We start from the raw sequence: 72,089 nt of genomic DNA, 5'->3' as shown, positions 1-72,089 counted from the left end.
ATGCTTAAAGAAGTTATTTTTCCAAGGTTTGGAGTCCCTAGATATTTAATGACTGATGGTGGTTCACATTTTATTCATGGTGCTTTTCGAAAAATGCTTGCTAAGTATGATGTTAATCATAGAATTGTATCTCCTTATCAGCCATAGTCTAGTGGTCAAGTAGAATTGAGCAACAGAGAGCTCAAATTAATTTTGCAAAAGACTGTTAATAGATCTAGAAAGAATTGGTCCAAGAAACTTGATGATGCATTATGGGCCTATAGAACTGCATATAAAAATCCTATGGGTATGTCTCCATATAAAATGGTTTATGGAAAAGCATGTCACTTACCTCTCGAACTAGAACATAAGGCTTACTGGGCTATTAAAGAACTCAATTATGATTTCAAACTTGCCGGTGAGAAGAGGTTATTTGATATTAGCTCACTTGATGAATGGAGAACCCAAGCCTATGAGAATGCCAAATTGTTTAAAGAAAAAGTTAAAAGATGGCATGACAAAAGAATACAAAAGCGTGAGTTTAATGTAGGTGATTATGTATTGCTATACAACTCTCGTTAAGATTTTTTGCAGGAAAACTTCTCTCTAAATGGGAAGGCCCTTACGTTATCGAGGAGGTCTATCGTTCCGGCGCCATAAAAATCAACAACTTCGAAGGCACAAATCCGAGGGTGGTGAACGGCCAAAGAATTAAACATTATATCTCAGGTAATCCTATAAATGTTGAAACCAATGTTATTGAAACCGTAACCCCGGAGGAATACATAAGGGACACTTTCCGGAACGTTTCAGACTCCGAAAAGGAATAGGTATGTGGTACGGTAAGTAAACCGACTCCAAAACAGTTTTTATTGCAATATTTCTCCATTTTGGAATATTTAGAAAAATAGAAAAATAAGAAGCAGTCCGGGAAGGACACGAGGCCTCCACGAGGGTGGAGGGCGCGCCCCCTACCTCGTGGGCACCTCGTGTGCTCTCCGGACTCTGTTTTCTTGCACATTACGTATTTTGGTCGGTAAAAATTCATTATATAATCTCCCGAAGGTTTTGACTCTTGTATCATGCAATTGTCCTCTGTTCTTGTTTCGAGCTATTTTCTGTCAGGGTTGTCAAGGCCAGGCATCATGTCGTCCCCCTCCTCCAACAATGGTGACAACGATGCTTGGCTAATGAAGATAGAGCTGAAGAGGGAAGAACCCGTGGAGATCAACAAGGATGAAGGGATCAAGAAGGCCACGGAGGACCAAGTTCCGGCTGCAGGAGACACCCTTCAACTTGATCACAATCTTCTTACCCCAACTAAGATCGAAGCTTTCAAGATGATTGAGTTAGCTCGTATACAAAACAAGTATCTCACCCGCGAAAATATTTTGTTGAAGGAGCATATCGTCGCACTCAAGGGCATTATCCGCAAGTTGGAGGATCTCTTACGCTCGATGTGCGATTACCCATCATCAACAACTCCACCTCCTTCACCAGCAAAGGAGATATAATCACATGGGTATGGGCACTCCCCTTGGCAACTGCCAAGCTTGGGGGAGGTACCCCGGTATCGTATCACAACCACATCTCCTATCTTTACCGTTTTTCTTAGTTCGATCCTATTTAGTAGTATCTTGATCTAGTAGAATAAAGTTTTGGTATGATCTAGTTTTGAGTTTTGATTTATGATCCCTCTATGTAATCGAGTCCGTGAGCTATATAATAAAGATTAGTGTTGAGTCAAGGGCTTGATTATTTTGCCATGATCTTGAGTGAATAATAGAAAAGAGAAAAGAACAAAAAGAAACAAAGAGATCATATTGATCTTATGGAGAGTAATGACTTCACATAGAAAGAGTATGATGATTAAAAATTGTTGAGAGTTGACAAACATAGCTTTGATCATCGTTGCAATTAATAGGAAGTAATAAGGAAAGAGAAGTTTCACATATAAATATACTATCTTGGACATCTTTTATGATTGGGAGCACTCATTAAAATATGACATGCTAAAGAGTTGATGTTGGACAAGGAAGACAACGTAATGAGTTATGTTTTCTTATATCTGAGATAAAGTATATTGTCACGGATCGTCCAACATGTTGAGCTTGCCTTTCCCCCTCATGCTAGCCAAATTATTTGCACCAAGTAGAGATACTACTTGTGCTTCCAAAAACCCTTAAACCAGTTTTGCCATGAGAGTCCACCATACCTACCTATGGATTGGGTAAGATCCTTCAAATAAGTTGTCATCGGTGCAAGCAATAAAAATTGCTCTCTAAAAATGTATGATTGATTGGTGTGGAGGAAATAAGCTTTATACGATCTTGTGATGTGGAAGAAATAAAAGCGACGGACTGCATAATAAAGGTTCATATCACAAGTGGCAATATAAAGTGACGTTCTTTCGCATTAAGATTTTGTGCATCCAACCCTGAAAGCGCATGGCAACCTCTGCTTCCCTCTGCGAAGGGCCTATCTGTTACTATTATCCTCTACCTTATGCAAGAGTCATGGTGATCTTCACCTTTCCTTTTTACATTTTATCCTTTGGCAAGCACAGGGTGTTGGAAAGATCCTGATAGATATATCTAATTGGATGTAAGTTAGCATGTGCTATTATTGTTGACATTACCCTTGAGGTAAAAGGTTGGGAGGCGAAACCATAAGCCCCTATCTTTCTCTGTGTCCGATTAAAACTCCGTAACCACAAGTATTGCGTGAGTGTTAGCAATTATGAAAGACTAAATGATAGTTGAGTATGTGGACTTGCTAGATAGCTCTGACATAGACTCTTTCTGATGTTATGATAAATTGCGATTGCTTCAATGACTGAGATTATAGTTTGTTGGTTCTCAATAAAGTTTCTGATTCATACTTTGCATTGTGAATAGATTATTACTCGAGCTTAAGAAATCATATGACAATATCCATATATGTTGCTGTTATAAGAATAATCATGATGCCCTCATGTCCGTATTTTATTTTATCGACACCTCTGCCTCTAAACATGTGGACATATTTATCGTTATCGGCTTTCGCTTGAGGACAAGCAAGGTCTAAGCTTGGGGGAGTTGATACGTCCATTTTGCATCATGCTTTTATATCGATATTGATTGCATTATGGGCTGTTATTACACATTATGTCACAATACTTATGCCTATTCTGTCTTATTTTACAAGGTTTACATAAGGAGGGAGAATGCCGACAGCTGGAATTCTGGGCTGGAAAAGGAGCAAATATTAGAGACCTATTCTCCACAACTCCAAAAGTCCTGAAACTCCACGAAAGTTATTTTTGGAAATAATAAAAAATACTGAGCGAAAGAAATACACCAGGGGGGCCTCCACCTGGCCACGAGGGTGGGGGGCGCGCCCTACCCCCCTGGGCGCGCCCCCTGCCTCGTGGGCCCCCTGTTGGCTCTCCGATGCCCATCTTCTGGTATATGAAGTCTTTCATCCGAAGAAAAATCATAAGCAAGCTTTCGGGATGAGACTCTGCCGCCACGAGGCGGAACCTTGGCTGAACCAATCTAGGGCTCCGGCAGAGCTGTTCTGCCGGGGACACTTCCCTCCGGGAAGGGGAAATCATCGCCATCATCATCACCAATGCTCCTCTCATCAGGAGAGGGCAATCTCCATCAACATCTTCACCATCACCATCTCCTCTCAAACCCTAGTTCATCTCTTGTATCCAATTCTTGTCTCCAAGTCCGGGATTGGTACCTGTAGGTTGCTAGTAGTGTTGATTATTCCTTGTAGTTGATGCTAGTTGGTTTATTTGGTGGAAGATCATATGTTCAGATCCATTATGCATATTAATACCCCTCTGATTATGAACATGAATATGCTTTGTGAGTAGTTACGTTTGTTCCTGAGGACATGGGAGAAGTCTTGCTATTAGTAGTCATGTGAATTTGGTATTCGTTCGATATTTTGATGAGATGTACGTTGTCTATCCTCTAGTGGTGTTATGTGAACGTCGACTACATAACACTTCACCATTATTTGGGCCTAGAGGAAGGCATTGGGGAGTAATAAGTAGATGATGGGTTGCTAGAGTGACAGAAGCTTAAACCCTAGTTTATGCGTTGCTTCGTAAGGGGCTGATTTGGATTCATATGTTTCATGCTATGGTTAGGTTTACCTTAATACTTTTGTTGTAGTTGCGGATGCTTGCAATAGAGGTTAATCATAAGTGGGATGCTTGTCCAAGTAAGGGCAGCACCCAAGCACCGGTCCACCCACATATCAAATTATCAAAGTACCGAACGCGAATCATATGAACGTGATGAAAACTAGCTTGACGATAATTCCCATGTGTCCTCGGGAGCGCTTTTCTCCATATAAGAGTTTGTCCAGGCTTGTCCTTTGCTACAAAAAGGATTGGGCCACCTTGCTGCACTTTATTTACTTTTGTTACTTGTTGCTCATTACCAATTATCTTATCACAAAACTATCAGTTACCTATAATTTCAGTGCTTGCAGAGAATACCTTGCTGAAAACTGCTTATCATTTCCTTCTGCTCCTCATTGGGTTCGACACTCTTACTTATCGAAAGGACTACGATAGATCCCCTATACTTGTGGGTCATCATCGTCCCCCGATCAGGTGGATCGGGCCGAGGACCCCCATGGTGGTTCACTCATGGGCCACTTCGGGCAGCCCATGCCGCATATAAGGAGGTTTCCACAAGACTTGGCGCAGAAGCCGAGGACTCTCCTAAAACCCTAGGCCTCTGGTGTGTTATATAAACCGAGGCCAGGCTAGTCAATAGACAATCTCATATTCATTACTACAATCTCGTGGTAGATACATGTACCCTGTACTACACCCATATGAATACAATCAAAAGCAGCATGTAGGGTATTATCTCTTCGAGAGAGCCCAAAGCTGGGTAAAATCCCGTGTCCATGTTACCATCGCTTCAAGACGCCTAGCTTAGGACCCCTACTACGAGATACGCCGGATATTGAACCGACAAGGCTGCTGTCGGAGTAAATGGCCACGGGTAGCCTAACCTACTCCCCCTGGCTCTTTGAAAAATTATCGGGCCATTCAAGCCTTCACGCATACAAAGCATATGGCCGCCTTCCCCCGGCCGGCTATCCCCAGGGCCGACTTCCAGAAGCCGGCCATGAAGAAAGCCGACTCCCAGAAGTCGGCCATGAAGAAAGCCGACTCCCAGAAGCCGGCCATGAAGAAAGCCGGTTCCCAGAAGCCGGCCAAGACTGCACCCACTAAAGACTGTACCCACATAACGGCGATAGGATGGGGCGTGGCCGCAGTACAGCCCACTGCCCCTGAATCCCGGAACAAGCATGGCTACAGGGCGTCGTACGGGCCAGCCATCCCCCGTCCGGTGTGGCACTGTAGCCGTGTTGACCTCGATGTCACCCACGATAGGCGCCGGTACGGCCCGTAGGCGGCGGGCCCCTTTTGCCAGAGAGACATCCGAAGGCGGCCTGGCCTCCTCTAGTTGGCCAGGGGTGTGGCCAGCTCCTAACAGCCGGCTACCTCCCTTCCTCGAAACATGTGCCTCATTAAGGAGACAAGACGAGGTAAGGCTACAGTGAGAGCCCGCAAGGCGGCGGCACTGTAGCCACGCTTACCTCAACAAAGCTCTCGTCATCAGAGGCGAGGCAACAGTAACCAGCCGCCGACAAAGCCCCCAAGCGGTGGGGCCGGCCTGTCGGCCAAGAGGCCGACAGCCGGCGGGACCCACCAGTCGGCGGGCCCCAATGACCGGCGGAGAAGCCGGCGTGCATAGACGCTGACGGCTGGGACCCGCGCCCAGCCGGATTACCATTGTACCCCTGGGGGGTAGGCCTATATAAACTCCCCGGGACACCCACGCAAAGGGTGGATCTAAGAGAATTCCACACACCACCTAGAGAGAAAAGGAGAGCTAGGCTCGCCCTTCCTCTTCCTCTATCCAAACAGCTCAAGGAGCGTTTGTAGCAACTTGTATTGATCTAGTGATCATGCGGAGACCCCGCAGAGCAGGACTAGGGGTGTTATCTCCACGGAGAGCCCCGAACCTGGGTAAGATCCGCCGGCGTGCATGTCTTCACCTCATCCCGTTTCCAGGCACCGGCGATGTTTTACTGGCTCCCACAATGATAAGCCACCCGTTGGCATATGTCGCACCTACCACCCGACATTTGGCGCCCATCGTGGGGCCAGGTGCACCGTCGTCCGGAGACCTGTTCTGGATGGGAACCCTTTTTCTCCCCCGCGAGCTCAGCCAGCCTGCTACGCCCGACGGCGCTTGCCCCGATGCGCTGCAAGGCATCGATGACGCCTGTCGGCAAGCTGCCTCGCCGATCTTCTTGGCGAGACTCGGATCTCCGACGAGCCCGCGTCCGACGCGGGCACGGACTACCCCGAGAGCCGCCTCGTCAGCCTCCTCGACCAGCTTCACGTCTCCAGTGAGCTTGCTGTAGACTTGGAGTCGGTCGGCTCCACCGACCCGATGCTTGTCGACTCCGAGACGGCATCGTTCGACGCCTACCCCTCCGACGTGGTAGTCTTCGACGACCCTCTCCCTCGAGCTGACAGCGGCAGCAGCGCTGTCACTGAGGTGCTGGTCGTCAGCCATGTCGCCGACTCGGGCGAGAGCGCCCACGACGCCCTACAGGCGGCGATGCATGACTTGTCCGTCCCCATCCCGGCCGATGCCGATGCCGAGACCCTGGAGGCACGTCGTCTCGCCCTCATCGTGGAGGGCCAGAAGATAGCCTCCATGAGACGCCTCACTGAGGCCCACCAGCGCGAAGTCGACCGCGCCGCTTTTGGTACGCCGCCTCACGGCGGGCCGAGCCGAGTCGGCCTCGTCAAGAAGCGCGGCGCGACCATCGCCAGCATGCTGGGGGCGGACCGCCCCGTTTACGCCACACCGCTCGAAAATCTGCGAGCTGCTCAGGCGGCAGCAGAAGAGCTGAATGGGCTGGGGGCTGATGAGCTCCCCTACATGAAAAGGCGCATCCAGCAGCTGATCGATGCGGCCGCAGAACAGCATGAAGCCGACGCCCGCGCTGAGAGTCCTCCCCCGCGCCGAGAGCATGCCGCGACATCCCGGTCGCCGACTGCGAGCGGCGCCCGCGCAAGGAAGGACAAGGAGCCGGCTGCTAGCCGCAGCCGGACTCGAATCACGATCGAGCGCGACGCGGAAGGCCGCCCTCGAGCGTTGGAGCGCCAGGGCAATCCGCCTCCTCCCCCGCCTCGTGGAGAGAGATGTCCCACCCCGCCGCCTGTCACGCATCCAACTCTCGGTGGCCGTCTGGGCCACCGCGATGGAGTCGGCGAGAACGACGCCCGCCACCGGATCGACCGCCTAGCTTGATCCCTGGCGCTAGAAGAAGAAGACGATGTCTGCCCGCCTTGCTTTGGCCCCCGCATCCGCGATGAGCCCTTCCCCAAAGGGTTCTCGCTCCCCAGAGACACGCCCAAGTACAACGGCTCTGTGAAGCCGGAAGATTGGCTCATCGACTACTCTACCGCTGTCCGCATAGCGAACGGCAATAGGCACGTAGCTGTGAAGTACGTCCCTCTCATGCTGCAAGGCACGACGTGCACCTGGCTCAACAGCCTCAAGCCCTTCAGCGTCAACAGCTGGCTGGACTTCACGGAAGTCTTCGTCCGCAACTTCACCAGCACGTACAAGCGGCCTCCCAAGCCCCACCAGCTCTGCTTATGCGTCCAAGGGCCCAGCGAATCGACCTGCGACTACCTCACGCAGTGGGCCGAGCTCTGCAACTCCTGCGAGGGGGTGCACGAGGTGCAGGCCATCGAATACTTCACCGCCGGGTGCCGAGAGGGCACCCTCCTCAAGCACCGACTCCTCTGCGATGAGCCGGCTACCCTTGATGAGCTGCTGGTCATTGCAGACAAGTACGCCACAGCCGACTCCTCGATGAAGACCGAGCTCCGAGTGGACGCCTCTGGGAAGGTGCTCGCTCTGGCTCCTAAGACGCCGGCTGGCGACTCCAATCGGCGCCCCTACCAGAACGACCACAAGCGCAAGGCCCCTATGCCGCCTTCCACCAGTCGGCAGGTGGCCACAGTCGAAGACGAGCAGCCCGAAGAGCGGCCCGCTCCCAAGAAGAAGGGCGGCAGGCCGGCTTGGCAGCCGGGCTTCTCCTACGAGCAGACTCTCGATGCCCCCTGTAAGTTCCACAGCGGCGCGAAGCCATCCAACCACACGACCCGAAAGTGCCACTGGCTCACCCGGATCTCCAAGGGCGAGGGGCTGGTGCCGCCTCCGCCTCCTGGCCCGCCGCCTCCAGCCCCCCAGCAGCTGGCTGCTCGACCAGCAGTCGGAGCCATTCAAGATGAGTTCCCTGATGAGCACGCCGCCTACGTCGTCTTCACGAGCCAGGTTGAAGACAAGCGCAGCCGGCGCCGACAGCACCAAGAGGTCAACGTAGTCGCCTCCAGCAGCCCCGAGTTCATGCATTGGTCCGAAAGGCCTATCAATTGGAGCCGGGCCGATCACCCAGAGTTGATGCCGTCCCCTGGCTCCTACGCATTGGTGTTGGATGTCACCCTCACAGCAGAGAGGCGGGCTGCCCGATTCTCCCGCGTTCTGATTGATGGCGGAAGCAGTATGAACATACTGTACCGCGACACCATGGAGAAGTTGAACCTCAAGGCGAAACAGCTCATGCCAAGCCGGACCGTTTTCCATGGCATCGTACCCGACCATCCCGGCTAGCCGGAGCCCGTGTATGAGCGCCTCAGACTTGGTGGTCCAACAGTCATCTGGCGACTGGGACGCCAAGGATGCAAACATGGCGAGCTATCGATTCCTCGTCCAGCAGATCAGTGGGTACTTCGAAGGGTGCGAGTTCCTTCACGTGCCACGGGCCAACAACGACCAAGAAGATGCCCTGGCATGGATCGGCTCCACCCGACAGGCTATACCAACCGGTGTCTCTCTCCAGTGCCTCCTCAAACGATCTATCAAGCCGTCTCCAGAATCGGACTCTATCTTCATACCACCCGCCCCCGATGCAGTCGGATCCGATTGGAGGAACCCAGCAGGCGGCTCGGGGACTTTGACAAGTGGCCCGGGGACTGCCGTAGTCGCACCCGGCTCGGGGACTTCAGAACCCGGCCCGGAGACTGCAGCAGTCGGCCCGGGGATTGCAGCGACACAAGAAGCGGTGGCCGACTCCAACCCTCCACCACCCAACCCACCCACCCGAGTCACAGTGGCCGTACTAACAGTAGAAGAAGTCACAGCTCCATCATGGGCCCAGCCCATCCTCAACTTCCTAGTCAACAGAGAGCTACCGACTGATGAGATCTCGGCAAGACTAGTGCAACGCCGAGCTGGAGCATATGCAATAATAAACAGAGAACTTGTCAAGCGCAGCGTCACTGGGGTCTTCCAGCGCTGCGTCGAGCCAGAAAGGGGTGTAGCAATCCTCAAGGATATCCACCAAGACGAATGCGGCCACCACGTAGCCTCAAGATCACTTGTGGCCAAAGCCTTCCGCCACGGTTTCTTCTGGCCGACTGCTTTGGAAGATGCCAAAGAGATAGTCAAATGCTGCAAAGGATGCCAAGTCTTCAGTTCCAAACAACACCTGCTGGCTTCCGCACTCAAGACCATCCCCCTCACCTGGCCCTTTGCCGTCTGGGGGCTGGACATGGTGGGCCCATTCAAGACAGCCCGCGGCGGCTTGACACATCTACTTGTCGCCGTGGACAAATTTACCAAGTGGATTGAAGCGAAGCCGATCAAGAAGCTAAACGGGCCGACTACCGTGACATTTATTGCCGACATCACTACTCGGTATGGCGTGCCGCACAACATCATCACCGACAATGGCACAAACTTTGCCAAAGGAGCACTGGCACGTTTCTGCGCAACACAAGGCATCCGACTGGACTTAGCGTCCGTTGCCCACCCACAGTCAAACGGCCAGGTCGAGCGAGCAAACGACCTCATCCTCTCCGGCATCAAGCCCCGCCTGGTCGTAACACTGGAGCGCTCGGCCGACTGCTGGCTCGACGAGCTGCCGGCTGTCCTCTGGAGTCTGCGTACTACCCCAAACAAGTCAACCAGCTTCACTCCGTTCTTCCTTGTGTATGGTGCCGAGGCTATCATCCCAACTGACATCGAGTTCGACTCACCTCGGGTCACCATGTACACGGAGGCGGAGGCGAAGGAAGCACGAGAAGACGGCGTCGACCTGCTGGAAGAAGGCCGGCTGTTAGCACTCAGCCGGTCAGCCATCTACCAGCAGGGTTTGCGCCGTTACCACAACCGAAAGGTCAGGCAAAGATCCTTCCAAGAGGGCGACCTTGTGCTCCGGCTGATCCAGCGAACAGCCGGCCAGCACAAGCTCTTGGCCCCTTGGGAAGGTCCTTTCGTCGTCAGGAAAGCACTAGGCAACGACTCCTACTACCTGATCGACGCACAGAAGCCAAGAGCACGCAAGAGGGATGATTCCAGCAAGGAGTCGGAACGACCATGGAACGCAAACCTCCTGAGAAGATTTTACAGTTGAAAGCAGTATGTATCATGCTACCGTTTTTATATTAAATATGAGACAAACGGGCCCCCGAGGCACACTCGGGAACTGCCCTCCTTTATCTATGAATGATGAGTGTCATACTCATGAAGGTATTATTACATTTGATTTTTTGTCTGGCACTGGGTTCGACTAGTCGGCCCGGGGACTGGCCGCCTTAAGTTATATTAAAAGTTCTACCTGAAGTCAGACAAGTAGTGTGCCGGCACCCGAGCCCTCTCTTGTCGAAAGTCGCAGCTCGAAGAACCGACTGTCCGACTGGCAAGAGCCAAAGGCAGAAAGGATGCCCACACGAAAAACGGCTAAGGACCAACGAACTTATATAACGCAAAGACGGCCTCCAACCACGCCTACCTGCTGTCAAAACAGCCGGTTGGCCGGCCTCCCAATCACTTCGCTATAATCCAACAAAGCTAGAGTACTTGCCCTCCCAAGCACCTCCCCAGCCACAGATTGCAGAGCAGCTGTCCGGCTGGGAAGGCGGCAACCAAGGGAGGGCGGCAAAGGAAACAGCCGAAGGATGAAAAGCAAAGAACAAGGGAAAGCCAAACGCATGCATAATTATATTTACACATAAGGCCCCCAACAGGCCGGCAGTCAATATAGTTCGAATACACCCCCAGTGGGTGGAATTGTGCAAACTTGACAAAATACTGTTCCAAGAATGGTGAAACAGGAAAGTAGAGGCAGCAGACTAGACTAAGGGCGCAGCAGGGGAGCCGGGCTGGTCGGTGGAGACGGCGCCGCCGGCTGGAGGAGTGGCCGGCTGGCGGGTCTCGGCTTGATCATCGCCGGCTGCAGGCGGTGCACCCGCGCGTGCCTTGTTGCTGGAGGCACGGTCAAGCTGAGGCTGACCGGCCGCTCCACCATCTGGCGCGGCGTCTTCACCCTCCTCCTCCTCCTCCTCCTCCTCGCCCTCGTCGCTGGAGTCGATCTCCTTCGCCGAGTCCTCGCCGTCTGCCAGGTTCAGCCCGAACCACTCCTCCGGCTGGGTAACGCCGTTGTCGTCCACCTCAGGAGCGAAGGCGCTGGTGTCGGTGTAGTCGGCAATCGCCGAAGCCCGCTGGATGATAGCCGGCCGCGCCGGCTCCAGCTCCGTGTCGGCCTCCTGCCGCCAGGTGGCCAGCTGGTCCAGACTCAGCTCGGGATACCAGGCCTTGGCGAACTCCAGCGCCCGCCTGGCGCCGGACCGAGCCGCAGAAGCCTTCCAGGCCTCGAAGCGGCCGACCGCCACCTCCAACCAGTCGGCAGTCCGACTGGGGGTGCGGGGAATTACCTCACCAGGCCAGAGAGCGGCCAACACCTGCGCCCCAACACGCTGAAGCCGGTGGAGCATGCGATGAGCCGGCTGGAGGCGGTCCTGAATCGCCAAGAGCTGCTCCTCCAGCGACCGGTGAGCGTTCGGCGCGATCTTGGCGCCAGCCTGCCTTCGTGCCTCGCGGTGGGCCTCGACGACCTGGTTGGCGGCGGTAGAGTAGCCAGGGAAGTACTCTGCGCAAGAAAGAAAGAGAAAGAAGAGAAAAACACCAAGTCAGAAAATGAGCCAAACGGCAAGCGGCAAGCAAGGATGAAGAAGAAGGCGGCCTACCGTCAACGAAGTCTTCGATCTGGCCATAGCCGTTGATCAGCGTGTGCTTCACTTCGGCCCAGCTGGCCGCCTCTGTCTCATACTCGGCTTGGAGGGCGTCCTCGCTGTCCTGCACCGCCTTCAGGGCCGCCTTGTGGCTCTTCTTCTGGTCGGCCAACCTCTTGGCCAGGCGGTCACGCTCCTGTGCCAAGGCATCAAACTCGGCCTCCTTAACACGGAGGGCGGCCTGAGCCCCGCCCAGCTGCTCCCTCAGACTGGCGTTGGCCGCTACAGGGATGGCAGAAAAGAAAGAAGCAATAAGGAAGAAGTCGTCAAGGAAGATCCGACCCGACTGCTCAGCAGTCGGCCCGAATCTCGGGGACTACACCCAGTGGGTGCGCTGACGCGCCCCCATGTAAGATAAAAGACGAAGCACTTACCCTGGCTCTCAGATAGGTCAGCATTCTTCTGGGTCAGCTCCCGAGCCTGGGAGTTGAAGGCAGCCGCGCGGAGGTTGTGGTAGTCCTGCAAAGTCAGGCAGAGGAGCGAATGAGAACAAGATAGCAAAACAAAGCCCGCTAAGAAGTTCCAAGCCGACTGCTCAGCAGCCGACTCGGAACTCGGGGACTACACCCAGTGGGTGCGCTGACGCGCCCCCACGGAAGAAACCAAGATCGAAAGAGCAAAAATAGGAAGACTAACCCGAATGGCCGCTCGCGTTGCAGGGAACTCGTCATTGTATTTCCTCAGCGCCGCAGCCTGGGACTGAAGCCGGTTCCGGACGTCCTGCGCTGCCACGTTCGCCACAGCCATCCCTCCACCCGGCGTCCACCCCGAGCTGGCGCTGGCCGCCTCCACGTCCTGGGCCGATGAACTGGGGCCCGCGGATTTCTGCGGGTCCGATGCGGCCTTCCCCGTGCGCTGGCGCGATGGCGACCGGACCACCAGGTCCGTCCTCGCGGCCGGCTCGCCCCCAGCCGATTGCACAGGCGGCACGTTAGGCCGGCCGCCTTGAGCCGCCCCAGTCGGCAGGGCTGGTGCCACCTCCCTCTCCGGGACGACGACGTCGTCTTCCCTCTCCAATCCCGGCTGGTCGCGGCCGGCTTCCTCCGGCGGGGTCTCCGGGACCTCGGGCGCCGCGACACGTAGAGGGCTGACGAGCAAGGCCCCTCCGTTGTTGCCACAGCCGCAGCCTTCGCTTGGGCCTTGGCCGCTGCGTCGGCGCGCGCCTTCGCCGCCTCCTCCTCCTGTGCCGCCTTGGCGGCAGCCGCCCTCAACTCCTCCGCCTCCCGCTCCTCCCGCGCCTCCCGCGCGTTTCGCTCCGTCGCCTCCTGAAGCTTGGCGCGGGGGTCCATGCAGCGGGTGCTCCCGGATCCTCCCGGCGATCCAACAACAGAGGCGGCAGCAACCCGCTCGAGCGAAAGCGGAGCCCTGATTTTTTAGAAAGGACAAGGATTCAGAAATCACCAAGAAAAGAAGAAAGAATATACAAAGGAATATACACTTACGCTGACACCGTTTGCGGCTGCTTCACCACCTTGCGGAAGCGGACCACCTTCGCGGGCACCTCATCCCGCTTGGTCGCCGCCGCCCCGCCCTTGGGCTTCTTCGGCCGACTGCTGAACAAGCCCGACGCGGCCCGGCGCTTTTGCCCGCCGCCCCGGGCAGGGCGGAGGAACCCGCGCCGTGGCCGGGCGCCGGCTGGCGGCATGGGACGATTTCCGCCTCGTCGTCATCCGGCCAGTCGTCGAAGCTGGCTACGAGCCCGGAGCCGCCTGCCTCGCCGCCGACTTCGCCACCATCCGCCTCGGTGTTTTCATCCATGGCGGCCGCCCCCAAGTCGTGGTCTTCCAGGTCATGCTCCGCCCGGTCGGGGAGGAATCGGCGCCCCGTCTCCGACCTGGTTGCCGGTGAAGGAGAGGGCTCTGTTAAGGCGTGCCGACTGGTCAGAGTCGGCGAAGAGGAACTCGGCGACAAAACTAAGAGAAGAAAGGGAAAAAGAGAACATACCATGGGCGGCGGATGTGCACGGGAATATGGCTCCTTGCCAAACCGCCGCTCCGCGGAGAGCTTGTAGTTCGCAAGATTATTCACCATATGGGCCACCTCTTCATGCGGCATGTCCTTGGTGCACATTCGACTCGGATCGAGTTGGCCGCTCATCTCACAGATCAGGTGAGGGCGGCTCTGAAGCGGAAGCACCCGGCGCGCGACGAAGGCGGCCAGCAAGTCGGATCCAACCAGGCCCTCTGACTGGATCATCACCCACAGTCGGGCGACGACCGCGGCTCCAGCCTGCGACAGCGTCACGGCCCGATAGGACCACTGGGGCTGCCTCCCAGCCGGCGGGCCGGCTACGTAAGCCGGCAAGTTGACGTAGTCGCCTTGTGGGGCGACGTTCTTCACGTAGAAATATGACTTCTGCTAGAGATTCACCGACTGGATTAACGTGATGACAGGGAAGGGGTTGTCGGCCGCCGGCCTCCGCATCACGATGAAGGCGCCGCTCTAGGCCGGCACGCCCTGCATGCGGGTGCCCAGCTTCAATTGGAAGAACTCCCCCCAGAGCTCGAGGGTGGGGAGAACGCCAAGAAAGCCTTCGCACAAGGTGACGAAGGCGGACAACGGCACCACCGTGTTCGGAGTGAGGTGGTGCGGCTGGAGTTGATAGAATTCGAGGAAGGAGCGGAAGAAAGCGCTCGCCGGCAAGCCGATGCCGTGCAGGAAGTGCGAGCGGAAGACTACCCGCTCGCCTTCCTCCGGCGCCGGCGTGATCTCCTTCGCACGTGCGAGACGGACCCGCACCTGGTCCGCGCCGGGCAACCGCCGCGTCTTGCGGAGGAACTCGATGTGGTCCATATGGACGTTGGAGCCGTCCCAGTCCCCGCCGTACTGCATGGTGGCGAGAAGCTAACAAGGAAGGGTGCGGCGGCTGAGAAAGCACGGCCCTGCGGCGGCAAAGCTGCAGGGTGGAGTGAAGATTGATGGGACGGCGCGGCGGCGAGGCGCTGCTGCGAGAGAAAGCAGAAGGAAGAAGATGGCGAAGAGGAGAGGAGCGTGTGAGCGTCTGCCGCTTCCCCTCCTCCCCCTACTTATGGCCTCGTGCGGCGAAGCCGAGGAGGCGAGGCGTGAGGAGGAACGTGGGATTAACTGCGCCCACTCCCCCACGCCCCGCGATTACTGCGCCCTAACAGCATGCGGAAACTGCCGCCGGAAGACGTGCGGACAGCTTTGGGCCACAAAGAATCCGCACCTGGGCCTAGGCGTTGGAGTGGTGGGCCCTCGGCCTGCGGCGACGTCTTGTTGCGCGCATGGGTTAGCAGGCTCTTTTCAGCCAAGGGACGCCATGTGGTTCGCAGGCGGCGAGTGACCGGCCCGTGGCCCGGTGCACGCGCCAACAGACTCCCGCCTTCCGACTTTAAATTTTTTGCCAAGACGGCGTGCCCAACCGAAACCGGCTCCCAGCTGATGGCTCGTCAAGATAAGAAGCTGACCGAGCTTCTCGATCTCCTCTCAGCCTCGAAGCCCAACCAACTTCGGGGACTACTGTCGGAGTAAATGGCCACGGGTAGCCTAACCTACTCCCCCTGGCTCTTTGAAAAATTATCGGGCCATTCAAGCCTTCACGCATACAAAGCATATGGCCGCCTTCCCCCGGCCAGCTATCCCAGGGCCGACTTCCAGAAGCCGGCCATGAAGAAAGCCGACTCCCAGAAGCCGGCCATGAAGAAAGCCGACTCCCAGAAGCCGGCCATGAAGAAATCCGGTTCCCAGAAGCCGGCCAAGACTGCACCCACTAAAGACTGTACCCACATAACGGCGATAGGATGGGGCGTGGCCGCAGTACAGCCCACTGCCCCTGAATCCCGGAACAGGCATGGCTACAGGGCGCCGTATGGGCCAGCCATCCCTCGCCGGCGTGGCACTATAGCCGTGTTGACCTCGATGTCACCCACGACAGGCGCCAGTACGGCCCGTAGGCGGCGGGCCCCTTTTGCCAGAGAGACATCTGAAGGCGGCCTGGCCTCCTCTAGTCGGCCAGGGGTGTGGCCGGCTCCTAACAGCCGGCTACCTCCCTCCCTCGAAACATGTGCCTCATTAAGGAGACAAGACGAGGTAAGGCTACAATGAGAGCCCGCAAGGCGGCGACACTGTAGCCACGCTTACCTCAGCAAAGCTCTCATCATCAGAGGCGAGGCAACAGTAACCAGCCGCTGACAAAGCCCCCAAGCGGTGGGGCCGGCCTGTCGGCCAAGAGGCCGGCAGCCGACGGGACCCACCAGTCAGCGGGCCACACCACCTAGAGAGAAAAGGAGAGCTAGGCTCGCCCTTCCTCTACCTCTATCCAAACAGCTCAAGGAGCGCTTGTAGCAACTTGTATTGATCTAGTGATCATGCGGAGACCCCGCAGAGCAGGACTAGGGGTGTTATCTCCACGGAGAGCCCCAAACCTGGGTAAGATCCGCCGGCGTGCATGTCTTCACCTCATCCCGTTTCCAGGCACCGGCGATGTTTTACTGGCTCCCACGATGATAAGCCACCCGTTGGCATATGTCGCACCTACCACCCGACAGCTGCTCCCGAGGAGGTCTTATGTCGTCCGCCTCGCGAGGCTTGGCCCCTCGCGAGGGTCTCGAGCGTTGGTTGGTGAAGATGGGCCATACGGGCTCGCTTGCAGAGCCATGCCGTGGGCCGTAGGCAGGCAAGTCTGGGGACCCCCGTTCCCAGGACGTCGACAGTAGCCCCCAGGCCCAAGGCGCGCTCAGACTTGGCTTCGAGGTGAAGCCAAAGGGCAAGTGTGGAGCGCCGCAGGCCCCAACAGCCTGCGGCCCTGGTCGACGCATGGCGACTGATTGGACGTGGACGTCTCCGCTTCCCCACGCGCTTCGGCAACTGCCCGATTTGATGACTCCCTGCTGCATGCAAAAAGTGTTATCATTACCTGCGCTCGTGGGGGTCGATGGTTGGCCTCCCTTGGGCTATAAATGAGGAGGGAGGCGAAGCCCCCGTCGCCCATCTCCTCCTGCTCTGCTCGCTTCTTCTGCCTTGCTCCATTGCCAGCAGCGACACCAATGGCGCCTATTCGGAGGTTTTCGACCGCAGAGAAAGGAAAAATCCCCGCGACGAGACCGGGCCGCTTGCATCAAAGAAAAGGCCGGTCCACCGCCGCGAGATAGTCGTGAGGCAGGAGGTGACGAGGCCTTGGTACGAGCGACCCCCTCCCGGGTACCCGCTGCCTTTGTACGCCCAAGCTGTGGGCTCCGGAGGAAGAGGCAGCGAGCGGCACCGCCCATGCCGCGGCTGCGGTCGCCGCGCCGCGGTGATGCACGCTGTCACCCTAGGAGTCCATGCCGCGGACTCCTCGCATGAGCTCATGCTGTGGGCGGCGATGCCCCCGCGCACTTGGATCCGCTTCCCCCAGTTCACCTCCGCCGAGATGCCACCGAGGGGCCCTCTGGAGCTGTGGCTGTAGCACACCGACCGCGACACCCCGGCGACCGGAGCGGAGGTTGAAGCCATCTCCCCGGGCAAGATCTTCTTGACCCAAGGATGGGGTGAGGTCGGCCGGGTTTGTCGTGCAGAAGGCGCCCTTGCGATCCACTTCGAGTACGACAGCGCCTCCACCATGTTCTTCAAGGTCTTTAACGCGGAAGGCCGCCGCTTGGAGTGCTGCCCGGGACAAGGCCGTCAGGACCGCCCCGCCAGCGGTTCCTCTAGCAGCAGCAGCGACGCTTGGGAATCCAGCGACTCTCCCGAGCTCTACGAGACTCCGGAGATGAGCGACGACAGCTACGTGCCCCCGAGCTTTCGCCGCGCCCGGAGCAAGGCTGCAGCGTCCGGCCGCCGCCGTCGCTGATCTGGATGGGGTTGGCGCCGGCCTCCCATGGCCCACTGTCGATGATGGCGTCGGCCGCGTTGGCGTGTGTAGGTAGGGCTCTTTGAATTTCCTTTCTTTTTTTCTCTGCGAGGAATCGAGAAGAGCCCCGCGGGGTGTGTAAAGGGCCTGCAATGTCTTTTGTTGATATTATCCTTATTATGAAATTGCGTGGGTGCACGTCCTGTTTCGGCTCAGTCTCCCCGTTCTATCCTCGCGACGGCTTGGTGCTCTACTCTGACAGGTCCCGGTCCCCAGGCAGGCTGCAGTCGTCGCTGGTATGCCAGGTCGCGATGCCGTGGTCAAGGCTAGGTGGTGAGCGGCCCGAGGTCCAGTAAGAGCTCCTGAGACGCGATGCTCAGGAGGTCCCCTTTAGCGCACAAGCATCCATCGAGAGGTAAGAAATGGAGGCGACGTTGCCGCAACGGGGCTGCGGCGAGCGAGGATCTCGTGTCGTAGCGATTGGTGGATTCTGAGCGCGAACTTATCTTGGTAGTCTAGAGTCGTTTCCTCGTGATGCGCCAGACCCGTGCGTTGGTGACCGTGGCGCAGCTAGGTTAGGCCCATGCGAGCTTCCCCCCTCTCCACGCTCTCCTTTGTGCTCTACGTCCTCAGGTCCCGGCCCCCAAGCAAGCTCAGCCGCCGCTGGTATGCCAGGTCGCGATGCCGTGGTCAAGGCCAGGGGGTGAGGGTTGGAGAGCCAGTAGGAGCTCCTGAGTCGCGATGCTCAGGAGCCCCCCTTTTAACGCGCAAGCGAATTGCATGGGAGAAGAGGGAGCCCGTGGTGCCGCCTACTGTTGTCCTCAAGAGCTACCTGCAAGTCAGCACGAGGAAGGGCATAGATTGCCATTATGATTGCCGGCCGGACATTGGTTGCTCCGCAAGAGGATGAAGGCACTGAGGGCCTGGTGAGGTGACACGCGCGGGGCATGACGCGGGTCAGAGCTCGACCGCTCAGATTTGTCGACGTTGCAGGGACGGACCCCAGCACAAGCGTCGTGCCAGCGTGAGCTGCTCCCGTGGTAGGTGTCAATCAAGCAGGTGATAGCCATGGATAGATTACGCATGGAAAGCGAACTAGCTCAGATAAATGCAAGAATGATACATGCCAATGGGCTGGACCCGAGCGGCTTGGGGATGATGCAGCCCGAGGGGCGCCCCCAACAGAGTAAGCTAAAGGCATAAAAGGATACATGCCGCAGGGAAGGACCCATGCGGCCTGGGAATGATGCAGCCTGAGGGGCGCTCCCAGCTAAATGAACTTGGAAAACGTCACCTGGTTCTGTTGTTGAAGGAATGTTGGGGCAGCTGAAGATGCGTGATGAAGGGCTTGCTCCTCACGAGCCACCGGGATCCTAAGCCTCGGGAGGCTCTGGGGGTCCAGGCGGTTCCTTGAGGACCGTCTCCACCTCCGCCAGGACTGCGTGGTGCCTGGCCTCCTGAGCTGCCAGGATGCTCCGCAGGTCGTGCTGGAAGGCGGACGCCATGCTCAGCAGGCCAAAAGGCATGCGAACGTAGCTGTGGGGTGGGCCCTCGCAGTGTCCCACGCGCGAAGGCCAGAAGAGCTCCTGAGACGCGGCTCTGTTGAGCCCTGGGATGTCGATGCAGACGTGCAACCCGCCATCCTCGCCTGGATGGGGAGCCGCGCCAGGTGAGCGGCGGTCGCCGCGCATGGCTCTCGCGCCTTGCAGTTCCTGAGTGGTCTTGGCAATGAACTCCTGAGCGTTGGGCGCTCCTCGCCCGATGTCTTCCTGAGGGAAACGTGCTGCGAAGCACGCCTCCAAGCGGTGCCCGAGCACCTCCCTCGTGACGTTGGCAAGGTCGGAGGCCCTCCAGAAGAGAGCCCCCGAGCCCTGCCCGAAGAGGGCACCGGGCGCGCCTTCCTATGCGATAGAGGGAGGCGCCCCAGGCGTGGGCGCCGATCCTGATGAGGCACCACTTGCAGCGCTGCTCTCCTGAGGCCCGGCATGGAGTAGCTTCTTCTTCTTCTTCTTGGGGACGACCTCAGGAGGGTACTGCGCTGCATTGTTGTCGGGGTCTTCAATTAACGCTGCTTGGAAGGTGCGCTCAAGGGAGCACACCGCATCTCTTCCTTCGTAGGGGACTGTGATGATCCTACCGCTTCCTGGCATCTTGAGGACGTTGTAGCCGTGGTGTGTCACTGCCATGAACTTGGCCAGGGCCGGGTACCCAAGGATGGTGTTGTATGGCAGATGGATGTGGGCGACGTCGAAGTCGATGAGCTCGGTGCGGTAGTTGTCGCGCTGTCCAAAGGTGATAGGGAGGCGGACCTGCCCTATCAGGGTAGTGGAACCATTAGTTACTCCTGAGAAAGGCTTGGTAGGTTGGAGCTGGTCGTACGGCACTTGGAGGCTGTCAAATATCTCGACGGACAGGACGTTAAGCCCTGCGCCTCCATTGATGACGGTCTTGGTGACTTGCACGTTGCTGATGACGGGTGAGCAAAGCATCGGGAGGGCGCCAGCGGTGGCCGCGCACTTGAGCTGATCTGCCGAGCTGAAGGTGATGGCGCACTTGGACCACCTGAGCAGGCGCGTGGCCTCAAGCCTGGGGAGGACTGCACTCACCTCGCGAGCAAACTACTTGAAGATACGCTGAGAGGCTGGGGCTTGTGCTCCACCCAAGATGCAGAGCATACGGCTCCTGGAAGCCCCCAGCCCCTTCGTCTTGATGGTGGTCGTCATTCCTTCTTGGCGGTGGAGGCAGCGGTGGAAGTCCAGCATTGCCCTGAGGGTGGTTCTCACGAGGCTGATCGTGCAGGCGCCCTCGCGAGGTTGGTCCTGCCAGCGGTCCTTGCGAGGCCGGTCGCGCCACTCCTGGCGTGGGCCACGATCGTCCCAGCGTCCTCCGCCTCGTCCTCCTCCTCGGCCGTAGCCCCGGTCGTTGCGCTCGAGGCGTCGACCAAAGCGTCCGTCTCGATTGGCCCTGAGCTCTCGACAGTCGTTGGTGTTGTGGCTGTGAACGTTGTGGAAGGCGGAGAATGGTCGACTGCTCTTGGATGACTCGGGCTGGTCCCGACCGCGTTTCATGCCCGGCTCCGCCGCGAGCACGTCCACTCCCTTGCGCTTCACGTCCTTGGCCTTGGCCTTCTCCTCAGGGTCAGCAGCTGGGAGCTCGAGGAGGGAAAGGCGCGCTTCCTCAGCTCTTGCGCACTTGGTCGCCAGGTTGAATAGCTCAAGGGTCGTGCACGGCTCCTCGTGGATGGCGAGCTCCTCCTTCATCTTGACGTCACGGACGCCATCAGAGAACGCGGAGATGATGGCCTCGTCCGTCACCTTGGGGATCTTGAGTCGAACGTTGTTGAAGTGTTGGATGTACTTCTGAAGGGTCTCCCCTGGCTGCTGCCTGATGCGGCGCAGGTCACCCGTGGCCGGAGGGCGGTCGCGAGTACCCTGGAAGTTGGAGACGAAGCGATCGCGCATCTCGTCCCAGGAGGAGATCGAGCCCGGAGGCAGGTTCAGGAGCCACGAACGAGCGCCGTCCTTGAGAGCCATGGGGAACCAGTTCGCCATGACTTTCTCGTCGCCGTTGGCCACCTCGATGCTCAGCTCATAGAGCTGCAGGAACTCCGCGGGGTCGGGGGTGCCGTCGTAGCGAGGAGGTAGGTCTGGCTTGAACTTACCCGGCCATGCGATGCTACGCAGCTCGGGGGTGAAGGCACAGCAGCCCGCGGTGGCCACCGGGACCCTTTGCTGATGTGGAGCCTGCCCTTGATGTCCGCGCACCACCACCGTAGGCGGCGCACGGTCTTTCCGTTGTGGTGCGGGGAGCACGGGAACGTTCTCTCGCGGCCGAGGGATTTCTTGGCAGCTACTTTCCTCTCGCGCGGGCGCTGGACGGGGTGGGTCGTGCCGAGGGGCCGCGCGCCTTGGCGCCGGGATGCCATCTTGGGGCAGAGGTGGTGGAGGCGCTCCGTGGGCCACGTCGCCCGCAGCTGGCGGAGGGCGAGGCATCAAGAGAGATGGCACGGGAGAGCCCCCTGTGGCGCTGACGAGCTCGGCGATGCGGTCGAGCCAGTCCTCATAGAGGTCGTCGAGGGGGCGGTAGCACAGGACCTCGCGTGCCATGAGCAGCGTGGCCTGCGCGTCCGTGGGAGCGCGACGAGCGTGAGATGACGAACCGGCCGGGGTCAGCGATGGAGTGGCGGTGCGGCCGTCCCGCCGCATCAAGGGGTGCAGCGAGGATACTTGCTGCTCGTTCTCCACTGGGCCGGTGGCGGCGTTGGCGGCAGGCGACGGAGAACGACGGGGAGGCCCGGCGACAGGACCTGTCTGAGCAACGCGGGTGGCGAGGGCGGCCCTGCGCTCAGCGCGGGCTCGACGGGCGTCCGACATGGAGGCGATGAAGCGATGGGACGCGGACCGGCGGAAGGAAAACTCCGGCGCACCCCTACTGAAGGAAATATGCCCTAGAGGCAATAATAAAGTTATTATTTATTTCCTTATATCATGATAAATGTTTATTATTCATGCTAGAATTGTATTAACCGGAAACATAATACATGTGTGAATACATAGACAAACAGAGTGTCACTAGTATGCCTCTACTTGACTAGCTCGTTGATCAAAGATGGTTATGTTTCCTAGCCATAGACATGAGTTGTCATTTGATACATATGTACATAATACACTCTGTTTGTCTATGTATTCACACATGTATTATGTTTCCGGTTAATACAATTCTAGCATGAATAATAAACATTTATCATGATATAAGGAAATATATAATACTTTATTATTGCCTCTAGGGCATATTTCCTTCAGTCTCCCACTTGCACTAGAGTCAATAATCTAGTTCACATCGCCATGTGATTTAACATCAATAATTCACATCACCATGTGATTAACACCCATAGTTCACATCTCTATGTGACCAACACTCAAAGGGTTTACTAGAGTCAATAATCTACTTCACATCGCTATGTGATTAACATCCAAAGAGTACTAAGGTGTGATCATGTTTTGATTGTGTGATAATTTTAGTCAACGGGTCTGTTACATTCAGATCCGTAAGTATTTTGCAAATTTCTATGTCTACAATGCTCTGCACGGAGCTACTCTTAGCTAATTGATACCACTTTCAATATGTATCTAGACCGAGACTTAGAGTCATCTAGATAGTGTCAAAACTTGCATCGACGTAACCCTTTACGACGAACCTTTTGTCACTTCCATAATCGAGAAACATATCCTTATTCCACTAAGGATAATTTTGACCGCTGTCCAGTGATCCACTCCTAGATCACTATTGTACTCCCTTGCCAAAATCAGTGTAGGGTATACAATAGATCTGGTACACAGCATGGCATACTTTTTAGAACCTATGGCCAAGGCATAGGGAATGACTTTCATTCTCTTTCTATCTTCTGCCGTGGTAGGGCTTTGAGTCTTACTCAATTTCACACCTTGTAACACAGGCAAGAAACTCTTTTCTTTGACTGTTCTATTTTGAACTACTTCAAAATCTTGTTAAGGTATGTACTCATTGAAAAAACTTATCAAGCGTCTTGATCTATCTCTATAGATCTTGATGCTCAATATGTAAGCAGCTTCACCGAGGTCTTTCTTTGAAAAACTCCTTTCAAACACTCCTTTATGCTTTGCAGAATAATTCTACATTATTTCCGATCAACAATATGTCATTCACATATACTTATCAGAAATGCTGTAGTGCTCCCACTCACTTTCTTGTAAATACAGGCTTCACCGCAAGTCTGTATAACACTATATCCTTTGATCAACTTATCAAAGTGTATATTCCAACTCCGAGATGCTTGCACCAGTCCATAGATGGATCACTGGAGCTTGCATATTTTGTTAGCACCTTTAGGATTGACAAAACCTTCTGGTTGCATCATATACAACTCTTCTTTAATAAATCCATTAAGGAATGCAGTTTTGTTTATCCATTTGCCAGATTTCATAAAATGCGGCAATTGCTAACATGATTCGGACAGACTTAAGCATAGATACGAGTGAGAAACTCTCATCGTAGTCAACATCTTGAACTTGTCGAAAACCTTTTTGCGACAATTCTAGCTTTGTAGATAGTGACACTACTATCAGTGTCCGTCTTCCTCTTGAAGATCCATTTATTTTCTATGGCTTGCCGATCATCGGGCAAGTCATCCAAAGTCCACACTTTGTTCTCATACATGGATCCCATATCAGATTTCATGGCCTCAAGCCATTTTGCGGAATCTGGGCTCACCATCGCTTCTTCATAGTTCGTAGGTTCGTCACGGTCTAGTAATATAACCTCCAGAACAGGATTACCATACCACTCTGGTGCGGATCTTACTCTGGTTTACCTACGAGGTTTGGTAGTAACTTGATCTGAAGTTACATGATCATCATCATTAACTTCCTCACTAATTGGTGTAGGGGTCACAGGAACAGATTTCTGTGATGAACTACTTTCCAATAAGGGAGCAGGTACAGTTACCTCATCAAGTTCTACTTTCCTCCCACTCACTTCTTTTGAGAGAAACTCCTTCTCTAGAAAGGATCCATTCTTAGCAACAAATGTCTTGCCTTCGGATCTGTGATAGAAGGTGTACCCAACTGTCTCCTTTGGGTATCCTATGAAGAAACATTTCTCCGATTTGGGTTTGAGCTTATCAGGATGAAACCTTTTCACATAAGCATCACAACCCCAAACTTTTAAGAAACGACAATCTTTGGTTTCTTGCTAAACCACAGTTCATAAGGCGTCGTCTCAGCGGATTTTGATGGTGTCCTTTTTAACGTGAATGTAGCTGTCTCTAATGCATAACCCCAAAACGATTGTGGTAAATTGGTAAGAGACATCATAGATTGCACTATATCCAATAAAGTACGGTTATGACATTCGGACACACCATTATGCCGTGGTGTTCCAGGTGGCGTGAGTAGTGAAACTATTTCACATTGTTTTAACTGAAGGCCAAACTCGTAACTCAAATACTCTTCTCCACGATCAGATCGTAGGAATTTTATTTTCTTGTTACGATGACTTTCAACTTCACTCTGAAATTCTTTGAACTTTTCAAATGTTTCAGACTTATGTTTCATTAAGTAGATATACCCATATCTGCTCAAATCATCTGTGAAGGTGAGAAAATAACGATATCCGCCACGAGCCTCAATATTCATCGGACCACATACATCTGTATGTATGATTTCCAATAAATCTGTTGCTCTCTCCATAGTTCCGGAGAATGGCGGTTTTAGTCATCTTGCCCATGAGGCACGGTTCGCAAGCATCAAGTGATTCATAATAAAGTGATTCCAAAATCCCATCAGTATGGAGTTTCTTCATGCGCTTTACACCAATATGACCTAAACGGCAGTGCCACAAATAAGTTGCACTATCATTATTAACTTTGCATCTTTTGGCTTCATTATTATGAATATGTGTATCACTACGATCGAGATCCAACAAACCATTTTCGTTGGTGTGTATGACCATAGAAGGTTTTTATTCATGTAAACAGAACAACAATTGTTCTCTAACTTAAATGAATAACCGTATTGCAAAAAACATGATCAAATCATACTCATGCTCAACGCAAACACCAAATAACACTTATTTAGTTTCAACACTAATCCCGAAAATACAGGGAGTGTGCGATGATGATCATATCAATCTTGGAACTACTTCCAACACACATCGTCACCTCGCCTTTTACTAGTCTCTGTTTATTCTTCAACTCCCGTTTCGAGTTACTACTCTTAGCAAATGAACCAGTATCAAATACCGAGGGGTTGCTATAAACACTAGTAAAGTACACATCAATAACATGTATATCCAATATACCTTTGTTCACTTTGCCATCCTTCTTATCCACCAAACACTTGGGGTAGTTCCGCTTTCAGTGACCAGTCCCTTTGCAGTAGAAGCACTTAGTCTCAGGCTTAGGACCAGACTTAGGCTTCTTCACTTGAGCAGCAACTTGCTTGCCGTTCTTTTTGAAGTTCCCCTTCTTCCCTTTGCCCTTTTCTTGAAACTAGTGGTCTTGTTAACCATCAACACTTGATGTTTTTCTTGATTTCTACCTTCGTCGATTTCAACATCACGAAGAGCTCGGGAATTAATTTCGTCATCCCTTGCATATTATAGTTCATCACGAAGTTCTACTAACTTGGTGATGGTGACTAGAGAATTCTGTCAATCACTATTTTATCTGGAAGATTAACTCCCACTTGATTCAAGCGATTCTAGTACCCAGACAATCTGAGCACATGCTCACTAGTTGAGCGATTCTCCTCCATCTTTTAGCTATAGAACTTGTTGGAGACTTCATATCTCTCAACTCGGGTATTTGCTTGAAATATTAACTTCAACTCCTGGAACATCTCATATGGTCCATGACGTTCAAAACGTCTTTGAAGTCCCGATTCTAAGCCGTTAAGCATGGTGCACTAAACTATCAAGTAGTCATCATATTGAGCTAGCCAAACGTTCATAACGTCTGCATTTGCTCCTGCAATAGGTCTGTCACCTAGCGGTGCATCAAGGACATAATTTTTCTGTGTAGCAATGAGGATAATCCTCAGATCATGGATCCAATCCGCATCTTTGCTACTTACATCTTTCAACATAATTTTCTCTAGGAACATATCAAAAATAAAACAGGGAAGCAACAACGCGAGCTATTGATCTATAACATAATTTGCAAAATACTATCAGGACTAAGTTCATGATAAATTTAAGTTCAATTAATCATATTACTTAAGAACTCCCACTTAGATAGATATCCCTCTAATCATCTAAGTGATTACGTGATCCAAAGCACCTAAACCATGTCCGATTAACACGTGAGATGGAGTAGTTTCAATGGTGAACATCACTATGTTGATCATATCTACTATATGATTCACGCTCGACCTTTCGGTCTCTGTGTTCCGAGGCCATATCTGTATATGCTAGGCTCGTCAAGTTTAACCTGAGTATTCTGCGTGTGCAACTGTTTTGCACCCGTTGTATTTGAACGTAGAGCCTATCACACCCGATTAACACGTGGTGTCTCAGCACGAAGAACTTTTGCAACGGTGCATACTCAGGGAGAACACTTTTATCTTGAAATTTTAGTGAGAGATCATCTTATAATGCTACCGTCAATCAAAGCAAGATAAGATGCATAAAAGATTAACATCACATGCAATCAATATAAGTGATATGATATGGCCATCATCATCTTGTGCTTGTGATCTCCATCTCCGAAGCACCGTGCTCGTGATCTCCATCTCCGAAGCACCGTCATGATGACCATCGTCACCGGCGTGACACCTTGATCTCCATCGTAGTATCGTTGTCGTCTCGCCAACTTCTTGCTTTTACGACTATCGCTACCGCTTAGTGATAAAGTAAAACTATTACATGGCGATTGCATCTCATACAATAAAGCGACAACCATATGGCTCCTGCCAGTTGCCGATAACTTGGTTACAAAACATGATCATCTCATACAACACATTATATCACATCATGTCTTGACCATATCACATCACAACATGCCCTGCAAAAACAAGTTAGACGTCTTCTACTTTGTTGTTGCATGTTTTACGTGGCTGCTACGGGCTTAGCAAGAACCGTTCTTACCTACGCATCAAAACCATAACGATAGTTTGTCAAGTTGGTGCTGTTTTAACCTTCGCAAGGACCGGGCGTAGCCATACTCGGTTCAACTAAAGTGAGAGAGACAGACACCCGCCAGTCACCTTTAAGCAATGAGTGCTCGCAACGGTGAAACCAGTCTCGCGTAAGCGTACGCGTAATGTCGGTCCGGGCCGCTTCATCTCACAATACCGCTGAACCAAAGTATGACATGCTGGTAAGCAGTATGACTTATATCGCCCACAACTCACTTGTGTTCTACTCGTGCAAAGCATCAACGCATAAAACCAGGCTCGGATGCCACTGTTGGGGAATGTAGTAATTTCAAAAAATTTCCTACGCACACGCAAGATCATGGTGATGCATAGCAACGAGAGGGGAGAGTGTTGTCCACGTACCCTCGTAGACCGACAGCGGAAGCGTTATCACAACGCGGTTGATGTAGTCGTACGTCTTCACGATCCGACCGATCAAGTACCGAACGTATGGCACCTCCGAAGTTCTACACACGTTCAGCTCGATGACGTCCCTCGAACTCCGATCCAGCCGAGTGTTGAGGGAGAGTTTCGTCAGCACGACGGCGTGGTGACGATGATGATGTTCCACCGATGCAGGGCTTCGCCTAAGCTCCGCGACGGTATTATCAAGGTGTAATCTGGTGGAGGGGGGCACCGCACACGGCTAAAATATCGTATATCAAGTTGTGTCCATGGGGTGCCCCCTGCCCCCGTATATAAAGGAGCAAGGGAGGAGGAGGCCGGCCCTAGGAGGGGGCGCACCAAGTGTGGACTCCTACTAGGACTCCCTAGTCCTAGTAGGATTCCACCTCCCATATGGAATAGGAAAAGAGGAAGGGAAAAAGAGAAGGAAGGAAGGGGGCGCCCCCCTTCCCTAGTCCAATTCGGACCAGACCAAGGGGAGGGGTGTGGCCACCCTTGAGGCCCTTTTCCTTCTTTCCCGTATGGCCCAATAAGGCCCAATACGTATTCCCGTAACTCTCCGGTACTCCGAAAAATACCCGAATCACTCGGAACCTTTCCGAAGTCCGAATATAGTCGTCCAATATATCGATCTTTACGTCTCGACCATTTCGAGACTCCTCGTCATGTCCCCGATCTCATCCGGGACTCCGAACTCCTTCGGTACATCAACATACATAAACTCATAATAAAACTGTCATCGTAACTTTAAGCGTGCGGACCCTTTGGGTTCGAGAACTATGTAGACATGACCGAGACACCTCTCCGGTCAATAACCAATAGCGGGACCTGGATGCCCATATTGGCTCCCACATATTCTACGAAGATCTTTATCGGTCAGACCGCATAACAACATACGTTGTTCCCTTTGTCATCGGTATGTTACTTGCCCGAGATTCGATCGACGGTATCTCTATACCTAGTTCAATCTCGTTACCGGCAAGTCTCTTTACTCGTTCCGTAATACATCATCCCGCAACTAACTTATTAGTTACAATGCTTGCAAGGCTTATAGTGATGTGTATTACTGAGTGGGCCCAGAGATACCTCTCCGACAATCGGAGTGACAAATCCTAATCTCGAAATACGCCAACCCAACAAGTACCTTTGGAGACACCTATAGAGCACCTTTATAATCACCCAGTTACGTTGTGACATTTGGTAGCACACAAAGTGTTCCTCCGGTAAATGGGAGTTGCATAATCTCATAGTCATAGGAACATGTATAAGTCATGAAGAAAGCAATAGCAACATACTAAACGATCGAGTGCTAAGCTAACGGAATGGGTCAAGTCAATCACATCATTCTCCTAACGATGTGATCCCGTTAATCAAATGACAACTCATGTCTATGGCTAGGAAACATAACCATCTTTGATCAACGAGCTAGTCAAGTAGAGGCATACTAGTGACACTCTGTTTGTCTACGTATTCACACATGTATTATGTTTCCGGTTAATACAATTCTAGCATGAATAATAAACATTTATCATGATATAAGGAAATATATAATACTTTATTATTGCCTCTAGGGCATATTTCCTTCACTATCATGTATGCAATGCTGTGTACCGGACCTGATGTGTGCCTTGCTATAAGTTTAGCAGGGAGGTACCAAAGTAATCCGGGAGTGGATCACTGGACAGCGGTCAAGAACATCCTGAAATACCTGAAAAGGACTAAGGATATGTTTCTCGTTTATGGAGGTGACAAAGAGCTCATCGTAAATGGTTACGTTGATGCAAGCTTTGACACTGATCCGGACGATTCTAAATCGCAAACCGGATACGTATTTACATTGAACGGTGGAGCTGTCAGTTGGTGCAGTTCTAAGCAAAGTGTCGTGGCGGGATCTACGTGTGAAGCGGAGTACATAGCTGATTCGGAAACAGCAAATGAAGGAGTCTGGATGAAGGAGTTCATATCCGATCTAGGTGTGATACCTAGTGCATCGGGACCAATGAAAATCTTTTGTGACAATACTGGTGCAATTGCCTTAGCAAAGGAATCCAGATTTCACAAGAGAACCAAGCACATCAAAAGACGCTTCAATTCCATCCGGGATTTAGTCCAGGTGGGAGACATAGAAATTTGCAAGATACATACGGATCTGAATGTTGCAGACCCGTTGACTAAGCCTCTTCCACGAGCAAAACATGATCAGCACCAAGACTCCATGGGTGTAAGAATCATTACTGTGTAATCTAGATTATTGACTCTAGTGCAAGTGGGAGACTGAAGGAAATATGCCCTAGAGGCAATAATAAAGTTATTATTTATTTCCTTATATCATGATAAATGTTTATTATTCATGCTAGAATTGTATTAACCGGAAACATAATACATGTGTGAATACGTAGACAAACAGAGTGTCACTAGTATGCCTCTACTTGACTAGCTCGTTGATCAAAGATGGTTATGTTTCCTAGCCATAGACATGAGTTGTCATTTGATTAACGGGATCACATCGTTAGGAGAATGATGTGATTGACTTGACCCATTCCGTTAGCTTAGCACTCGATCGTTTAGTATGTTGCTATTGCTTTCTTCATGACTTATACATGTTCCTATGACTATGAGATTATGCAACTCCCATTTACCGGAGGAACACTTTGTGTGCTACCAAATGTCACAACGTAACTGGGTGATTATAAAGGTGCTCTATAGGTGTCTCCAAAGGTACTTGTTGGGTTGGCGTATTTCGAGATTAGGATTTGTCACTCCGATTGTCGGAGAGGTATCTCTGGGCCCACTCAGTAATACACATCACTATAAGCCTTGCAAGCATTGTAACTAATGAGTTAGTTGCGGGATGATGTATTACGGAACGAGTAAAGAGACTTGCCGGTAACGAGATTGAACTAGGTATAGAGATACCGTCGATCGAATCTCGGGCAAGTAACATACCGATGACAAAGGGAACAACGTATGTTGTTATGCGGTCTGACCGATAAAGATCTTCATAGAATATGTGGGAACCAATATGAGCATCCAGGTTCCGCTATTGGTGATTGACCGGAGAGGTGTCTCGGTCATGTCTACATAGTTCTCGAACCCGTAGGGTCCGCACGCTTAACGTTACGATGACAGTTATATTATGAGTTTATATGTTTTGATGTACCGAAGGTTGTTCGGAGTCCCGGATGTGATCACGGACATGACGAGGAGTCTTGAAATGGTCGAGACATAAAGATTGATATATTGGAAGCCTATGTTTGGACATCGAAAGTGTTCCGGGTGAAATCGGGATTTTTCCGGAGTACCGGGAGATTACCGGAACCCACCGGTAACTTAATGGGCCTTATTGGGCCTAGGTGGAAGAGAGGAGAGGAGGCCAGGGCAGGGCCGCGCGCCCCTCCCCCCAGTCCGAATAGGACAAGGAGAGGGGGGCGGCGCCCCCCCTTCCTTCCTCGCCTCCACCTTTTCCCCCTTCCTCTCCTAGTCCACATGGAAAGGGGGGAGTCCTACTCCCGGTAGGAGTAGGACTCCTCCTAGGCGCGCCTCCTTGGCCGGCGGCCTCCCCCTTGCTCCTTTATATACAGGGGCAGGGGGGCACCTCTCTACACACAATTGATCAACGATCTTTTAGCCGTGTGCGGTGCCCCCCTCCACCATATTACACCTCGATAATATCATAGCGGAGCTTAGGCGAAGCCCTGCGTCGGTAGAACATCATCATCGTCACCACGCTGTCGTGCTGACGAAACTCTCCCTCAACACTCGGCTGGATCGGAGTTCGAGGGACGTCATCGAGCTGAACGTGTGCTGAACTCGGAGGTGCCGTGCGTTCGGTACTTGATCAGTCGGATCGTGAAGACGTATGACTACATCAACCGCATTGTGTTAACGCTTCCGCTTTCGGTCTACGAGGGTACATGGACAACACTCTCCCCTCTCGTTGCTATGCATCACCATGATCTTGCGTGTGCATAGAATTTTTTTTGAAATTACTACGTTCCCCAACACCTACCTGGCGCGCCAAATTTCGGATTTCAGGTTCCGGCAAAACCCTTGAGGTTCGAACACTGGGGTGCGCGGGAAGATCTCGCGCCACCTAATCACGCCCTCACCCCCACCGCAATCTCGAAGGCTAGCTAGGCGAACTAGAAACACAAGAGACACAAGATTTATACTGGTTCGGGCCACCGATGTGGTGTAATACCCTACTCCAGTGTGGTGGTGGATTGCCTCTTGGGCTGATGATGAACAGTACAAGGGGAAGAACAGCCTCCTGAGGAGAGGTGTCCTTGTGCTTGGTGGGTGTGAGGATGGAGTGGATCCCGTCCAAGATGAGTTGCCTCCTATGGTGGTGGCTAGTCCTATTTATAGAGGCCTGGGTCCTCTTCCCAAATATTGAGCGGGAAGGGATGCCACAACGGCCAGTTTGAAGAGAGACAACTAGTACATGCTATCCTGACAAAAGTAGTCTTCGCCTGCCAAAGGCTCTGGTGGTGACGCCGCCTTGGGCTCCACGGTGACCTCCGTCTTGCCGTCCTGCTGGTCTAAGTCTCGTTGCACCGATATGGAAACCTTTGCCTGGTGCCTTGGGACTCCTCGCCCGCGCTTGCCCCCTTTAGCACCAAAGGGGAAATGAGGACACTGCGCGTGCTGGCGCCCGCCTGGCTCCACTCGTCATGGCTTGCGTCACTTGAACCTCGCGAGGTGTCCCTTGCCTTGATCTCTCCGCCCCTCATGAGCCAGCTTGGTGAGGCTGCTCCCGAGGAGGTCTTGTGTCGTCCGCCTCGCCAGGCTTGGCCCCTCGCGAGGGTCTCGAGCGTTGGTTGGTGAAGATGGGCCGTACGGGCCCGCTTGGAGTGCCACGCCGTGAGACGCAAGCAGGCAAGTCTGGGGAACCCCGTTCCTAGGACGCCGACAGTTTTTGCTTGCGTAGTCATGATGCCTCAAAGAAAATATTATGATGTTCCTTACCCCAATGTTTTGCTTGAAATTGAGAAAAGTACTAAGGAATATATGACTACACAATTTGAGCATAATAAGTATTTTACTAAAGAACTTAATGAACACTCCGTTGTGTTGGATGCTATAACAAAGCAACTTGATGAAATTAGTAAAGAAGTTTGTAATCTCCAATCTAAGTATGCTTTTGCTAATAGTTTGCTAGGAAAATATCCGATGCACAAGCTACCCTTGTAAATCAAATGGCTGCTAAACCAATCTCATTAGAAGATAAAAGTGATTACGATTTTAAAATGATTGGCATTTCTTCTATTGATTCCTTGTTTAGTAAAATTAAGATTGATGAAAAAGGGATTGGAGAAGAGTCAACTTTAGCTAGAAGGCATCCCGATAATTCGGAGGGTGAAAATATTGTTGAGAAAATTGATAAAAGTGGGTTTGAAGAGGTCAAGACTTTAACTAGTGATGTGCCCACTCTTTTGGATTACAAAGACTTTAATTATGATAGTTGGTCTTTGAATGATTGTATTTCTTTGTTGCAATCCATGATAAATTCACCCCATGCTTATGAACAAAATAAACCTTTTACTAAACATATTGTTGATGCTATGATGAAAGCTATAGAAGAAAAGTTGGAATTAGAAGTTTCAATTCCTAGAAAATTACATGATGAATGAGAACCTACTATTAAAGTCAAGATTAAAAATTATGAGTGTTTTGCTTTATGTGACTTGGGTGCTAGTGTTTCTACAATTCCGAAATATTTATGTGATGTGCTTGGTCTCACCGATATTGAAGAATGTTCTTTAAATTTGCACTTGGAGGATTCTACTATCAAAAAATGTATGGGAAGAATTAATGATGTTCTTATTCTTGCAAATAGGAATTATGTGCCCATAGATTTTATTGTTCTTGATATTGATTGCAATCCGTCTTGTCCAATTATTCTTGGTAGACCATTTTTACACACTATCGGTGCCGTGATTGATATGAAAGAAGGCAATATTAAATTTCAATTTCCACTAAGGAAGGGAATGGAACACTTCCCTGGAACAAGAATTAGGCCACCATATGAATCAATCATGAGGGCATCTTATGGATCTAGAAACAAAGATGACGAAACTTAGATCCTTGCTTTATGCCTAGCTAAGGGCGTAAAACGATAGCACTTGTTGGAAGGCATCCCAATGAATAAAATTTATTTTTGTTCTTGCTTTCTGTTCTTGAGTGTTTGCACAATTATTCTACTATTATGATTGTGTTTTTTGTGTTTTAATTAGTGTTTGTGCCAAGCAAAGCCTTTAGGATCTTCTTGGGTGATAGTTGTTTGATCTTGCTGAAAAACAGAAACTTTTGCACTCATGAAAATAATTTTCATAAATCACAGAAATGTGCTTTTGCTCTGATTCTTCTTGCAGAAGATTAATATACAAATTTCTCAGGTCATCCTAATTTTTCAGAATTTTTGGAGTTTCAGAAGTATTCGAAATATCCAGATTGCTACACACTGTTCTGTTTTGATAGATTCTGTTTTCTTTGTGTTGTGTGCTTGTTTTGATGATTCTATGGTTTTCTTTGAAGAGTTTTTGCCATAAAGAAGTTGGAATACAGTAGATATAATGCAAGAATAAAATATGAATTGGTTTGCAACAGTACTTATAGTAGTGATTTGTTTTCTTATACTAACGGATCTCACGAAGGTTTTGTTGAGTTTTGTGTGATTGAAGTTTTCAAGTTTTGGGTGATGTTACGATGGATGAAGGAATAAGGAGTAAGAAGAGCCTAAGCTTGGGGATGCCCATGGCATCCCAAGATATTATCCAAAGAGAAGCAAGCAACTAAGCTTGGGGATGCCCCGAGTGGCATCCCCTCTTTCTTCTATCGACCATCAGTATTTTACTCGAAGCTATATTTTTATTCGTCACATACTATGAGTTTTGCTTGGAGCATTTTGTATGATTTGAGTCTTTGCTTGTTTTGCTTTGTGTTTTAAGTCTTGAATCCTTGCTGGACACACCTATTTGAGAGAGCCAAAATGATGCCATGACTTGTTAGAATTGCTCTGTATTCTTCACTTAAATTTTTATGAGCTATGGAATTGCTCTAGTGCTTCACTTGCATCTTTTTGAGCATGGTGTGCTTTAGTATTTTTGAAGAAATGCTCTGTTCATAATTTTTTTAAGAAATTCTCTTTTGCTTCACTTAAATTATTTTGAGAGAAAGAAATATTATGCTCATGATCTTCATTTATATTTGTTTGAGCTCATCAAAAGCAACACATGAAAATTAGTCCCAAAGTGATTGATATCCAAGAAGGATATAATAAAAACTTTCATGAAGATCATTGGACAAAATAAACTTGATTCCTTGTAATAGTTTTGAGATATAATGATGTGATATATGAGTCATGTTGATGAGTAATTATGCTTTAGTAAGAATATTGGTGTTAAGGTTTGTGATTCCCTATGCAAGCACGAAAGTCAATAGTCATGCAATGAAATTACATCCTACTTGTGGTGCATTATTCAGTGTTAATTATGCTCAATGCTCGCTTATGAGATTATTAGTTTCTTGGTTGGTCGCTTCTCAATCTTTTGCTAGCCTTCATGTTGCACTAAGTATGATCACTACTTGTGCATCCAAAATCCTTTAAAGCAATTTTGCCACATGAGTCCACTATATCTACCTATATGCGGTATTATTTTGCCGTTCTAAGCAAATTTTTATGTGCCATCTCCAATTTTCAAAATAAATTTCTCTTTTGTGTGCTCGTACCGGTCGCGAGGTAGTGTTTATTCATGCTAGATGTGTTATTTTCACGATGAGTGTTTATTCACTTGTCATTGCACGAGAGAAAGGCAAAGGTATTAGGGATGCCCAGTCCCGAAATGAAAAATGAATTTACTTTATGTTTTCAAATAATAAATTCCTTGGAAAGGGTTGGTATGGAGGGCAACCGTGGATACGGCTAGCCATGGAAAGTGAAAGTATGATTGAAAAAGGAATAAACTTTATTTTCTGTTTGGGAACCGCCTATGATATATCTAGCATGGAAAGTATTGGGAGCTCTAAATCATTTTCGTTGCTGGGAAAAGTATGCCTCTCAAAATGTTTTTATCTCTAAGTATTTCGCTTTGAGCTCTGGCACCTCTACAATCCCTACTTCCCTCCGCGAAGGGCCTTTCTTTTACTTTATGCAATTTTTATTTTTAATTTGAGTCTCTATCTTCTCTTATAAAGCACCAACTAGGAGGCACTATGACTGTACTTGAGCATTGGGTGTAGCTAATATGCGAGTGTGTTTCATAAATGGATCAATGATTGAGCATGATGGGCTAGGGATAACTTATTTTAGTGTTTGAAAGACATGGTTGCTTGTGGATATGCTTGAGTATTTAAGTCTCATGTCAAAACTAGACTATTGCTTTGAACCATATAAAAGTTCAAATGTCCATGCTATAAAGAAAAGAATATGAGATGACATGTTAGGCAGCATTCCACATAAAAAAATCTGTTTTTATCATTACCTACTCGAGGACAAGCAGGAATTAAACTTGGGGATGCTAATACGTCTCCAACGTATCTATAATTTTTTACTGTTCCATGATGTTATATTATCATTCTTGGATGTTTTGTAATCATTTTATAGTCATTTTATATCATTTTTTGGTACTAACCTATTGACATAGTGCCAATTGCCAGTTGCTGTTTTCTGCATGTTTTTTACATCGCAGGAAATAAATAACAAACGGAGTCCAAATGTAGCGAAACTTTTTGTGGATTTTTTTGGACCAAAAGACATCCAGTGGGCTGGAGAAGCACCTGAGGGTGCTCCGAGAGGAGCACAACCCACCAGGGCGCGCCTGGGGGCCCATGCGCGCCCAGGCGGGTTGTGCCCACCTCGTTTGCCCTCTAAACCGCCTCTTTGCTCTATGAATACTCCAATATTCTAGAAACCCTAGGGGAGACGATGAAAATCAATTCCAGCCGCTGCAGAGTCCAGAACCACCAGATCCAATCTAGACACCATCACGGAGGGGTGCACCATGTCCATTGGTGCCTCTCTGATGATGCGTGGGTAGTTCTTTGTAGACCTACGGGTCTGTAGTTAGTAGCTAGATGTCTTCCTCTCTCTCCTTTGATTCTCAATACAATGGTCTCTTGGAGAACCATATGATGTAACTCTTTTTGCGGTGTGTTTGTTGGGATCCGATGAACTTTGAGTTTATGATCAGATCTATCTTTTTATCCATGAAAGTTATTTGAGTCTTCTTCGATCTCTTCTATGCATGATTGCTTATAGCCTCGTATTTCTTCTCCAATATTTGGGTTTTGTTTGGCCAACTTGATCTATTTATCTTGCAATGGGAAGAGGTGCTTTGTGATGGGTTCGATCTTACGGTGCTTGATCCCAGTGACAGAAGGGGAACCGACACATATGTATCGTTGCCATTAAGGATAACAAGATGGGGTCTATTTCTACCTAAATAGATCTTGTCTACATCATGTCATCGTTCTTATTGAATTACTCCGTTTCTCCATGAACTTAATACACTAGATGCATGCTGGATAGCGGTCGATGTGTCGAGTAATAGTAGTAGATGCAGGCAGGAGTCGGTCTACTAATCTTGGACGTGATGCCTATATAATGATCATTGCCTGGATATCGTCATGATTATTTAAAGGTCTATCAATTGCCCAACAGTAATTTGTTTACCCACTGTCTGCTATTTTTCTCGAGAGAAGCCACTAGTGAAATCTACGGCCCACGGGTCTCTTCTTTAATATATTTGCCTTTGCGATCTATTTTCCTTTGCTTTTATTTTTAGATCTATTAAACCAAAAATACAAAAATACCTTGCTGCATTTTATTTTATTTGGCATTCGATCTATCAATATTTACAACTCTCTCATGCCCGTTTGCCAATTTCTGGCGCCGTTGCCCGAAAGGGATTGACAACCCCTTTAACACGTCGGGTTGCGAGTATTTGTTATTTGTGTGCAGGTGCTGTTTACGTAGTGTTGCTTGGTTCTCCTACTGGTTCGATAACCTTGGTCTCATCACTGAGGGAAATACCTACCGTCGCTGTGCTGCATCATCCCTTCCTCTTTGGGGAAATACCGATGTAGTCTAGCAGACATCATGCATCTACTACTATTACTCCACACATTGACCGCTATCCAGCATACATCTAGTGTATTAAGTTCATGGAGAAATGGAGTAATGCAATAAGAACGGTGACATGATGTAGACAAGATCTATTCATGTAGGAATAGACCCCATCTTTTTATCCTTAATAGCAATGATACGTACGTGCCTCGCTATCCCTTCTGTCACTGGGTGAGGACACCGTAAGATCGAACTCATCACAAAGCACCTCTTCCCATGGCAAGAAAAACCGATCTAGTTGGCCTAACTAAACCAAAGATTCAAATAAGAAATACGAGGCTATAAGTAATCATGCATATAAGGGATCAAAGAAGACTCAAATAATATTCATGGATAGAAACTGATTATAAACTCGATCTTCATCGGACCCCAACAAACACACCGCAGAAAGTAATTACATCAAATAGATCTCCAAGAGACCATTGTATTTAGAAACAAAGAGAGAGAAATCCATATAGCTACTGCCTACGGATCCGTAGGTTTATGGTAAACTACTCACGCATCATCGGAAAGGCACCAATGAGGATGATGAACCCCTCAGTGATGGTGTAGATTGGATCTCGTGGTTCTGGAACTTGCGGCGACTGGAATTGTGTTTCGTCTGCTCCCCTAGGGTTTCTAGAATTTCTGGCCCCACAACCCATCAGGGCGCGCCAGGGGCCTCTGGCGCGCCCTGGTCTCTTGCGGGCCCCATGGGCATCCCGCTAGGTGCATCCTTGGCTCCCAAGTTGTCTTCTTGTCCAAAACAAATCTCCAAAAATTTTCTTGGCATTTGGACTTCGTTTGGTACTGATATTCTGTGAAGTAAAAAACAAGCAAAAAACAGCAACTGGCACTGGACACTATGTCAATAGGTTAGTCCCAAGAAATGATATAAAGTTTCTGTAAAATGATCGTAAAACATCCAAGAATGATAATATAACAGCATGGAACAATAAAAAAAATTATAGATACATTGGAGACATATCACTTATTGCTTCACTTCGGTCCCACCGGATGCAATCGGCGCCATCGAGATGATGTTTGCCCAAGCCCTAGCACATCGGTCCCACCGAGTTTGTCGGCGTTCTAGGAACCAGGGTACCCAGACTTGCCTGCCTGCGGCCCGCGGTGTGGCTCCATCAGCGGCCTGGTACAGTCCGTCTTCAGCATCAACAACACAAGACCCTCGCGAGGGGCCAAACCTCGCGAGGCGGACGACGCGAAGACCTCCAGGGGGAGCGGCCTCCCTAGGCTGGCTCCTGAGGAGCGGAGATTCCTATGCAAGCGCCCACCTCATGAGGATCAAGTGCCGCAAGCCATGACGACCAAGGCCAGGCGGGCGCCAACGGGCGCAGTACAGCAGGTTTCCTCTTTGGTGCTAAAGAGGCAAGTGTAGACGCGGAGTCCCGAGGAATCAGCCAAAGGTTTCCATTTCCATGCTACAAGACCAAGACCGCCAGGACTGCAGGACGGAGGTCACCGCCGAGCCCACCACGACATCTCGACCAGAGGCTTTGCAGGCGAAGACCACCTTTCGACAGGATAAGATGTACTTCTTGTCCCCTTTCAAATTGGCTGCTGTGGGATCCCTTCCCGCCTTCATTTTGGGGGAAGAGGACCAAGGCCACTATAAATATAGCTTAACCACCACCGTAGAAGGTGCGGATCCATCCGAACCCTCACCAGCTCGCACCAACACAAGAACACACTGATGACCCACAAGTATAGGTGATTAATTGTAGCTCTTTTCGATAAGTAAGAGTGTCGAACCCAACGAGGAGCAGAAGGAAATGACAAGTAGTTTTTAGTAAGGTAATGTCTGTAAGTGCTGAAATTGTAAGTAGCGAGTAGTTTGATAGCAAGATAATTTGTAACAAGCAAGTAATGATAATAGTAACAAGTATGCAGCAAGGTAGCCCAATACTTTTGAGGCAAAGGACAGGCCAAAACCGTCTCTTATGATACGCAAAGCGTTCTTGAGGGTACACGGGAATTTCATCTAGTCACTTTCATCATGTCAGTTTGATTTGTGTTCGCTACTTTGATAATTTGATATGTGGGTGGACCGGTGCTTAGGTGTGTTCTTACTTCAACAAACCTCCTACTTATGATTAACCCTCCCGCAAGCATCCGCAACTACGAGAAAAGTATTAAGAATAAATTCTAACCATAGCATTAAACTCTAGGATCCAATCGGTCCCTTACGGAATAGCGCATAAACTGGGGTTTAAGCTTCTGTCACTCTCGCAACCCATCATCTAATTGCTACTCCACAATGCATTCCCTTAGGCCCAAATATGGCGAAGTTTCATGTAGTCGACGTTCACTTGACACCACTAAGGGAATAACAACATACATACTATCAAAATATCGAACACATATCAAGTTCACATGATTACCTGCAACATGATTTCTCCCGTGACCTCAAGAACAAAAGTAACTACTCACAAATGATAAACTTGTTCATGATCATAGGAGTATTAAATAGCATCATGTATCTGAACATATAATCTTCCACCGAATAAACCATATAGTAATCAACTACAAGATGTAATCAACACTAATAGTCACCCACAAGCACCAATCTATAGTTCCGGTAACAAGATTGAATACAAGAGATGAACTAGGGTTTGAGATGAGATGGTGTTGTTGAAGATGTTGATGGAGATTCCCTCCCCAAGATGGGAGAGTTGTTGGTGATGATGATGACGATGATTTCCCCCTCCGAGAGGGAAGTTCCCCCGGCAGAATCGCTCCACCGGAGGGCAAAAGTGCTCTTGCCCAAGTTCCGCCTCGAGATGGCGTCGCTCCGTCCCGAAAGCCTTCTCCTTATTTTTTCTAGGTCAAAATGACTTATGTACCTGAAGATGGGCACCGGAGGTGGGCCGAGGAGGGCACAACCCACCAGGGCGTGCCTGGGCTCCCTGGCGCGCCCAGGTGGGTTGTGCCCACCTGGTGGGCCCCCTCTGGTAGTTATTTGCTCCAATAATTCTTAAATATTCCATAAAAAATCTCCATCAAGTTTCAGCTCATTTGGAGTTGTGCAGAATAGGTAGCCTAGCGTAGCTTTTTCAGGTCTAGATTTCCAGCTGCCAGAATTCTTCCTCTTTGTGTGTAACTTGCAAATTATGAGAGAAAAGGCATTAGAATTACTCCAAAAAGCATTATTATGGATAAAAACATTATAAATAACAGTAAGAAAACATGATGCAAAATGGACGTATAAACTCCCCCAAGCTTAGACCTCGCTTGTCCTCAAGCGAAAACCAAAATCGAAAAACATGTCCACATGCTTTGAGAGAGAGGTGTCGATAAAAACAAAAATACGGACATAGAAGCATCATGTTGATTATTATAACAACAACAAAATTAAACATAAGACTTTTATCATTGAGCTTGCATCATATACTTCCCATGAATAAGTAACAGTTCATCACACAATCAAAGTATAAAGCAAAAACTCTATTAGAAACCAACAAACTATGTCCTCAGTCAACTTTGCAACTACAATTCATCATCTTTTCAGGAAGAGTCATGTGTCGGAGCCTTTTAAGCAAGTCCACATACTCAACCATCATATAGTCTTCTATGATTGCTAACACTCACCTCGTACCCATGAGCAAAACGTCTCATCCGGACACATAGAAAGATAGGGGCTTATAGTTTCGCCTCCCAACATACTCACCTCAAGGGTGATGCCAACAATAATAACTCATGCTATCTATATTCAACTGGACATATGTGCCTAGATCTTTCCTCACCACATGATGCTTGCCAAAGGAGAAAAATAAAAAGGAATAGAAGGAAAACTTTGAATCTTTGCATAAAAGTAAATACATAAAAGTAAAAGATAGGCCCTTCGCAGAGGGAAGCAGAGGTTGCCATGCGCTTATTTGTTTGCATGCTCAAGCCCTTAGTGCAAAAGAACGTCACGTTGTATTTCCCCTTAAGATGACAACCTTTATTATGCAGTATGTCGCTTTTATTCTTTGTCATCCAAGTTCGTACAACGCTCAATTTTCTCATACACTAAATGATCTCACATATTTAGAAGCAATTTTTATTGCCTTTTTGCACCCATGACAACTTACTTGAGGGATCTTGCTCAATCCATAGGTAGGTATGGTGGACACTTGAAAAAGATTTGGGTTTAAGGGTTTTTGGATGCACAAGTAGTATCTCTACTTGGTGCGGAATTTTTGGCTAGCAAAGATAGGGGCAAGCATCACATGTTAAAGGATCTATGACAATATGACTTCTATGTGAATATAAACAAACATAAACCATTAAGTTGTCTTCCTTGTCCAACGTCAACAATTTTGGCATATAATATTTTGATGAGAGTTCACAATCACAAAATATTTCTAGGATAGTATATTTATATGTGAATCTTCTCTTCCCTTATTAATTCTTTCATGAGTTGCATCATTGACTAATGCTATGTTTGTTAATCTCTAATAAAATTTCCTACTTATACTTTTCCTTATGTGGTGCCATCACCTACCATAGGATTAGTATATAATCTTATTGATTTATTTCCTTTCTTTTATTTATTTCCTTTCTCTTTTTCTTTCTTTCTTATTTATTTTGCAACATGAAAGTAAAGAAAACAAAAACTCAAGCTAAACTTATATAACTTGCACATGATTACAATGATAGATCACTAAGCAAACTCTCAAAGAAGAAAGGATCGAACTAAACTTTATTTCATCTAAAGCAAAAAGATCGAACTAAGCTAAGTAAAAGCAAAAAGATAGTGGGATGATACGATACCGGGGCACGTCCCCCAAGCTTGGCGGAAGCCAAGGGGAGTGCCCATACCCGATACTCAGTTCTCCTTTGGTGGTGAAGAAGATGGTGGTGGTGATGAAGCAATCCTATCCTTGAGGATCAAGAGATTCTCCAACTGACGGATGACGCTCCGGAGATAGGTGATATGCTCTTGATGCAGAATATTTTTGCGAGTGAGATACTTATTTTGTATGCGAACTACTTCAATGATGCGAAAAGCTTCAATCTCAGCAGGAGTAAGGTGAGTAAGGTAGGGTTTAAGGATATCTTCCTCCTCCTCCTCAGCCAACACTGCTTGTGTTGCCACCGGGGATGGATCTACGGTGGCTTCCTTGCCCTTGTCTCCCTTGATGGCGTCCGTAGGCTCCTTCCTCTTCGTCTCAATCTTCATCAGCCAAGCATCTTCTTCCATGTGGTTGGAGGAGCAGGTAGACATGATGCCTAGCTTGATAAACCTGACCGGAAACAGCAAGAAAAGAGAACAAAGGATTTTCTCTGCAATACGGTGGTTAACAGGTTTGGGAAGTATATATAGATTTTTTATCTTGGAGGACAAGTATATGGAAGAAAAATGGAGTACAGAAGGTGTCCCAGGTGGGCACAACCCACCAAGCCTGGCGCGCCCTGGTGTCTTGTGCCCACCAGGGGACGCTTCCTAGAAGTTTCTTTATTTCCAAAATTCTAAAATATTCCAAAACTGGTAAAAAATATTTTTGCGGATTTTTCGAAGTCCGTGTACTTACCGTATCACGTACCTCCTTATTTTTACGATTTTAGAGTGTTCCGGAAGGACTCTTTTATGTGTTCTTTCGGTGTCAAAGTTTGGATAATATTACTTTCAACATTAATAGGCGTACCTGAGATATAATGCCTTTTCGGTTGCCCATTGACAACCTTCGGGTTAGTACCTTCGAAATTATTTATTTTGATGGCTCCAGACCGGTAAACCTCCTCGATGACATATGGGCCTTCCCATTTTGAGAGGAGCTTCCCTGCAAAAAATCTAAAACGAGAGTTGTACAAAAGAACATATTCTTCGACTTTAAACTCACGCTTTTGGATTCTTTTGTCATGCCATCTTTTAACTTTTTCTTTGAATAACTTTGCATTTTCATATGCTTGGGTTCTCCATTGATCTAATGAGCTAATATCAAATAACCTCTTTTCACCAGCAAGTTTGAAATCATAATTGAGTTCTTTAACTTCCCAAAATGCTTTATGTTCTAACTCAAGAGGCAAATGACAAGCTTTTCCATAAACCATTTTATAAGGAGACATACCCATAGGATTTTTGTATGCTGTTCTATAAGCCCAATGTGCATCATCTAATTTCTTAGACCAATTCTTCCTGGACCTATTAACAGTCTTTTGCAAAATTAACTTTATTTCTCTATTGCTAAGTTCAACTTGACCACTAGACTGAGGATGATAGGGTGATGCAATTCTATGGTTAACATCATACTTAGCAAGCATTTTACGAAAAGCACCATGAATAAAGTGTGAACAACCATCGGTCATTAAATATCTAGGGACTCCAAACCTTGGGAAAATAACTCCCTTAAGCATTTTAATAGAGGTGTTGTGATCAGCACTACTAGTTGGAATAGCTTCTACCCATTTAGTAACATAATCAACAACAACCAAAACACTGGTGCGCGTCGGTCCTAAACAAACGGTTTTTAACCCCTTTCCGCGACAGCATCTGGAACCGTCGCCAAGTGAGTGTGGGTGATAGGGGGGGGGGGTCCTTCCCACACGACCCATAAACTGTTGGGGATATGCCCTCCTGGCACACACGTTCGGCAAAATGAGGTCGTGTGCGATCGACGAGCGCTCAAATATGGAAATATGTACAGTATAGCTAAAAAAATACAATTATACGGCGAAATTGTTTCCGGTCGCAAGTACATCCCACACAGTCAGTCCCCGCTAAATGTTTCCGTTCGTATGTACATCCCACACAGTCGCTCCAAGGAAAACGTTTGCGCAAGGTGGCGTAACGCAAACAGTTTTGAAGAGAATGTCGTGTGTGATTGTTCATTGATCCAACATGGTTTATTCCTAGAAACTGTGTGCGTTGCCTGAGGTCATCGCCCATGGTGGTTTCTCATTAACCGTTTGCAATAGGAAAACCCAATTAGCAAGCTAATTGGCCAATTAGCGGGCTAATTGCCCTATTATTAATAATCCATTTACTAATCTAATTGACATTCATATTAAGCACATAATATATTCCATTTCCATATTAAGGAAGCAGGATTTCATAATTGAAATACATCAGAGTACAACATGATATAGCTTCAGCACTCAGCTACCCCATTACACAACTGCACCAGCAGCAAGTTTCACATGCAACATCTAGAACCTTTCGAAATTAGCATCTTAGACGGTACATAGAGAGATGCATCTCATTTGGAAAACTGCTGAAGCGGAAGGCGAATATTGAGCCTTCATTCATGTTGAAGGTCTTTGCAACTTTAGGCCAGTGCCTGTGGATGATTGACCATCCATCCTTCGACCTCTTCAGGAACACTTCAATATTGAACCGTGGGTGTTGTATGAAAACTTTCCTCGCCTCCTGACCACAGAGGTGGTTTGAGAGGTAATCATCAGTGAAGCCTGAAAACAAGGATGTGCATAAATATCTTCTCTATATTGGAAATGGGGCAAAGGAATACAAAAAGGCAAGGTATAATAGTTAGTACCATCTTGTAAACCTCAGTGCTTCCCATTGTTTCCCTGCAACACATATAAGGTAGTTAGTCATCAGGTTAAGTAAGGGTTCGCATGCTATCAGTAAAATATGTTGATGATAAATAAGCACATTGCAGATTCATCAGATTAATTCAAGCCACATGGAAAACCCATTTATCCAAACCAAGCATGATTAAGAACTAGGAAATATAGCACTTATATATGTTTATCATGTATTAAGTGCAGCCAAATTCGATTTATTCCTCACATGGTATACAATAACAGAATGCAGCCACATCAATTGAACATCGCATTGCAGAATTGAACCAAGAAGTTAACTAAACACCACAACAAATGAACCAAACGTTAACTGAGCACCACATTGCACAATATAACATACTCCTAATAGAAGATCAGACAGTTAACCAAACCAAGCATGCTTAACAACTTGGAAATATAGCAATTGTATTTGTTTCTCATGTATTTAGTACAGCCAAATTTGATTTATTCCTCACATGGTATACAATAACAGAATGCAGCCACAACAATTGAACATCGCATTGCAGAATTGAACCAAGCAGTTAATTAAACACCAAAACAAGTGAACCAAGCCACAACAAATGAACCAAGCAGTTAAGTAAACACCAATTGAACAATATAACATACTCCTAATAGAAGATCAGACAGTTAACCAAACCAAGCATGCTTAACAACTTGGAAATATTGCACCCTGAAGAATTGAACATCACATTTGCAGAATTGAACCAAGCAGTTAATTGAACACCACATTGCACGACATATAGAACATATACACTATAGCAGAAGATTGCATGGTAAAAGTAGATAGCACAATTGACTAGAATTTGTTAAGGAAAGGCAGTAGCTAGCAAACTGAACATGGGTCCTTATAGTGAGCTAATAAGACAAGCTACTCCTCATTGTCGGAGACATCGATGACGATTGGCTCCTTGGACATGGAAGAGGGCGAGGCCTCCGCATCATGGGTGCCCTCGTTGTAGTGGTGAGTTGCCTGAGCCGCTCCGGGCACCAACCTGCTGGCTCTCGAGATGAGGTAAGCACGTGCACGCTGAGAAAACACCTCGTAGTCTTCGTCGAAGGCACCGATGGTGGTCTCGAGAAAACGCGACGAACTGTCATTTAAAGCAGCCAACCGTGTCGCGGCATCGGTGCGCGAGGCGTCAATGGTGGCCCCGACGGTGAGGTGCTCCTCCCAGATCTGGGGGTCGGCACGAATGGCAGCCATCGTGACCTCATCCGTGCGTGCGGCCGTGATTTGCTTCTCCACTGCCAAATGCTCCTTGAGGTCCTGGCTATACTGCATGCACCATGGCTTAGGCCGGCGCTTATTTGGTGGAGGGGTCGGTGATTTGGGTGGAAGGTGTCACGCTCGCGCTGGCGGTCGGGGCATGTGGGATGTGGAAGGAGGAGGAGGATGGGGGTCGGGTGTGGATTACCTGCCTGGATAGGCGAGGCCGACCAGCGTGAAGGAGGGTCGCCGGCGAGGAGGCGGCGGCGCTGCAAGCAAGGAGTGAAGGTTTCAACTTGGAAAGGAAGGCGGAAAGAGGGGAAATGTGGCTTTTGGTAAGGGGGAGGGGGCGGGGAGGTAGTTATTTCCACGGAAGCCAAAAATTTGGAATCGCTTCAGCCAAAAAACTGGCGCGCAAAGTGTCATCAGACAAGGTCCCTTATTCAGACACGGTCCAAAGATATTTTGTGCTGCATCTCACACGGTTGGTTATAATAAACTGTGTGGGATCTACTTGATTTTTGGTCTTGATTTGAATTACATAATGGGGTCACAGCGACCATGGACGGTGTTTGAATTGCTAGACCTTTTATCTGCAATGATCATAAAAGAATTGGAATTATTCAGGCTTTGTTTGGACATTTTTATGCATTAAGTGAGTTTTCAATGCATTTATGTGCATAATTCAAATTTGAACTACATGCACATGCTCCAGTGCATATAAATTCGTTGAAAAATCAAATCTTTGTCCTTGGGTGCATTCTTAGGTCCCATGCAAGAAATGGGAATGAATTTCAAACACCATGGCACCGTTGATTGCCGGCAAAACAGTGAGATGCCTGGTTTTTAAATTCTAGTAAATACAAAAGTCGTCTGAAATTCATTAAACTTGGCATGCTATCATGGAGCGGCATCAACATGCCGTGGTACAAATTTTGTCCCATTTGGGGTAGGTTTGGGTATATGCTTCTCAAAAACCGGAGCTTCTCACAACAAGCATGATGGTTTTCGGTAGGGAACGTCCCACCTTTGGGGACGAAACGATATCCATTGCCTCTTATTGCTTTCAAGTTTTTTTTTCTCGTGTCAACATAGAACAACAGGAGTGTTGTCTGATTTTTTGTGGTTCGTTTGGACATTTTTATGCATTAAGTGAGTTTTCAATGCATTTATGTGCATAATTCAAATTTGAACTACATGTGCATGCTCCAGTGCATATAAATTCGTTGAAAAATCAAATCTTTGTCCTTGGGTGCATGCTTATGTCCCATGCAAGAAATGGGAATGAATTTCAAACACCATGGCACCGTTGATTGCCGGCAAAACAGTGAGATGCCTGGTTTTTAAATTCTAGTAAATCCAAAACTCGTCTGAAATTCATGAAACTTGGCATGCTATCATGGAGCGGTATCAACATGCCGTGGTACAAATTTTGTCCCATTTGGGGCAGGTTTGGGTATATGCTTCTCACAACAAGCATGATGGTTTTCGGTAGGGAGCGTCCCACCTTTGGGGACGAAACGATATCCATTGCCTCTTATTGCTTTCAAGATTTTTTTCTTGTGTCAACATAGAACAACAGGAGTGTTGCGTGAATTTTTGTGATTTTTCAGGGTTCGTTTGGACATTTTTATGCATTAAGTGAGTTTTCAATGCATTTATGTGCATAATTCAAATTTGAACTACATGTGCATGCTCCAGTGCATATAAATTCGTTGAAAAATCAAATCTTTGTCCTTGGGTGCATGCTTAGGTCCCATGCAAGAAATGGGAATGAATTTCAAACACCATGGCACCGTTGATTGCCGGCAAAACAGTGAGATGCCTGGTTTTTAAATTCTAGTAAATCCAAAACTCGTCTGAAATTCATGAAACTTGGCATGCTATCATGGAGCGGCATCAACATGCCGTGGTACAAATTTTGTCCCATTTGGGGCAGGTTTGGGTATATGCTTCTCACAAACCGGAGCTTCTCACAACAAGCATGATGGTTTTCGGTAGGGAACGTCACACCTTTGGGGACGAAACGATATCCATTGCCTCTTATTGCTTTCAAGTTTTTTTCTCGTGTCAACATAGAACAACAGGAGTGTTGTGTGAATTTTTGTGATTTTTCGGGGTTCGTTTGGACATTTTTATGCATTAAGTGAGTTTTCAATGCATTTATGTGCATAATTCAAATTTGAACTACATGCGCATGCTCCAGTGCATATAAATTCGTTGAAAAATCAAATCTTTGTCCTTGGGTGCATGCTTAGGTCCCATGCAAGAAATGGGAATGAATTTCAAACACCATGGCACCGTTGATTGCCGGCAAAACAGTGAGATGCCTGGTTTTTAAATTCTAGTAAATCCAAAACTCGTCTGAAATTCATGAAACTTGGCATGCTATCATGGAGCGGCATCAACATGCCGTGGTACAAATTTTGTCCCATTTGGGGCAGGTTTGGGTATATGCTTCTCACAAACCGGAGCTTCTCACAACAAGCATGATGGTTTTCGGTAGGGAACGTCCCACCTTTGGGGACGAAACGATATCCATTGCCTCTTATTGCTTTCAAGTTTTTTTCTCGTGTCAACATAGAACAACAGGAGTGTTGTGTGAATTTTTGTGATTTTTCGGGGTTCGTTTGGACATTTTTATGCATTAAGTGAGGTTTCAATGCATTTATGTGCATAATTCAAATTTGAACTACATGCGCATGCTCCAGTGCATATAAATTCGTTTAAAAATCAAATCTTTGTCCTTGGGTGCATGCTTAGGTCCCATGCAAGAAATGGGAATGAATTTCAAACACCATGGCACCGTTGATTGCCGGCAAAACAGTGAGATGCCTGGTTTTTAAATTCTAGTAACTCCAAAACTCGTCTGACATTCATGAAACTTGGCATGATATCATGGAGCGGCATCAACATGCCGTGGTACAAATTTTTACCCATTTGGGGCAGGTTTGGGCATATGCTTCTCACAAATCGGAGCTTCTCACAACAAGCATGATGGTTTTCGGTAGGGAACGTCCCAACTTTGGGGACGAAACGATATCCATTGCCTCTTATTGCTTTCAAGTTTTTTTCTCGTGTCAACATAGAACAATAGGAGTGCTTTGTGATTTTTCAGGGTTTGTTTGGACATTTTTATGCATTAGTGAGTTGTCAATGCATTTATGTGCATAATTCAAATTTGAACTACATGCGCATGCTCTAGTGCATATAAATTCGTTGAAAATCAAATCTTTATCCTTGGGTGCATGGTTAGGTCCCATGCAAGAAATGGGAATGTATTTCAAACACCATGGCAGCGTTGATTGCCGGCAAAACAGTGAGATGCCTGGATTTTAAATTCCAGTAAATCCATAAGTCATCTGAAATTCATGAAACTTGGCATGCTATGATGGAGCGGCATCAACATGCCGTGGTACAAATTTTGTCCCATTTGGGGCAGGTTTGGGTATATGCTTCTCACAAACCGGAGCTTCTCACAACAAGCATGATGGTTTTCGGTAGGGAACATCCCACCTTTGGGGACGAAACAATATCCATTGCCTCTTATTGCTTTCCAGTTTTTTTTCTCGGGTCAACGTAGAACAACAGGAGTGTTGCGTGAATTTTTGTGATTTTTCGGGGTTTGTTTGGACATTTTTATGCATTAAGTGAGTTTTTAATGCATTTATGTGCATAATTCAAATTTGAACTACATGCGCATGCTCCAGTGCACACAAATTCGTTGAAAATTCAAATCTTTGTCCTTGGGTGCATGCTTAGGTCCCATGCAAGAAATGGGAATGAATTTCAAACACCATGGCACCGTTGATTGCCGGCAAAACAGTGAGATGCCTGGTTTTTAAATTCTAGTAAATCCAAAACTCGTCTGAAATTCATGAAACTTGGCATGCTATCATGGAGCGGCATCAACATGCCGTGGTACAAATTTTGTCCCATTTGGGGCAGGTTTGGGTATATGCTTCTCACAAACCGGAGCTTCTCACAACAAGCATGATGGTTTTCGGTAGGGAACGTCCCACCTTTGGGTACGAAACGATATCCATTGCCTCTTATTGCTTTCAAGTTCTTTTCTCGTGTCAACATAGAACAACAGGAGTGTTGTGTGAATTTTTGTGATTTTTCGGGGTTCGTTTAGACATTTTTATGCATTAAGTGAGTTTCAATGCATTTATGTGCATAATTCAAATTTGAACTACATGTGCATGCTCCAGTGCATATAAATTCGTTGAAAAATCAAATATTTGTCCTTGGGTGCATGCTTAGGTCCCATGCAAGAAATGGGAATTAATTTCAAAGACCATGGCACCGTTGATTGCCGGCAAAACTGTGAGATGCCTGGTTTTTAAATTCTATTAAATCCAAAACTCATCTGAAATTCATGAAACTTGGCATGCTATCATGGAGCGGCATCAACATGCCGTGGCACAAATTTTATCCCATTTGGGGCAGGTTTGGGTATATGCTTCTCACAACAAGCATGATGGTTTTCGGTAGGGAACATCCCACCTTTGGGGACGAAACGATATCCGTTGCCTCTTATTGCTTTCAACTTTTTTTCTCATGTCAACATAGAATAATAGGAGTGTTGTGTGAATTTTTGTGATTTTCGGGGTTCGTTTGGACATTTCTATGCATTAAGTGAGTTTTTAATGCATTTATGTGCATAATTCAAATTTGAACTACATGCGCATGCTCCAGTGCATATAAATTTGTTGAAAAATCAAATCTTTGTCCTTGGGTGCATGCTTAGGTCCCATGCAAGAAATGGGAATGAATTTCAAACACCATGGCACCGTTGATTGCCGGCAAAATAGTGAGATGCCTGGTTTTTAAATTCTAGTAAATCCAAAACTCGTCTGAAATTCATGAAACTTGGCATGCTATCATGGAGCAGCATCAACATGCCGTGGTACAAATTTAGTCCCATTTGGGGCAGGTTTGGGTATATGCTTCTCACAAACCGGAGCTTCTCACAACAAGCATGATGGTTTTCGGTAGGGAACGTCCCACCTTTGGGGACGAAACGATATCCATTGCCTCTTATTGCTTTCAAGTTTTTTTCTCGTGTCAACATAGAACAACAGGAGTGTTGTGTGAATTTTTGTGATTTTTCGGGGTTCGTTTGGACATTTTTATGCATTAACTGAGTTTTCAAAGCATTTATGTGCATAATTCAAATTTGAACTACATGCGCATGCTCCAGTGCATATAAATTGGTTGAAAAATCAAATCTGTGTCCTTGGGTGCATGCTTAGGTCCCATGCAAGAAATGGGAATGAATTTCAAACACCAGGGCACCGTTGATTGCCGGCAAAACATTGAGATGCCTGGTTTTTAAATTCTAGTAAATCCAAAACTCGTCTGAAATTCATGAAACTTGGCATGCTATCATGGAAGGGAACCCGACATGTTGTGGTATTTTTGTGTCCATTTTGAGAGAAGGCGCACTCGAATAATGACAGCCAACAAAGGCATTTTGAAGAAAAAAATCGCTGCCGCTTTAATATCTCAAACGTTTGTATAATTCAAACCGTGTGCGTTCGGTTAACCATTCACGTGACACCATGTGTCTTGGTTTTAATGGCTATAGGAGGTGCCGTGTGGACAGCCGCTTGACTGAACGGGAGGCGTGCGACCGCAGTCCGGTGCGCAGGCTCACCAAGAAGCGTACAAGATGTTCAACGCAGGATCTGTGCATCTCTTCAACGCAAACGGTTCAGATTACGGTATGCAAATTAAAGCCAGACTTCGGCGCTAAGCCAAGAGACACTGCGATTTGTGAAAATATGCAGCTAAAAATCAATATCAACATCTATTTTTTGCAACTAAAATTCAGTAATTAAGCATAGATTTCATTTATACTAGAGATTAAGCAGTCGTTCTCACCGGGAAGCGAGACAGCCTTGGACCGCCGCCCGCCTCGCTCCCACTGGTCTATATTAATGGCGCCGCCGAGCGGCCGCACCCCCCATCCTCGCTACACACACAATTCCTCTCTCTCCGCCCGCATCCTCGACGCCGCTCTGAGTCCTCAAAGCCGTTAGTGTACGAGGATGCCGCCGAAGCGGCCCATCAGTGAGAGTGGCGACGCCGAGGCTGCTGAAGCACTGGAGCACGGCGTGAATATGGAGACAGAGGTTCCCGTCCCCGCCGATGAGGTGGAGAACGAGGCTGCCAACAAGCGGAGGCGGGCCGAGAAAGAACCGCAAGCGACTCCAGCAGGCCTAGACTTCATCAACAACCTCCCCGATGATATGTTGATAGTCATCATATCCCTCCTCCCAATCAGAAATCGGGCGAGGACAGCCGCCGTTTCCCGTCGGTGGCGCACCCTATGGCTCCGCACCCCTGTCGACCTCCTCCACGCCCACAAGCTCTGCCATGGCTATCGCCAAAGCTTGGATGCGCTCTCCCAGATCCTCGGCAGTCACCATGGCCCAATCAAAGGCCTTATCGCGGGCAAGTTCCGTTCCAATGGCAAGGAGCGAGCCAAGCTTGACGAGTGGTTCCGATCCCGCGCCATAGATTAGCTCGAGAAGCTAAGTTATAATGATGGGCATATGAGCTTGCTGCCAACGTCCGTGCTCCGCTTCGCGCCCACGCTGCGCCTCGCCAAGTTCATGAACTGCCATTCCCCCCTTAATGACGCGCCCGCTCTTTTTCTACCACGACTGAAGCACCTGGAGCTCGTCGCCGTCCGCATCCCAAAGGATGACATGGAGCGCCTGCTCCGCGGCTATACTGCACTCGAGTTCCTTCGTCTTCAGGCTATGAATTGGTCGAGTACCTTACACATCACCTCTAGGACTCTCCGCACTATTTATGTGTGTTGCTGGTGCTGCAACGAGAGATCACAAAAGGTGGACCACAATATGGTCATCCAGGACACACCTTCACTTGAGAGATTACTTGTAGTTGATCATGAAGGTCCAACAAGAATCAATGTCATTTATGCGCTGAAATTGAAAGTGGTGGGCTACTCGTCTGTCAAATACTACAACTTTCAGGTACAACAGTCGCCTTATATACCTCTCCTTCTTGATATCAACGTTATAACTAGTTTTGAAGATGTATGTTCGTTTGTCATCCAGCGAAGCTTCACCCATACTCTAGGCACAGTGAAGGTCTTGGCACTAGAATCTGTCGTCCCCAACCTGGACCAAGTTTTCAGTTGCCTGAGATGCTTTCCGTGCCTGAAGAAGCTGTATATCGAGGTGATGTTCCTTTCCTGTTAAATGTCAACCATAAGGGAGTTCAATTTTTTGCACCTTTTCCCAAGTTTACAATGACTATGTACTACGATTTCTGAAGGAATTTTGGAGGATTTTAGGACATACACCCCACCCCATATTGGTTGCTTCATTCATATGGTTACAATTGTAACACCCCGGATGTAACTTTCCATATTTGTAACTCCAACTCTTGCCATTTTCGGCTATGTGTTATGATATTCCCTTCGTGGTCGGGTTTTGTCTCTTGTTTTACATTTTGTTCATGTCACGCATCTCATATCATGTCATCATGTGCATCTCATTTGCATACGTGTTCGTCTCTTGTATCCGAGCATTTTCCCTGTTGTCCGTTTTGCAATCCGACACTCCCACGTGCACCGGCGCACCCCCTCTTGTCTCTTTTCGTGAGCGGGTGTCAAACGTTCTCGGAATGGACCGAGGTTTGCCAAGTGGCCTTGGAATAACACCGGTAGACCACCTGTCAAGTTTCGTTCCATTTGGAGGTCGTTTGGTGCTCCAACGGTTAACCGGGTAACCGCAAAGGCCTTTTGTGTGTTGCAGCAAAACCCCTCTCCAAACAGCCCAACAACCCATCTAAGTCACCTCCATGCTCTCGGTCATTCGATCACGATCGTGTGGGCGAAAACCACACTCCATTTGGAGTCTCCTAGCTCCCTCTACCTATAAATATGTGCTCCCTCCTCCAAATTCCGGGTCCCGAAACCCTAGATCCGTCCCTCCGCGCGCCGGACACGTCCGGTCCGCGCCGGACGAATCCCCGCCACCGCGCCCAGCCAACCGCGTGCCAACACGTCAGCACCGCCGCCACCCACCGCCCGCGGCCCGGCGAGCCCGAGGAGGGCCCGCCCGAGCCCGTACGCCAACCCCCGCGCGCGCCTCCGTCTCCTCCCGCGGACCCCGCGCCTCCGGCGCCGCCCGCCTCCGCCGGCGCCGCCCGAGTTCGCCGCCATCGCCGCCTCCCGCCGTCCTCCGCAGGTCGCCGTCCGCCGCGCCGGCGAGCTCCGGCGCCCCGCCGCCCGTCCGCCGACCGCGCCTCCCCCGAGCTCTCTCCGGCCGTCGCCGTCTCCCTCCGTCTCCGGCAGCCGCGCCAGCCCCGGCGATCCTCGGCAACCGCGCGCCCGAGCCGCGCTAGATCCAGATCGGGGCTAGGTTGACTTTTTCCTCCCCTCGATTTCTCCAAGTCCCGAAGTTTTTGCATAATATTGCTCTGTTCATCGCATCATATCCCCGTGCACATAGCTCAGTTTCGTGCGTGTAATATATCGAAATGTTGGTCACGAGATGCTCTTCATTTTGTTCCATTGTGCCATGCTCGTTTGAGGTCATCTTGATGCCCAAATCTCTGGTGCAAGAGTGCTATATGATGTTTACTGCTGTTATTTATCAAAACTTGGTGATTTGTTATTTTTGTTGCAATTGATGTGTGCATCTTATGAGCATGAGCTCTACAGGTGTTTTGATCTATACCATGCCATTTTTACAGAGGTGTATTCTATGTATTTTTGTGATCTATGTGGTGACTAGCACAAGCATGCAAACTAGGCTTCGTGATGTTTTCTGTTTTCAGGGACTTAGGATTTTCACTGTCTGTTACTGCTGTTATTTTGTTGCTATGTATCAATGTGTCTACAGAGAGATCCATGCATATTTTGAGATACTTCAGTAAGGATGTTTTGAACATATGGCTATGCTGTATCCATCCATGGCACTATTTGCAATTATGGAGTGCCCTAGCATGTCTTAATCTTGCTCTGCTTTTACTATAAAATGTTTCTAGCAGAATGTTAACATGATATTCAGTTTTGCCAAGGTTGTTGTAGCTGATCCTTTCATGCTATGAACTTTCTCTTGCCATGGTTAGCTTCATAAACATGCCATCTTGCTGTAGGTATGCTTTTTTTGTCATGCATTGCTTTGTGATGAGTGCATCAAGCTCACCAAGATGCCCTCATAATTTCTGTTAATGCCATGCTCTGTTTTCTGCTAAGTCTGGAACCTGTTAACGAAACTTGCTATGTTTTCATGGGTGCCATCATATCTTCTGTACCTTTTGGCTCATGGTCAGTAAGAGACTTTTGTTCTATGAATTTAGTAGATTCATGTCATGCCTTGTTTTGCTATGTTAAGTTCCTGTAGCATGTGTTTTGCTTGCTATGAACATTGCTACCTGATGCTGTTTATGCCATGTCCAGTAACTTCACCAAGTCTGTGAAACTGATATCTTTTGTACTTTTGCCATGCTTGTTTGAACCTGTTATGGTGTGATCTAGCTGTAGCTTAGTGTTGATATTTTGTCTAGCATCTCCTGTAGATTACTTCCATATGCTTTCTTGTAATGTTGGAGTGCTGTAGCATAGTTACTTGATGTATTCTAAGTGCTATCATGCTGTTAATCGCAGATTCGTGTCATTCTTGTTTTGCTTGCCATTTGCAAACCGTGCATCCGTTTCCGGTGATCTTTATATCGATTTCGACCGAAATCATCTCATCTTTCCAGTGGCATACTGGGTTTGCCAAGTTACTGCTTTGTTCATTCTTCTTCTTCCGGAGCACGCATACACATCGCATGTCATATCTTGCATATCATGCATGTATTGCATCATGTTGCTTGTGCATTTCCCGTGATTGATTGTGGTTCCATTGCTTGTGTTCTTGCTGTGGGTAGAGCCGGGAGTTCGTGAATGAGGAACCTGTTGAGTACGCTTACGAGGATCAAGCTTTCGACAACTCTGAGAACCTTGCAGGCAAGATGACCATACCCTCGAAATCACTTCTATCTTTGCTTTGCTAGTTGTTCGTTCTATTGCTATGCTGCGCTACCTACCATTTGCTATATCATGCCTCCCATATTGCCATGTCAAGCCTCTAACCATCCTTTCCTAGCAAACCATTGTTTGGCTAAGTTACCGCTTTTGCTCAGCCCTTCTTATAGCGTTTCTAGTTGCAGGTGAAGTTGAAGTTGGTTCCATGTTGGAACATGGAATTTTGGGATATCACAATATCTCTTATGTATTTAATGCATCTATATATTTGGTAAAGGGTGGAAGGCTCGGCCTTATGCCTGGTGTTTTGTTCCACTCTTGCCGCCCTAGTTTCCGTCATACCGGTGTTATGTTCCTTAAGTTTGCGTTCCTTACGCGTTGGGTGATTTATGGGACCCCCTTGACAGTTCGCCTTGAATAAAACTCCTCCAGCAAGGCCCAACCTTGGTTTTACCATTTGCCACCTAAGCCTTTTTCCCTCGGGTTTTCGCGAGCCCGAGGGTCATCTTTATTTTAAACCCCCGGACCAGTGCTCCTTCGAGTGCTGGCCCAAACCGAGCGATGTCCGGCGCCCCCTGGGCAACCAGGGTCTATGCCAACCCGACGTCTGGCTCATCCGGTGTGCCCTGAGAACGAGATATGTGCAGCTCCTATCGGGATTTGTCGGCACATTCGGGCGGCTTTGCTGGTCTTGTTTTACCATTGTCGAAATGTCTTGTAAACCGGGATTCTGAGACTGATCGGGTCTTCCCGGGAGAAGGTTTATCCATCGTTGATCGTGAGAGCTTATAATGGGCTAAGTTGGGACACCCCTGCAGGGTATTATCTTTCGAAAGCCGTGCCCGCGGTTATGAGGCAGATGGGAATTTGTTAATGTCCGGTTGTAGAGAACTTGTCACTTGACTTAATTAAAATACATCAACCGTGTGTGTAGCCGTGATGGTCTCTTCTCGGCGGAGTCCGGGAAGGGAACACGGTTTGAGTTATGCATGAGCGTAAGTAGTTTCAGGATCACTTCTTGATCATTTCTAGCTTCGCGACCGTTGCGTTGCTTCTCTTCTCGCTCTCATTTGGGTATGTTAGCCACCATATATGCTTAGTGCTTGCTGCAGCTCCACCTCATTACACCATCCTTTCCTATAAGCTTAAATAGTCTTGATCTCGCGGGTGTGAGAGTGCTGAGTCCTCGTGACTCACAGATTCTACCAAGACAGTTGCAGGTGCCGACGATGCCAGTGCAGATGATGCAACCGAGCTCAAGTGGGAGTTCAATGAGGAAAGTGGTCGTTACTATGTTTCATTTTCCTGATGATCAGTAGTGGAGCCAAGTTGGGACGATCGGGGATCTAGCATTTGGGGTTATCTTATTTTCTTTTGAATTTGACCATAGTCGGTCTATGTGTGGTTTGTGGATGATGTATGAATTAATTTATGTTTTGTGTGAAGTGGCTATTGTAAGCCAACTCTCGTTATCCCATTCTTGTTCATTACATGGGATTGTGTGAAGATGACCCTTCTTGCAACAAAACCACAATGCGGTTATGCCTCTAAGTCATGCCTCAACACGTGGGAGATATAGCCGCATCGTGGGTGTTGCAACAATCGTCCATAAGCATTTCTCCTTTGGATTCATCTGTACTAGTTTTCTTAGGGAATTTTTCATCCAATCCAACCTCTTGTGAAGAAGGCTACATGTTTCTAGATTGTAATCAAATTAATGCCCATGTTATTCATGACATATCGAAGATGGCACGTTGGTGCATTTTACAAATCCTGCAAACAAAATGGGAGTGTAGCACTGTTCAAAACTGCATGTAGGCACTAACACGTTCTCTTCTTTTGCAGTGCATATTAGGCCTGGTGGAAGATGTTGATAATGACAATCACATCGAATGCTGGATCTGCATCTCTCAAATATTACTTTGAACTCCTACCGAGGGACCCCATCGGAGATTACACTCGCCATGTTCTTTCTTGCCAGAGCAAAGGTGCTGAGGGTACTAAGGTTGAACACGCATTTAATTAGGAAAGATCAATGGTATGATTATCAGAGGCGGCTGGTACTGTGGAATGGAAGTGCCTCCAAAAATGCCAAACGTTGTATTGGAAGAGCATATGTCAAAGCAATTGGAAGTTATTGTGGCAAACCCATACATGACTTGTCAGCGGCTGATCCCTTTTCAGAAATGACGCAGCTTGCAATGTTTGAATTTGGGCGTGGTAATCTTTGAACTTGAACATTGCAATATTTATGGTATTTGTTATATTGAACCATTTCTGTTCTCTTGTCTCAACGCAAACAGTTCATCTGGGTGAACCGCATGTCGTACATCACACACACCTTGATCTGGCTGACCGTTTCTTTTGTGTTGCCTAATCACCAGCAGTTCATTCGAGTGAACTGTATGCTATACATCGCACACACCTTGATCTGGCTGACCGTTTCTTTTGTGTTGCCTAATCACAAACAATTGTGAATTGTATGTTGTACATCGCACACGCCTTCATCAGGCTGCCTGTTTCTTTTGTTCCGCCTCATCGCAAACAGTTCATTGCACTGAATTGTATGCCCTGGATCGCACACGCAACTAAAATCTGAACCATGTTTGATGCATCCTCCATTGCAAACGTTTTGCACCTTTTTTGATGTTTTTTTACATCCCCATTTGTGATTAATGCATCACACACAGTTTCGTGAAAGGGTCTCTGATCGTAGTGTCGCGTTAGCAGCATCTTGCAGTAGCGAAATATGTGTATACCCGTTAGAGGAAGGAAAAGGTCCCATGTAATCAAATCCCCAAACATCAAATGGTTCAACAGCAAGTGAATAATTCATAGGCATTTCTTGACGCTTATCGATATTACCTATTCTTTGACATTCATCACAAGATGGGACATACTTACGAGCATCCTTGAAGAGAGTAGGCCAACAAAATCCAGATTGCAATACCTTGTGAGCAGTTCTATCTCTAGCATGATGCCCTGCATAAGCCTCGGAGTGACATTTCCGTAGGATTTGTCCTTGTTCATGCTCAGGTACACAACGTCTAATAATACCATCTACTCCTTTATAAAGATGTGGGTCATCCCAAAAGTAATGTCTTAAATCATAGATTTTTTTCTTTTGTTGGTATGTAAAGCTAGGTGGTAAATATTAAGCAACAATGTAATTAGCATAATCAGCATACCAAGGAGTACCATTAGCAACATTTATTGCAGCTAACTGCTCATCAGGAAAACTATCATCAATAGGTAGTGGGCCATCAAGCACATTTTCAAGCCTAGACAAGTTATCAGCTACTGGGTTCTCAGCTCCTTTTCTATCACTTATATGTAAATCAAATTCTTGTAACAAGAGAACCCAACAAATAAGTCTAGGTTTAGCATCTTTCTTTTCCATAAGATATTTAATAGCGGCATGGTCTGTGTGAACAGTTACTTTGGAGTCAACAATATAAGGTATAAATTTATCACAAGAAAACACCACTACTAAGAATTCTTTTTCAGTAGTAGCATAATTTCTTTGAGCACTGTCTAGAGTTTTACTAGCATAATGAATAACATTCAATTTCTTATCAACTCTTTGCCCTAGAACAGCACCAACAGAATAATCACTAGCATCACACATAATTTCAAAAGGCAAGTTCCAATCAGGTGGTTGAACAATAGGTGCAGAAATTAAGGCTTTCTTGAGTGTTTCAAAGGCTTCATGACAATCATCATAAAAAACAAAAGGGATATCCTTTTGCAAAAGATTAGTAAGAGGCCTAGAAATTTTAGAAAAGTCTTTGATAATTCTCCTATAGAAACCAGCATGACCTAGGTAACTACGAATACCTTTGATGTCCTTAGGACATGGCATTTTCTAAATTGCATCAACCTTAGCTTGGTCCACTTCAATACCTCTTTCAAAAAATTTATGACCCAAGACAATGCCTTCATTAACCATAAAATGGCACTTCTCCCAATTCAAGACAAGATTTGTTTGTTCACATCTCTGCAAAACTCAAGATTGCTTAAACAATCATCAAAAGACTTCCCATAAACAGAGAAGTCATCCATGAAAACCTCAACAATCTTTTCACAAAAGTCAGAGAATATAGCCATCATGCATCTTTGAAAGGTAGCAGGTGCATTACATAAACCAAAAGGCATACGTCTATAAGCATAGGTTCCAAAAGGACAAGTAAAAGTGGTCTTTTCTTGATCAGGTTGAGAAACAGGTATTTGTGAAAAGCCAGAATATCCATCAAGGAAGCAAAAGTGTGTGTGCTTAGATAATGTTTCAAGCATTTGATCAATAAAAGGCAAAGGGTAATGATCTTTTCTAGTTGCTATGTTTAATTTTCTAAAATCAATTACCATTCTATAGCCTGTAACAATCCTTTGTAGAATAAGTTCATTCTTATCGTTAGGAACAACAGTTATACCTCCTTTCTTAGGGACACAATGAACATGACTTACCCATCTACTATTAGCTATGGGATATATTATACCTGCTTCCAGAAGATTTAATATTTCCGTTCTTAACACCTCTTTCATCTTCGGATTTAACTGACGTTGGTGATCAACAACGGGTTTAGCATCAGGTTCCATATTAATTTTGTGCTGACATAGAGTGGGACTAATGCCCTTTAAATCATCAAGAGTATATCCAGTAGCAGCCCGGTGCTTCCTTAGAACTTTCAATAATCTTTCTTCTTCATGTTCTGAAAGGTTAGCACTGATAATAACAGGATATATCTTCATTTCATCAAGATAAGCATATTTCAAAGTGTCTGCAATTGTTTTAATTCAAACACAGGATCACCTTTAGGTGGAGGAGGACCTCCAAGAGTTTCAATAGGCAAATTGTGTTTAAGCAGAGGACGTTGTTCAAAGAAAATCTTATCTATTTCATTTCTTTCATGCATATGTAAATCATTTTCATGGTCTAGCAAGTATTGTTCTAAAGGATCAATAGGTGGCACAACAATAGAAGCAAGACCAATTAATTCATCCTTACTAGGCAATTCTTTTTCATGAAGATTTCTACTAAACTTGGAAAAATTAAACTCATGAGACTCATCACCATAGCTAACACCAACAGTTTGTTTCTTACAATCTATCTTAGCATTAACTGTGTTCAAGAAAGGTCTACCAAAGATAATGGGACAGAAGTCATCTTGTGGGGAGACAAGAACAAGAAAATCAGTAGGGTATTTTATTTTCTCACACAAGACTTCAACATCTCTAACAATCCCAAATGGTGATATGGTGTCTCTATTAGCAAGTTTAATAGTAACATCTATTTCTTCTAACTCAGCAGGTGCTATGTCTTTCATAATTTCTTGATATAAAGTGTAAGGAATAGCACTCACACTAGCACCCATGTCACATAAACCATTATAACAGTGATCTCCTATTTTCACTGAAATGACAGGCATGCCAACAACAGGTCTATGTTTATCTTTTCTATCAGGTTTAGCAATTCTAGTAGCTTCTTCTCAGAAGTACATAACATCCCATCAATATCTTCTTCCAAGAGATCTTTAACCATAGCAATGCTAGGTTCTACTTTAATTTGTTCATCAGGTTTAGGTGTCCTAATATAGCTTTTGTTAACCACAGTTGAAACTTTAGCATGTTCCTTTATCCTAACAGGGAAAAGTGGTTTCTAAATATAAGCAGAAGGAACAACTGGATCAACATTATAAAGTATAGTTTCTTCTTTAACTGGTACCGGTTCTTTAATTTCTTCTTTAATAGGTGGGTGATATTTAAACCACTTCTCTTTAGGGAGTTCAACATGAGTAGCAAATGATTCACAAAAGGAGGCTACTATCTCAGAGTCAAGTCCATATTTAGTGCTAAACTTTTGAAAAACATCGGTATTCATAAAAGATTTAACACAATCATACTTAAGCTTAATACCTGACTCTTTACCTTCGTCGAGTCCCAATCTTCAGAGTTGCATTTAATTCTTTCCAAAAGATCCCACCGGAATTCAATAGTCTTCTTCATAAAAGAACCAGCGCAAGAAGTATCAAGTATGGTTTGATCATTACGAGAAAGGTGAGCATAAACATTCTAGATAATAATTTCTCTTGAGAGCTCATGATTGGGGCATGAATATAACATTGACTTAAGCTTCCCCCAAGCTAGAGTGATACTTTCTCCTTCATTGGGCCAAAAATTATATATATAATTCCGATCACGATGAACTAGATGCAGAGGATAATTTTTTGGTGGAACTCCAATTTTAAACGATTCCAATTCCATGATCCAATATCATCGCATAGCCTATACCATGCCAATGCTTTTCCCTTCAAAGATAAAGGGAAAACCTTTTTCATCACCTCATCTCCGGGTAAACCTGCAAGCTTAAACAATCCACAAATTTGTTCCACATATATCAAGTGCATATCAGGATGTTTTGTTCCATCTCCTGCATAAGGATTAGCTAGCAGTTGTTCTATCATACCCGAAGGAATTTCATATTCAATATTTTCAGTAGGTGCAGTAGGTGCAGTAGGTTGAGGGTTAACTAATTATGGTTCCGGACGAGGTGAAGATACCCCAAACAAACCCCTCAAAGGAATGTTTTCCATAGTAACAAGTGACAATAAATTTCAGCACACTATATAAATGTTTCCTTACCGAATTCCACTTACCAAAGGCGCTTCACTCCCCGGCAACGGCGCCAGAAAATAGCCTTGATGACCCACAAGTATAGGGGATCAATTGTAGCTCTTTTCGATAAGTAAGAGTGTCGAACCCAACGAGGACCAGAAGGAAATGACAAGTAGTTTTCAGTAAGGTAATGTGTGCAGTGCTGAAATTGTAACTAGCGAGTAGTTTGATAGCAATATAGTTTGTAACGAGCAAGTAACGATAATAGTAACAAGTATGAAGCAAGGTAGCCCAATCCTTTTGAGGCAAAGGACAGGCCAAAACGGTCTCTTATGATAAGCAAAGCATTCTTGAGGGTACACGGGAATTTCATCTAGTCACTTTCATCATGTCGGTTTGATTTGTGTTCGCTACTTTGATAATTTGATATGTGAGTGGACCAGTGCTTAGGTGCTGTTCTTACTTGAACAAACCTCCTACTTATAATTAACCCCCCCCGCAAGCATCCGCAACTACGAGAAAAGTATTAAGAATAAATTCTAACCATAGCATTAAACTCTAGGATCCAATCGGTCCCTTACAGAATAGCGCATAAACGGGGGTTTAAGCTTCTGTCACTCTCGCAACCCATCATCTAATTGCTACTCCACAATGCATTCCCTTAGGCCCAAATATGGTGAAGTGTCATGTAGTCAACGTTCACATGACACCATGATACGTCTCCAACGTATCTATAATTTTTGATTGGTCCATGCTATTATATATTCTGTTTTGGATGTTTAATGGGCTTTATTATACACTTCTATATTATTTTTGGGACTAACCTATTAACAGGAGGCCCAGCCCAAATTGCTGTTTTTTTGCCTATTTCAGTGTTTCGAAGGAAAGGAATATCAAACGGAGTCCAAACGGAATGAAACCTTCGGGAACGTGATTTTCTTAACAAACGTGATCCAGAGGACTTGGAGTGGACGTCAAAAAATCAACGAGGAGGCCACGAGTCAGGGCGCGCGCCTACCCCTGGGCACGCCCTCCACCCTCGTGGGCCCCTCGTAGCTCCATCGACCTACTTCTTCCTCCTATATATACCTACGTACCCTGAAAACATCAGCAGAGGAGCCAAAACCCTATTTCCACCGCCGCAACCTTCTGTACCCGTGAGATCCCATCTTGGGGCCTTTTCCGGTGCTCCGCCGAAGGGGGCATTGATCACATAGGGCTTCTACATCAACACCATAGCCTCTCCGATGATGTGTGAGTAGTTTACCTCAGACCTTCGGGTCCATAGTTATTAGCTAGATGGCTTCTTCTCTCTCTTTAGATCTCAATACAAAGTTCTCCTTGATTCTCTTGGAGATCTATTTGATGTAATCTTCTTTTGCGGTGTGTTTGTCGAGATCCGATGAATTGTGGGTTTATGATCAAGATTATCTATGAACAATATTTGAATCTTCTCTGAATTCTTTTATGTATGATTGGTTATCTTTGCAAGTCTCTTCGAATTATCAGTTTGGTTTGGCCTACTAGATTGATCTTGCTTGCAATGGGAGAAGTGCTTAGCTTTGGGTTCAATCTTGCGGTGCTCGATCCCAGTGATAGTAGGGGAAACGACACATATTGCATTGTTGCCATCGAGGATAAAAACATGGGGTTTATATCATATTGCATGAGTTTATCCCTCTACATCATGTCATCTTGCCTAATGCGTTACTCTCTTCTTATGAACTTAATACTCTAGATGCATGCTGGATAGCGGTCGATGTGTGGAGTAATAGTAGTAGATGCAGGCAGGAGTCGGTCTACTTGTCACGGACGTGATGCCTATATACATGATCATGCTTAGATATTCTCATAACTATGCTCAATTCTATCAATTGCTCGACAGTAATTTGTTCACCCACCGTAATACTTATGCTCTTGAGAGAAGCCACTTGTGAAACCTCAGCAGGCTCGGGAGGTTCCCCAGCCTCAGGAGGTTCGGGATCCCGCCAACGCCTCCACCCTCATCGAGCACCCGGTGTACGTACTTCGTCAGCACGGTGCTGCGTGATGCGTGGGCATGCTACCCCATGCCACAAAAACATCTGCTCGCGCTCCTCGTTGCATCCCGGAAACCGCGTCACTACTTCCAAGGCCATCCCATCAAGGTGGTCTCGGCTTACCCCTTGGAGAGGGTTCTCTGCAGCCCCAACGCCGTGGAAGGGTCGCAGAATGGAACGAGCTACAAGCGTTCCAGCTGGAGTTCAGCACCACCAGGGTCATCAAGGGCGCGACCCTCGCAGACTTTGTGACATAATGGACTGATGCCCCTGGCCGCGAAGTACGCGAAGACCATTCTCTCATGCCCGGAGATGAGGCGCCAGATGGATGGGTCATGTACATCGACGACGCGTTCGCACGCTAAGGCACGGGGGCTGGAGCCGTGCTCATCTCGCCCACCAAGGAAAACTCTACTACGACGTGCAACTCTGCTTTCAGCACGACGAGAAGGTCTCCAACAACATTGCGGAGTATGAGGGCCTGATCGCTGGACTCAAGGCTGCGGCAGCTCTGGGAGTCAGGCGCCTCACCATCAGGGGCGACTCACAGCTCCTCGTCAACTTCTCCAAGAAGGCATATTAGCCGAAGGACGAGCACATGGAGGCATACCTTGAGGAGGTACGCAAAATTGAGAAACGATTCTTGGGCTTGGAACTGCAGCACGTACCGTGAGGGACGAACAAGGAGGCGGACGAGATCGCCAGGAGGGCGTCCCGACGTTAACCTCAGGAGCCTGGCGTCTTTGAGGAGCGGCTCTTCAAGCTGTCGGCAGCTCCCCCCGCTGCGGGAGCAGCACCACCTCAGGAGGAGCTCCCACCGGCTCCCCTCTTGGGCGCCCCAGCTTGCGGCCCAACCTCGGGAGCCCGTCTGCTCCTCGCGCTCAAGCCTCAGGAGGAGTGCTGGACCAAGGAGTTCAAGGCGTACCTGCTCCAGGGCACCCTGCTAGAGAAGGAGAAAGACGCGGAGCGTGTGCCCCGCTAGGCCACTGCATACTGCATCCAGGACGGTTAGCTCTACCGAAGGTGTCCGAACAATGTTTCTTTACGATGCATCTCTAGGGAGCAGGGATGTGAGCTGCTAGCCGACATACACGGCAGGGACTGCGGGCATCACTCCTCATCTCGCACCCTTGCTGGCAAGGCGTTCCGCAGCGGATTCTACTGGCCCACGACACTCAACAATGCCACTGAGTTGGTAAGATCCTGTGAGGCCTGTCAATTCCATGCCAAGTAAATCCACCAGCCCGCTCAAGGCCTCCAGACCATCCTGCTCTCGTGGCCGTTCATGGTTTGGGGGTTGGACATCCTGGGCCTGTTCCCTCGAGCGCCCGGTGGCTACCGTTACCTCTACGTCGCCATTGACAAGTTCACCAAGTGGGCGGAGGTGGAAGCCGTCCGCACCATCCCGGCTGGCTCCGCGGTCAAGTTCATCAAGGGCCTCGTGAGCCACTTTGGGGTGCCCAACCGCATCATCACCGACAATGGCTCCCAGTTCAAGAGCAACCTCTTTAAAACATATTGTGCTAACCTTGGGACGCATATATGCTACGCTTCGGTGGTGCACCCACGGAGCAATGGCCAGGCCGAGCGTGCCAACTCCAAGGTCTTGAGGGGCCTCAAGGCGAGGAGCTTCAAGAAAAAGCTCGAGGCATGCGGCAGGGGCTAGCTCGACGAGCTCCTGTTCGGGCTGTGGTCCATCCGCACCACCCCGACCAAGCCCACGGGCGAGACTATGTTCTTCCTTGTCTACGGAGCCGAGACCGTCCTCCCTCACGAGGTCAAGCATCGCTCCCCGCGGGTCCTGGTCTGTGACGAGGCGCGCCAGGACGACTCGCGGGAGATGGACCTCGTGTTGGGGGAGGAACATCGTTGCCAGGCCTCGCTCCGAGCTGCGAGGTACCAGCAGGCGCTGCGGCGGTACCACTGCCGCAGCATCCGTTCCAGGACCCTCGAGGTGGGAGAGCTCATCCTAAGGCGGGTGCTTGAGGGAGTCCTGGATTAGGGGGTCCTCGGATGGCCGGGCTATGTGACATGGGCCGTATTGGTGGGACATGAAGATACGAGGTGGAAGACCCTCCCCCGTGTCCGGATGGGACTCTCCTTTGCGTGGATGGCAAGATTGGCGATCGGGTGTGTAGTTTCCTTCCTTTGTGAACCAACTTTGTACAACCCTGGCCCCCTTTGGTGTCTATATAAACTGGAGGGTTTAGTCCGTAGAGGCTATCAAAAATCATATAGGCTAGACATCTAGGGTTTAGCCATTACGATCTCGAGGTAGATCGACTCTTGTAACCCTCATACTCATCAAAGTCAATCAAGCAGGAAGTAGGGTATTACCTCCATTAAGAAGGCCCGAACCTGGGTAAACACTGTGTCCCCTGTATCCTATTATGTTCGATCCTCAGATGCATAGTTTGGGACCCCCTACCCGAGATCAGCCGGTTTTGACACCGACATTGGTGCTTTCATTGAGAGTTCTTTTGTGTCGTCGACTGAAGGATCGATGGCTCGCCTTGACATCAATGACAACATCACCTCTGGAGGAGCCCTGGATCCGGGTCAGATCCTCCAACTCGGCGGTTTTACCATGGGCGCCCGCTTGGCCTTTAAGCCAAAGGCGCCCCCCCAAATCGCCAAACATCATCTCCGCATCAGCCTCGAACACTCCGAGAAGATGGATCCGGCAGATGTGCCATCCTTGAATGAGCTGCTAGATCGCATCGCTGCCCTGGGGGTTGCCACAGACTACGGTTGGATTGGGCTCAAACCCGATCAGAGGGAAATCAAATCCCCGCTGATCACCCATCTGGTAGCGGTCGTGGAGGAACAAGCCGAGACTTCTTCTCCCCTAAGTTGGTAACAAGATATGTTTGGATTTCTGAGCCTTGCGAGCCGGATACCCATCTTCGGGAAGAGACCACACGTCCTCCTAACACAGAACCAGGTGTTAAGCCCGAAAGTCACCAGGACTCTCCTAGTCCTGGCCTAGTGACCTCGGAGATTCTTCAAACTCCGGATCCAGTAACGGGTCGGGGTTCGGATTTTAACCCACCCACCCACCACAAACAATATTCCCCAAGCAATTCAGGTCCTCCAGTCGTATGTGACCTAATGTATGTACGACAGCAACCTTAGGAAATGGTCCATCACTTCTGGGCCAGATTCCTCCTTGTTAAAAACAAGATTAAAGATTGATGCGACAAGGACGCGGTTTCAGTTTTTTGCCGCAACTGTACGGACGAGGGAATCCTCAATGCCCTCAACCGTCGCTGCATACTGCACTTTGTAGATTTGGCGCACATAGTACAGAAGTACTACGCAATGGAAAGCGCCTGGAAAGCCCAGACAGCCCGGTGGGAACCTCCTGCCTTTAAGCAGCCCACCTAACAGGCAAAAAGGATGCACCCTTACGGGGCACCTGATAATCACTTCATTGACAAGAAAATCAAATCCTTCACAGGACATAGAACTATCCTCGACGAACTGCTTGGTAAGCCATGTCAAATACACACGACGCCGAATACCGAACCAACACATAGCCTTCGGGCATGTTGGGTACTCCGGCAGGTAGCTAAGAGCGGTGTGGCCATTCTTACCAAAATAACTCCAGAGAGGCACTCTTCGGAGGATGCCGATCTCAACGTTTTTACAATCTTTGAGACCTTTTCTTACAACAACCGGCGCAAAAGGGCATTACTCGACCTTGCCGAAGTCAGCCAGGTAGCCTCAATAAATCCTTGGAACGACACGGCGATAACTTTCACCGCCGATGACGAGCCAAGGGCCAGATCAGTCCGAGCACTAGCCTCCTTGGTCTTAAACCCAATAGTGGATGGCTTTCGGCTTACCAAAGTGCTCATGGACGGTGGTAGCAGACTGAACCTCATCTATGAAGATACGCTGCAAAAAATCCAGATGGACAAATGCCGCATTGAGCAAAGTAGCACCACTTTCCGAGGCATCATCCCTAGTCGAGAAGCACGAAGCTCGGGGAAGATCAATCTCGACGTCGTATTTGGCACGCCAGAGAACTACAGGTCCGAAGAGTTACTCTTCCACGTGGCACCTTTCAACAGCGGATATCACGCCTTGTTAGGGCGAGACACATTCACACGCTTTCAAGTCATACCCCATTACGGGTACATGAAGCTCAAAATGCCAGGGCCCAACGGAGTTATCACTATCACTAGTGATCCGGATATAGCACTCCGCCCCAAAAACAAAACTGCCTCCCTAGCCCTCGAAGCGCTATCCGAGGCCCTCACGGCCGAGGAACTGACCACTCTGCGCTCTACAGTGGACAAGGACGATGTAATCCTCGACAAGAGGCCCAAATCCACTTCCTTCAAGCCAGCAGACGAAATAGTCAAATTTCAAGTACACCCAACGGATCCTAATAAAACAACAACCATTGGAGCACAGCTGGATCCAAAGATCGACGCTGCTCTAAGAGCGTTCCTGCGCAAGAATTGGGACATCTTTGCCTGGCACCCTTCGAACATGCCAGGAATCCCACGCAGACTGGCCGAACATAGCCTCAACATAATAAAGGGGTTCAAACCAGTCAAGCAAACGCTGCGGCAATTTTCCGAACCCAAGCGACAAGCTATGGGAGAGGAGCTAGCCAAACTACTTGAAGCCGGGTTCATCAGAGAGATCAAACACCTGGACTGGCTAGCAAACCTGGTCATGGTGCCAAAGAAGGACAAATCCTGGCGCCTTTGTGTCGATTTCAAGGACCTCAACAAGGCTTGCCCTAAGGACCCCTTCCCACTACCCCACATTGACCAAATTATTGATGCAACTGCAGGACACGATTCATTGTGCTTCCTCGACGCATACTCCGGATACCATCAAATTAAGGTGAAGGAATCCGATCAGGCTGCAACGACATTCATTACTCCGTATGGGCCTTTCTTCTTCAACGCTATGCCTTTCGGACTCAAAAACGTCGGCGCCACTTACCAATGCATGATTCAAATGCCTGGAAAAACAAATTGGCAAGACGGTGGAGGCATATGTAGACGATGTAGTCATCAAGACTAAACACGTCGAATCGTTGGTGGACGACTTACGCCTCACATTCGATAATCTCTGAACATATGACATATGGCTCAATCCGGAAAAATGCATTTTTGGCGTTCCGGTCGGAAAACGGCTAGGGTTCATTGTTTCCAATAGAGGAATCGAAGCAAACCCGGCTAAAATCCGAGCCCTATCACAATTGGCAATGCCAACAGACCTAAAGCAGGTCCAAAAACTAGTCGGGTGCGTGGCAGCTTTGAGCCGCTTTATCTCTAGATTAGGAGAAAATGCACTGCCACTCTATCGCCTGCTCCGACGCACCAATCACTTCGAGTGGACAGGTGCGGCAACAGCCGGATTGGAAGAAATAAAGGCTTTGTTAGCAAGCAACACAATCCTTGCCGCACCAAGTGTCGGCGAACCCATGTTGATCTACATATCGGCAACTCACCAGGTGGTGAGCGCGGTACTCGTCATCGAACAAGAGGAAGAGGGACATAAATTCCCACTCCAAAAACCAGTGTACTATGTCTCGGCGGTCCTTATACCATGCAAATCTCGTTACCCACACTATCAAAATATAGCGTATGCAGTCTTTATGGCATCCTGGAAGCTGCGACATTACTTTCAAGAGTGTTCGATCACGGTGGCTTCCGAAGTACCACTCAATGACATCATAAACAAACGAGATGCCACCGGCCGCATTGCCAAATGGGCCATCGAGTTCTTACCATTTGAAATAACATACAAGCCACGCCGAACTATTAAATCTCAGGTGTTGGCTGACTTTGTCGCCGAATGGACAGAAGCGGAACTCCCTAAAGAGTATAGGAAATACTCCAACTGGGTAATGTACTTCGAAGGCTCTAAAATGTTGGCCGGATTAGGGGCCGGCATCATCCAAACATCCCCTATGGGGGACATAGTCCGATATGTGTTACAAATCATGTATATGGACTCCAACAACGCAGCCAAATATGAGGCACTACTGCACGGTCTCCGAATGGCTGTTTCTATGGGCATACAACGCCTCGAAGTGCATGGGGACTCAAACCTCGCAATATCCCAAATAAATGGAGAATTCGATGCAAAAGATCCAAAGATGGCGGCCTACCATAACGCTGTACTCAAAATATCAGCTCGGTTTGCGGGGCTCGAATTCCATCACGTAGCTCGGGACGGTAACCAGGCAGCGGACTGTTGAGGAACGTAGTAATTCTAAAAAAATTGCTATGCACACGCAGGATCATGGTGATGCATAGCAACGAGAGGGGAGAGTGTGTCCACGTACCCTCGTAGACCGAAAACGGAAGCGTTAGCACAACGCGGTTGATGTAGTCGTACGTCTTCACGATCCGATCGATCAAGTACTGAACGTACGGCACCTCCGAGTTCAGCACACGTTCAGCTCGAAGATGTCCCTCGAACTCGAATCAAGCCGAGCTTTGAGGGAGAGTTCCGTCAACATGACGGCGTGGTGACGATGATGATGTTCTACCGATGTAGGG

This window comes from Triticum aestivum, chromosome 7D (genome assembly GCF_018294505.1).
Source record: "Triticum aestivum cultivar Chinese Spring chromosome 7D, IWGSC CS RefSeq v2.1, whole genome shotgun sequence".
In the NCBI taxonomy this organism is placed as follows: Eukaryota; Viridiplantae; Streptophyta; class Magnoliopsida; order Poales; family Poaceae; genus Triticum; species Triticum aestivum.
The sequence above is the reverse complement of the archived record's forward strand: the minus strand, read 5'-3'. Positions refer to the sequence as shown.